We start from the raw sequence: 72,089 nt of genomic DNA, 5'->3' as shown, positions 1-72,089 counted from the left end.
TCCCGTTGTGCATTCGGGGGTTGGATCTCGAGTTCGAACTCGCCATATTATGGGGACCCGTCGGGAAATGCCTTCGGGTGAAACTACACCAGTGATTGTGCTTGATGAGGAAGATTTATCGGGATTGGATATCCCCGGGTCATCCACCTCTGGTGCAAGTCACGGGGACATCTAATCGGTGTCACCCGTTATTGTCGCATCCAGTGGATAGACTCGGAGATCTCATCCTCCGACTTGTTAGGTTGAGTAAGGGTGTGGTTGCCTTACTTTTGTTTTCCCATTACTAGTCGTAGAGTAGAGTTTCTTCTGCTTTTTCTGATGTACTGATGTATCCGGCATAGTCGGAATTTTATGAAATGGAAAATATCTTTAATGGAGTTTTGCAAATTGGTTGTTATTGGACTTTATTGAGCATTCCATGTGTATTGTTTGTACCCAAACCTTCGTATATGCTCTTGTTGTATTCGATCAGTAATCATTTATTCCATAATCCGAAAGAACCCGACATGTTTTGCTACCGGCCACCATAATCGAGCATCTTGTTATTAAACTCGGCCACGATCGGTTCGAAACAACATCCTTTGCGAAATATTCGGAAGCTTTACTCGATCATGGAGGTGTTCGTACGAGGTCCCGATCTAGGTCTCTTCGGAAGGTTGACCTGTTTAAGCACGATCTATTGGTTGAGCGGACGCCCCGGTTCTTTCTCGCGTACGCTTCCCATGATTAGATAGGATTAAGGTCACATCCGTCTAACATCGACTCGTGTCGAAGCCCCGTTGGCTCTGAAAACAGTTGCGGAAGGTAAAGCGTCTCGGTCCCACTCTATAAAAGCAAGTTTTCCCCTTCTTTTTTCACTTTTCGACTTTTACCAAAGGGAATTTTTACCTTCGTGTGCTCTGAATACTTTGATCTTCATATCTTCAAACCTTCAAACCTCCATATCTTCATATCTTCTTCTTAATTTCCTGTTCAATCTTCAAACCTTCATTTTAAACCTTCTTATCTTCATACTTTCAAAATGACGAGCAAATCTTCAAAGGTTAAGGCCGGTGAGACGTCTTCGGCTCCTAAACCAGAGCCACTGCTGACTGACTTCGTTCCTCAAGTCTGTTCGACCATTCGGGACTTCAAAGTCGAGAAACCTTCTCAACAGGGGGATCGAGGTGTCGAAATATCAGCCTATCTGTGTACGATACCCCCAAATAAACTCGAACAAGTCAAGGAAGATTGTGGGTGGAAAGGTAAGAAGGTCGTTATTCCCGACCAAGATGAAGCCATATCGACCTACGTGGAAGGGTACTTAAGTGTTTATACTTACCCTTTCACCTTCACCACACTCGACCCTGTGTTGGTCGATTTCTGCAAGCGGTACGAGATCACCCTCAGCCAAATTCACCCGTCATTTTGGAGGATCATTGTGCTCCTCCGTTATTTTGCTACAAACGTGAACATTCCGTTCACGGTGCACCACCTACTTCGACTATATAGCCCCGTGTCTTCAGGGGGAATGATAAAACTTTCAAAACGAGCTGCAAAAGAGCCCTTCTCAGGTCTGGACGAAGATAGAGACTGAGGCTGGCAGGCAGGTTTGCCCGAATAAGAACAGCGGATCTGATCCCCGTTAACAAATTACCGTTTCTCGAGAAATAGAAACCAAAACGTAAGTAAATTTATGTCAATACGATTCGACAGCGTGCTTGCACCAATACTGAACTTTTTATTTGTTCGTGTGTATACAACGCTTATCCGAACCCTTGGTACGGTTCCTAACCTCGACCAGTGGATTGGGAAAATATGTTCCCAACTTACTTATGCCGAACGTACCTAGAGACGTTTATCCCGGTCCCGTTGGGAGGCCGGGACCCATGGTAAGTCTTCCCCTTAGAGCGTTTCTACTTTGTGTAATATGCCATGTTAGTTAGGTAATGACTGTTCTTCTCTTTGCTTCACAGGTTTGTCAAAGGCCACTAGAATTCAGGGCCAGGAAACTGCCGAGACCTCAGCTGACGAGCAGGATGTCGAAGCTCTCGATCTGGGAGACGTAGTTGAAACGAGGAAAAGAAAATCCTCCGAATCATCTCGAGCTCCTTCCCAGTCTAGGAAAAGATCGAAGGTCATTATTCGAGAAACCTCATCGGAAGATATCTCGGCCCGTGTATGGACGCTGAGGTTGTTGGCCAATTATTGGACCATTTTGACGACGATGACCAGGCGTTGGGTGGGCATCGTCTTATTGACGAGCCCTTCGAGCATGATTGTTGCAATCACTCCACCATTGGTGGAAAGCTCAAGTCGAATACCTGCTCCGGGTATGTCGGGTTTCGAGCATTTGCCCATCCCGGTAGCTGACTATTTCGGGGTTAATTCCGGTCCCAGGTTAGAGAAATCGTTTCCTGCCCCTAGTATCGACCCGAATCGGAAGAGGCTAATCACTTGTAAGGTGCCGGCTGATATGAACATGTTATCGGGTTCTGTTGAGGTGTCCAGCTATTTGTACCCTCTGGTGTCCCAAGAGGACCGTAAGAAAATGGTCGAAGTCAGCGAATCGTGCCTTTTCAACGAGGCTCAACATGCATTGAATCGGGTAAGTCTCGTCCTTATGTTCTTTTTACTCAGCTTTTAATTTCATGCCTCCTTTTAATAACTGTTCTGTTATAACCCGTAATTTTTTTACTTTTGGAAAAATTTGAAATAATTGTGACTTGTAAGAAATAAGGCTATATTTTGATTTTATTTAATATATGTGTGTTGTCCATGAAATACTGATGAGGGAATAACGAGGAAGGCTAAGGGCAAAATTGGAAATTTCAAAAATTAGTTTCGGGAGTTACGAAATAAGCCCCTAAATGAATTGGGCTAGAAAAAAAAAAGGGGAGGCCCAACATCTTATGGATGTGGCCGGCCATGCCCAAAAGAAGGGCCAAGCCCATAAGTGATTTAAACCCATGTATTATAAGGAAAAGGGGGGCCATTTCTTCATTATACTAGAAGCTTCAACAAAACAAAAGAAGAGAGAAACCAACAAAAGGCCCTCTCGTCCAAACTAGAAAAAAAAAATTGTGGGGCTCAAATCTTTGGTTCAAACTCATCTCCTTTGAATTTCTATTAAGTTGGAAACCCTCTTCAAGGTGATACAAATTTGGAGGCAAGAAAGTACTTTTTTTTACAAAGAGGAGAATTTGGAAAAAGGTAAGAATTTTACTCTTTTTATCTTGGAAGAAATTTATATATATGTTGTAGTATATGGAAGTGAATGTAAAGTATGAGAATTTTGTGTTATGGGTATGTGTGTGTGTGGCCGAAAATGGTGGTAGATGGAGAGGAATGATCAAATTTTATTTATTATGTTAAATTGTGTTGTGATGGCCTTGTGATATAAATGGAAGAACATTAGTTCAAGTTGGTATGAAAAATTGGTTGTTAAGTTGTTCTAGGAAATTTTGTGATTTTATTATAGTTTATGTAATTATGGAAATGGAAATTGTTAAAGTGTAAATTGTGGTTGTTGTTGATGAAATGGGAAGATGAAAAATGTGTTGTGAATGTTGTGTCGAAGGTTGGAGACTTCGGATGAATTCTAGTCTTGGTGGGATTTTTGTATATTTTGTAAAATGGTATGAAATGCTTTTGAATTGCACTTGAATGGTCTTGAATTGGTAATGAATGTGTAAGTGTCGATATTGGTTTGAAAAATTCGTAGTTGAATTGAATGTCGAGGAATTATGTTGAAAGGAAGGTTACTAGTGTTGGAATGCATTTTAAATCGGTTTTTGATGTTATTGGTTTGGTTGTTGGTATGGTTGTTGAGGAATTTAGCCGAGTTTAATTCTCGGGGATGTTGAATTTACAGGGGAGGTGCTGCCGAAATTTCGGTAGACAAATACTAAGTAGGATTAAAAATTCTAAGTACTTGTAGCTAATTTTTGAAAATTGCTAATATTATTGTAGAGATTGGAGAGCCCGAGACTTGAGTCGAGATTTGTTGGCAAGCGATCGAGATTGGGTAGTGAGCGATCGAGGTATGTAAAGCTTATCGTTCTTCCTTTTGGCATGGTCCTTAAAAAAATAAATGAATGGCATATATGTATGTTCTAAAGAAATATTCTACTCTTAGAGCCACTAGGATGGCCTATGTCTTTGATTTCCATGAACTATTCCATACGACTTGTCATATACTTATGATGTTTGAAGAATTAGTCGATACGTTTCCGGTTATGGTTCGAAAAATACTTGATATGGCGTAAGTGTGGATATGTATATTTTGGATATGTGTATATGATTTTAAGGTTCCACTTGAAGTACTCTATAAGGTTGTTTGAAAGCTTCTTAAAAATAAATGATATTAAATTTTTATTTTTTTTTGAAAATGACTTATAATATATTTTTCGAAAGTTTGTAATTTGAAAGTTCGTAACTTTTGTATACTAATCCCGATGGGCTCGATGCCTACTTTAAGCCTTCAAATATCATTATGTATATGTAATTATCCGTTGAGTCTTGGAAATTATTTAAAATGTATATGCATATGGTTTCCGCACTACTCCGCTCGTGCCTACTATTATGATATCGTTCGCCGGATCCCGGGCCGGTTTTGTGATCGTGCGCACTATGTAATATTCGGCAGTATGATGTGTTACGGTTCCCGAGACCTCGCTATAGGGCCGGGTACCGCTTATATACGGCGTTATGATGTGATATGGTATACAATGTGTTCGGATGATATGATATGTTCTGATGATATGATACGTTCGGTGATTGTACGGAGATTTGAAACTTTCTGGAGTATGATGTGTTGTAGCGCCAGCGTCGGAGTGGCAACTGTCGCACCCCCTTTTAACCGGGTTAAATTAAGGAGTAGACGTATTGGTGATTCCCGTTTATTTTGTTTGAGGAGTCGCCACCTAATTAATTTAACGGTGAATTAGGACACCAAGATGTTAACTAAGGCAAAGTTAAAACTAAACCTCAATTAATAGTCTGCTTAACCAGTGTAATTCTAGGTAAGGGCTCTATATTATCCTAAAGGGAAGGGGTTAGGCATCTTTTAAAATCCGTTAACTTACGGTTATCCGACCAAACTTAGGTTAATTAATTGAAGTAAATATAATGTTTAAATTCGTAAATGTTGCTAAAATTTTAAAAGGAAAATAATATTAGTGAAAATAAGATTTATAGAAAATATAATATAAAAGAAAACTTAAAATGCCATTTTTTTTTAAAATAGGCCTTATAAAAGTTGTTAAGGCTTCCAATGAAAGTATGATAGTGCTGTTTAAAATATAATAACTTTTTAAGAGAAGATTTAGTAGATGTGAACTTTAGATAGAATTACATTATATGAGTATAGTAATGTAGAAAATCTAAACTTATTTTTTTATAAATAGAATGCAAAAGATAACGAATTTTCTTTCTCTTTTATTTAATTATGCTTGGCTATAAATATGTATAATTGGATGAATCTTGAAAACAGTGTTTATAAAATATACTTGAGTTTATATTTACGTATTAGTGATGTTTTAAAATGTATATGATAGTAAGAATAAAATATGATTCCCTTTACTTAAAATATATAGTCATGTTATTTTGCAAATCAATTGTTCCGAATAAAACAAATATTAGACGTTATAAATAGTTTTAACATGAAAAAGAAGAGAATAAAACTTATGAAATTAATTATTGGTTTACTACCCATTACTAAGACTAAACCCCACTAATTTCACTACGGTTCATCTAAATTAACAAGTGTTAGTCATGTAATACAAATTAAATGCATAAAAAATAAAATAGAGGAGTAAATAAGTTAAATGGGCTCAGCCCATTTCATGGCTGCTATGATCAGACTGCTGTTGGACTTCAGCCCAGTAATTTCATTGTATTGCTGTGGCCTGCCGCTGTATGGGCTTGGCCCAGAATATTTTTTTTATCTGCTGCGGCGGTAGATTGACCCGAGAGGATATTGCGTTGGGCTTTTAGCCCAACACCAAATGCGGAAGAAGACGAGTCACTCGGAGTCGTATGCGATGGTCATGCATAAAAAAAATGAAAGGAAAAAGATTAATATATGATCAATAAGTAAGCTTAAACATATCAGTAAATTATGTATACATACTATGTATGTCTATGATGTGAAAGCATATGAAATTTCGAACAAGTATGGAAAACACAACTTATTTTAGGATATTAAAAGCTTGACATAACACTTAAAACAGCCAGAGCATAATTAGAAGTGAAAAGTGCAATGCACTCACTGATTTAAAAGCAACAGAAGAGTAATTTTAGACCAACTGTTCATTTAATCACTTAGGAGGCTTAATTTCCATTATTCTCCAACATCTAAAAACTCGTTTTAACCAGAAACTTATACTTATTTACAGAACTGCTAAATTACTATTGAGAGTAAACACAAAGGAAAGGCATGCTTCACTTCTCTTTAATCTATACTTGTAATCACATATAAAACAAAAGCTTAAACTTCCTATAAGAATAGGAGAAAACAGACCCAAACACACATTAATGCAAACTAGAGCATGTACTTTTTGCAAGATTCATAATAATTCCCACTGTGACAGAAAATGAAAACCCCAGTCACAAACCTACTATATTCTTTAGTGCAAAAACAAAATGAAGAATAAGTGCTTACATACTTATTTTTTGTTTATAAACGAGGAGTTAAAGGTTGAAAAACAAGCTGACAGCTCAAAACAGTATACAACATGAAAGCACAAAGGATTTTGCAATTTGAATGACCAAACAGAGACTTACTAGGTGACCTTAACTACATATTCTAGCAAAATAAGGAAGGCAATTGCCATGTTTTAAGTGAGGTTACCATGACATTTCCTTTTAATCTAGTTAACTAGTTATAGCTTCGATCATGTTTTCATCCATAGATAGTCTCAAAACAAGTTCTCAATGCCATTTTGTAAGATAAGGAGACTATCAAATACTTTGAACCCATATTAAAAGTAAAGCCATATTTTCCATGTTCGAGTAAATTTCAGGAAATCGCAGTCGTTTACAACCTACAGTTGACTGAAACAGACTGGTTTGGACATGTGCAATGGCCAGTATACACATGATATTCAGGGCATACATGATCACTCTTATATGAAGTCACTCGGCATCTTAATTTGACTCAAAGACCAAACTAGGTAGATGCCAAATAGCCTAAGCAAGCACACATGGACAAATTCATTCTTCAAAATCAGCAGGCAAACGCAAGACAAGAAACAGGCTGATACGTTGAGACTCTCTTACAACAAATAACAAGAACTGACAGGAGTATTCAATGCACTGCAGCAACAACAAAAATAGAACTCCCTATCACCAAAAGCATGACAATAAACTAATACCGAGTGCAGAGAATAGAACCATATCCGGATAAAACATTACACATAATCCAAACTGAACAGAAACATAACAAACTTCAAAAGATAAGAGCAACAAAGGCCCTAAGGGCCCCTGCTGAACTTAAAAAAAAAATGAAAAAAAAAATTGACAATACTAGTACCATTAAAGAGTCAATAAGAATCATGATTCAGCTAACATAACTAACTTAACATTCTCAAGCTATTCCAATATCAAACAAGACCTATGGACTATACTAATAACATGTTAAATCGTACTAACTTCATTTAAACAAGTTATAGGCGACTGCAACTAATTAAAACTGAGCATAAACAAGTATCAATGAATCTCCGAGGATTATGCTAACCTACCTTATTACTATGACATTATTAAACCACATTGAACAAACTTATAGAGGTGTTCTTCGTTAATATAATCAGAAGTAGAACAGAAATCAGCCACAGATTCGACTACTAATTATGCCTGACCTAACAACAACCCTTAAACGGGTTCGAATATCCTACTGACTAATTAACCAAATTTGTATAGTTTGATCATATAAATCATATTGCAAAGCAAAGAAGATCACAACTTAACAAGATGACATTTCAATTCTTTTTTGGGAAAATGAACAATCATTTTTAAATGTTAATGCGATAAATGAACACTAATGCAGGTTTGGTAAAGAATTCCAAGTAACGAACTGGCATCATGTTAACAATAAACCATATAAGCAAGCAAAAAGATCGAATGAGATAGCACACTATAAACCAAACTGAACCATCCAGAATGTCATTATCGATATCATAGCAGGCATGTGAAATTCTTTATATATCTTAACCAATTTAGTAACTTGTCAATGAATCATAGACTGAATCATATTTGAGTTATTTCATATGCCAACAATTTAGCCAGATTTGAATTTCGACGCTGATTAAGTTAAATGGCAACAGGAGACAGGACAATGCCTAACTTAAACTAACATACACTTAGTGAAATAGCGACCACCAAAAAAAACAGTTGGAACTCATAAGCAAACAGTAATCGACCAATCTCACATTCGAATTATTCCTTCAGTTGTCCAAGCAGTAAGCCAAGGCAAGTTTCAAAGAACTATTAGAATTAAGCATGAACAGCCTTAAAACCAAACAGGCCTGCTGATGATTGGGTAAGCTCACTCAACATCTATTTAACAATCACAAAGAAGGAATGCCGAGTTCACATACAGAGGTCCGACTTATTTTACCATATCTATTATAGTTCATGTGTATATACCAAGTTCTCAAGTTAACAATCTCCATATCTAAGCTCAAAAGTTTACCATACTGACACATAATCAAATTCAAACATCTTCATCTGCATATTCGTAATAAATACTTTTAAAAGCTATCAGCCCCAATCTAAATAACTTGGATCTTGCTTTGAATTGATATTTAAGCACACAGGATCGTGCTGCAATTTAACTTATCACCTACTATCACTAGTTGGTATAATCATCTTCGGATAAACTCTTACGAACACATAAATACTGAAATTAACTGGATTGAATTGAAACATAAACAGCTAAACTCTGTTAACTCCTGAACTGGAGATTAAACCCCTCACTCAAAATGCTCCCCTTTTATTTACAGCCACCTCTGCAAAAGCTCAGTTCATACCGCCGGCACATGATGTTACCAATACGCATCAAGTTCCGCCAGTATATACTTATACCACAGCTCCACCCATGACACAAATCCAGGGACAATGTCGCACAGATGTTGATCATTATGTTGAAGTTGAAAATGAGGCACGGTCAATTAATGATGAAATGATAAATAGAAAGCTCAAAAGTTTGGAGGATGCCATGAGAAGTTTGCGTGGACTTGGTAGTAACCAAAGCGTGAGATATGAAGAATTATGTGCATTTCCTGAGGTAGAATTGCCACCAGGTTACAAGATTCCAAAATTTGAGAAGTTTGATGGGTCGGGGAACCCTTTCTTCCATTTGAAGGTCTATTGTGAAAAGTTGATTGGTGTGGGGAAGAATGAAGGGATAAGAGTCAAACTATTCAATCAGAGTTTGAGTGGAAAAGCCTTGGAGTGGTATTCTAAGCAAGATACAACCAAATGGCGTACTTGGGATGACTTGGCAAATGCTTTTGTGGATCATTACAAGTTTCATGTTGAGATTGCTTCTGACAGAATCTCAATTACAAAGTTAAACAAGAAGTCAATCGAATCATTTCGAGAATATGCTATACGGTGGAGAGAAGAATCACAGTTCCTAAACCCCAAAAAACCCCCCCTATTTTGTAGCTTTTTTTTGAATCACAGAAAAAACCCCTGGGAAAAATTAAGTTCTGAAATAAGTCACCCCATTTTAATCCGGATGGATTTAGGGAGTATGACGTATTGGAGATTCCTATTTATTTATTTTAAGGAGTCGCCACCTAATTAATTTAACGGTGAATTAGGACACCTAGAGGTTAACTAAGGCAAAGTTAAAACTAAACCTCAATTAATAGTCTGCTTAACCAGTGTGATTCTAGGTAAGGGCTCTATATTATCCTAAAGGGAAGGGATTAGACATCCTTTAGAATCCGTTAACTTACGGTTATCCGACCAAACTTAGGTTAATTAATTCAGATTAAAGATAATGTTGTTAAGCTTAAAGTAATAATTTTATTGTAAAAATGAGACTTGCAAAATATAATGATTTGTATATAAATAAAAGTTTTCAAGAAAAGACCTAGCCAATTTAAACTTAGAATAAAATTATATCATATGAGTGCAATGGCGCAGAAAATCATAGACTTATGTTTTTTTATAAATGGAATGCAAAAGATGATGAGTTTTCTTTTCTTTATTTAATTATGCTTGGTTAAAAATAGACATGATTGATTTAAACTCGGAGAATTATTTATAAAAATAATACTTGAGTTTGTATTTGCATATTAACGATGTTTTGCAATGTTTAGATAATAAGGATACAATGATTCTCTTCATTTAAAATATATATAATCATTCTATTTTGCAAATCGATTTTTTTCAAAATAAATATTAAACATTATAAATGGTTTTAGCATGAAAAGAAAGGAGTGATACTTATGAGGTTAATGTTAATATCTTTCTTAAATTTACTACCCATTATACTAAAGCTAAACCCACTAAATTCACTAAGGTTCGTCTAACTTAAGAAAACAAAAATAAAATAAATGGTTAGTCATATAACACAAATTAACTGCATAAAATATTAAAATGGAGGAGCAAATATAGTTTAATGGGCCCAGCCCATTTTAGAACTGCCACGATCAGCTGCTGTGATTTGTTTGCTATTGGGCCTTGGCCCAAAATGTCTTCTATTCTGTTGCGGGTTGGCTGGACACAAGAGGAAGTCGTGTTGGGCTTTTAGCCCAATCAAATGCGGAGGAAACGAATCCCTCGAAATCGTATGCGATGATCATGCATAAAATGAAAAGAAAAGGATTAATATCTAATCAATAAAAAGTTAAATATATAACTTGTAATCCTAAGGCAATTCGATAGGTTATGTATATATTATGCATATCCAAGTATATTTCATGTATACACACTTCACATATAGGAATGCCTACTGCACATGAGTTCGGAAATAAACATAACCAAATTGAAATGAAACTGAACTGTATATGGAATCTGCCAACGCATGTTTCACTCCCACGATGATGCACATAACATAGACCAAGTATATATAACATATTCAACCATTTGAAGAATTAAAATAGGGCATTTTTGCATATATGGCACAGGCAGAGTTTTTTAAAGAAATGCACTAGCAACACACAGTGTGTACTGAGTCTAAACATGGTAGATTTGTGATGTACAAAACACTCACTGAATTCAAAAAGGATATTCATGATATTCAGTCACATTTCCAATTCATGTGCTTTGTATTAACAAGGCAAAGCACTAATAATTGCAGCACAATATCACTCCTGCCAATAGCTAGTAATTCTGCTCGACTAAACTACAAATGGTAATTATCCTTTCCTCTCTAAAGTAGAGATTTTCAGCCCAGCAATACCAGTTTTAATTTCAGTCAATACAACGCCTCATTTGAACACAATATTTAATATATCACGGGATATTCCACAGAAGACATGAACTATACCAGACGTAACTTGGACCAAACACGGCATTTAGGCAAACAACCTTAGCAGGGTTCTAAGCCAATATTCAGTCTAAATTCAAGCAAGACAGAGCAGTAGATCCTAAAAGACCAGACAATCACCATGCAATTGCTAACTGATTCACGACTCGCAAACGAATTTTAAATGCGGCTACTGTTTTCTAATCCCCCTTTCTTGCTTCAAAACTTCATACACTAAATGTAACATCATTCATGCAAATTTCACATTAGGCAAAGATTTCCAGCCTCGAGGATTAAAAGGAAATTCATTCGAGCGATGACATAATATGCCAAACAAATAAAGACTTCATACCAAAACTGATAGTTCAAAACAGGGATAAGATGATGACAGAAAAGGGGAGGGACAAGAAAATAGAAGTAACATTTTCTCTTTTCATTTTAAATGTAGGAAATGGTGACTGACTTTTAAAATGCAATTACGACGATAACTATAGAATCTTTCCTCTATCACATATTAAGTAAGTCAAATAGAGGAGAAGAAGATAAGCCTTGTTATACAGAATTACCAGGACAGATCATACTAAGACCAAAATCAAAATCAAAGAAGGACAGATCAAACCGATGCAAAAAAAAAAGCATAAAAGAACACAAGTGATCTATTCATTTTTTAATTTAAACTAGACTGGTGATCTGCCTCATTTTCCATTTTTCATCAACATACTAGCAGCTATCTAAAAGAAGAGGATAAATAAGACACCAAGCAGACTCTGCATGCATTTTAAAGGCTGAGAGATGTAGTCATACAAAGGTTTTTAATTATTCAGACCATTTTTAAATTTCTTTAACAAGAATGAGTATGACATTCGCTTCTTTTACTTTAACAAAGCATAGGATGTCGCACATATTCATAAGTTAAGGAATTCCATCATCGCAACATGGCACTAACAAACAGAGTGAAGGTCACACAGTTAAAGTGTATTTGGGCAGAGAATTTTTTAAATAGATTTGACTTTACCAAACCAACTAACCACTTTATTAAACTTAAGGAAGGATATATACTCAGGTATATATTGGACAACAAAGACTTGTTCGAAACATGAAAGATAATTTAGGTTAAGAACACATTAAGCCATAATAAGCATTCAACTCCTAAATTTAATCAAACCAATCATAGCATTACATCTACCATAATAATAGACCAATAGAACCAATATTCAGACAGATGATAATCAAAACTAGACTAACACATATTGGCAGTCAGATTCAAGACTTAACATATCGGGACTCTACGTTAGATTATTCAACTAACACAAGATACATGCTTAACATGGACAGATTACATGATGCTCTCGGATACGTTTAAACTAATAGGATTACTATAAGTATAATGCAGACTAAATATCAATCAAGAAACTTCAAACATGGCTCCAAACTGAACCAGAACACAATGAAGGCAGACAAAACCTCCTAGATGAGATTAAGGACCTAAACTTTCTTCCCTTTAAAGCAGGAGGTGAAATAAGAATGCCAAGCATAAACATATGATCAGACAGAATGAGAATCAATCTTTAAAGTAGGAAATCTGGATACTTGTTTCTTATCAAAGAAGACCTGTTAAAATATGCACAACATCACATAGATTTATTTAACTAGCCAGCTTCAATTCTAAATGATTCTCTGAATCTGCCATAGTTCAGAATCCAAAAGAGAGTAGCACAGTTATTGGAAGCAGCATACTTAAGTTGGAAACGATACTAAAATAAATTCTTAAAAAAAAAGAAAGGAAGAGAGCGGGTTATTTATTGAAACAGAACCAGATGGGGGATCAAACTAATAACATGCACTCAATCCTATAATTTGAGTTAAAACAAGCCAAACCAGGTCTTGAATTTATACATTAACACAGCCTTGTTCATGATTTTTTTGGTAAATGAAACAAAGTGCATAAATGCCTTACTCTCACAAACCAAGCAGAAAATTAAATGTCTCTACCCAAATTCTAATATATGCTATTGAAACTAAACCAAACTAACCTGATTACCACATTTTCCATGGAACAGAACTGAAACTCCAGATAAAAAGAAAGGAAATCTAAACTGGGCGCTAGGGAACAAAAGACAACACAATCATATAAACATTGCCTCTCCTCTATATAACTAAATCAGGAAAACTAATCACACCACCGGCTACAAACCAAGATTTACTGATTCAAATTAAGCGAATAACCATTATGAATTGAACTAATAGCAGGCACACCATATGAGGGATACTTGGACTTCATATACACATACCGACGCATGCTGAACTTATGAAACTACACACCTAATCTACACAGAAACTGACATAACATTTATTAACATTAACAAACTATTAGACTAACCTATCAATTAACTAACAAACGCATAAAGCATATAAACACATAGAACAAACAGGAGAGTACTTAAATTACCGATAAATGAATAAAATGAGAGAGGTTTACTGACCTTCTTCAAATGCAGCGAAATGGGGCTCGAGCTTCCGATGTACCTCGAAACACTTTGAAATTCGAACTTGCGTATGCTCGGATTCAAACGAACACCCACAGCAAAAACAGAACAGGATTTAATTTTGTGACGATATCGAAAAATTAAAAGTCGATATTTTGAAGGGGAACTGGAACAATTGAAAACTTGTATTCCGAATTGACTATCAAGAAGTATTAAGGTATGTTTTCGATCCAAAAAATCCCCCCTTTCTACTGATTTGGAGATGACTATTTATAGGGTGATTTAAGGGTTTGTTGCGAAGAAGAGAGAGAGAGGGGCGTGAAGAAGGAAGGAGCGGGAGACAAAGATGAGTGGAGGCGGCAGAGGCGTGGGGGGACAAGGGTAAGTGGAGAGGAGCGGGGTGCGAGAGAGAGGAGAAGTGGAGAGGGAGCGGGAAGATGATGAAAGAGAGGGAGAGGTGAAGGGATGGGGGCGGCTGGAAAGTGACGAGAATGAGAGGAAACCCTTTCCTTTATTTTGCGAACGGACCCGGGTCGGGTCAAAAAATGGTTTAATGGACCGGGTATTAAAATAATGGGCTAGCGAATTAAAACACGGACTGGTAAAAAAAATTGGGATCAAAATATGGGCTGGTCAGGAAATATTTATGAGTTGATTGGGCTTTGATTTGGGATCCGATAAATCAAAATACGGACTGAGTGCAAGAAATAGTTTGGCTTCTAAGTTTGAATAAAAAAAAAACTCATTTTAATTAACGATATACCGAGGGTGCTTAATACAAAAATGTGTGATTATTAGGACTCGGGTAATAAAATTATATGATGCTATAATAGCCGTGCAATAATATTTTTGAAAATCCACCGTAAAATAAATACTATTATTTAATTATGCAAAGATAAATGCGATGTGTGTGCGTAAGCTGGTACAATGTAAAAAAATTGTGAATTATAATAATAGTAATAAATAATAATAATAATAATAATAATAATAATAATAATAATAATAAGTGATAAATGGTAAATGATGATGAGGATAGCTAGTAACTATAATAGAATAATGCAATGCCGGTATTGATAAAAGGCTAATAATTATAGTAAAACATAATGTATATTTTTTTTTATTTTCCAAAAAATATTAGAAGCATAAATAGGTATTTCGGAGGAGAGGCGGGACAAAATTGGGTGTCAACAGCAACCACGTTCCTGAGCCTTATGCATGACTTTATTTGCATGATATATATTTGTTTTCTACACCGATTTTGATATACTCATTCTGTACCCAAATTTTGTACTCCCCAACTCGGTTATGATTTGAATTTCTGTATTTCATGCTTTGCATACTCAGTACATATCTCGTACTGACCCCCTTTCTTCGGGGGCTGCGTTTCATGCCCGCAGGTACGGACGTTCATTTTGGTGATCCCCCAGTATAGGATACATACTCTGCCACTTGGATTACTCCTTTTGATTCGGAGCTCATACTTTTGGTACATATCTTCTGCTACACATATTCTGTATATATATATGACTATTTGGGTACGGCGGGGCCCTGTCCCGTCATATGTTTCTGTTATGTTTTGTAGAGGCCTGTAGTCATGTATGTGGGTCATGGGTCATGTTTGTTCGTTTGTGATTATGATTTCGTCTTAATGCGGCCCCGTTTACTATTATGGCCAAAACGGCCCATTTGTCTGTATATGTGTGTATATCTGGCGATGTGTATTCCGCCAATCTATCGGATTTGGATATGATGTTTCAGTACGGGCGACCGCTTAAGACGATATTTGCTTTTAGTATCTGCTTAAATTAACGTATGTTCAGTTTGATTAAGAATTTGATATGTCAATTCGGTATGTAGATCTGTTTGGGTGCCCAAGTAGGGCACCAGTCGCGGCCCACGGGGCTGGGTTGTGACATGTTCCTTTTCCCCTTATAGGCCTCCGTGCTTCACCATGCAAGCTTCGACCGGCTTAGGCACGAAGTGGGCCGACTCAAGGAGGAGCTAAAAAATAAGAGCCAGGAGGTGGACGAGCTCATGAATCTATATGAAAAGAAGTTGCAATATATCTCGTCTCTCCCTGATCTTTCTATCCTTAAATCGGATTTAGTAGCGGCTCGAAATGAAGCTGCCGAGGCCAAACGGGAACGTGACCAGTTGGCAGAGAAGGTAAAAGCTTTCGAATTTTACAATAAATCTTTAATAGTCGATGCTAATACCTTTGCTTCTCAGGCCCGAGCTTATGTTAGCCAGATTGATCAACTCCGGGCAGAGCTTGATGGGATCAAGCCCGAGTTTGATGCCCTCCACGAAACGACCATCGGTGCTGTTGCCGAACGTGATGTTCTCCGGGAGCAACTTCGGGCGTCGGTGGAACAAATGAATGGCCTTAGCTCGTTACTTGTTGCGGCCGAAGTGGAATGGGATCGATTGAACCAGGTTATCACCGATCTGAAAATCTTGCATGGAAAGGCTCTTGACCAGATCTCGAGTTATGACGACATGTTAGAGCAGTACAAGGCCAATGTGACTGCTGTTGAAAAGGCCAGTAATCTTAGAGCTGAGTACGAGCGGTGCTTGTCCCGAAGGAAGACCCTCGAAGAAATTCAAGCCACTGGTGCGGACTTATCAGATCTGATCGAGGAAGCCAAGAAGCTTGAAACGGAAGCAAAGGCTGCGTTCGACCCTGAGGATTCGGATATCGACCTCGAGTCAGCCGATGAAGAGGCCGAGGGGTCAGATGAAGATCAGGTTCGTGACCTTATGTCCCTTCTTTTGTTTTTATACCTTTGTTTTGAGGCCACTATTCTGAGCCTTTGTAAATCTACTTTATGTATGTATGAATCAAAACTTGTATTTGATATTTGCAAAGTACTCCTCGGTTCAATGTTTTGTTCAGTTTATGCCTTCATTATAATTTGCCATATTGTTTCGGCCAGGATAAAATTCAAATGGTAACGACACATGATTGGGTTTTAGTCCGTGTTGTCGTTAGTTGTTGCTTTATTCATAATTTGCAAGACAGACCCGATCATGACAATTTTGCGTTTTTAGACCGTGGTCTTTAACCGTTTTAGGTCGCAGCGTTCGAGCTTGCATATGTTTTTTATACCGTAGTCTTTTAACTGTTTACGCCATAGTTTAGACCGCAGTCTTTAACTGTTATGCCATAGTTTTTCGGTATTTGGCAACATCGGATCCTTTTGATCGAAGTAAGTTTTTTATTGAAAAAATCGGCCATAGATGCATTCGCAATTGTTGCCACGACAAGAACAAACTAAGTGGACACGATTCAATCGATCGTTTGGTCCTTATATCTGATCCTATCATTCAGGCCTTGGCTTTTACATAGTTATCACTTAACCCATGGTATAATAGTCCCCTAGTATTCGAGTCCGACGTATGAGGGCTCGGGTACTATTAGCCCGATATGTGCAGTCCCCAGTCTTCGGTCTTTGATCGATATGCTCTACATGTGTAGCACGCTGTTCAGCGCTACTTGATTAAAAACCTTGCCGAAAACCCACTTCGGGACAAAACGGTCGAAGGGAAAAAGAGTGCAGCACATGCTTTCAGTCCTAAGTCCATGACTTCTGAGTATCTGCTGTGCTGTTTCGTTGTCCCTCGGGCTGTATCCCTGCATGGTTAGATCGAGAGAGAAGAACGCAAAAGAAAAGTTATTCGTACCTTTAACAGTAATATCGTTTTAGGTGTGCCACATTCCATTTGTTTTTCAGCTGTTGTCCGTCTTCATTCTCGAGCTGATAAGAACCCTTTCAAGTTATTCCAGTGACTCGGTACGGTCCTTCCCAATTCGGGGCTAGTTTCCCTTCATGAGGGTTCTTCGTATGAAGTGTGACCTTCCTTAGTACCAAGTCCCCAATTTGAAAATGTCTGAGGTTGGTCCTCCGGTTATAATACCTTTGCATCCTCTGTTTTTGTGCGGCTATCCGGATATGAGCAACTTCCCTTCTTTCGTCCACGAGATCCAGATTGACGGACATTGCTTCATGGTTCGAGTTCTCAGTGGCATAACGGAATCTTAAGCTTGGCTCACCAACCTCGACGGGTATCAGGGCATCGACTCCGTATACAAGGGAAAATGGGGTATCCCTTGTAACACCCCAAAATTTTCTTTTTGAAAGTAACACCTCAAATTTTTAGAAGAAAAAAAAATATTTGTTTTAGTTATGTTTCGGGTGACCTGACTTCGGGAGGTCGTAACCCCATCCGAATTTGAGAATTTGGGAAAAATCATAAAATGAAAGTTGTAGATAATTGAAATACCTTTCCAACCATATATTATGGGCTTATAGGTGACATCTGGATAAAGAGGTATGGACGTTTTAATGCAGAAAGGTCAAGCTGGACAGCAAAATTCGGCCCAACCCGATTCCAAGTCGGGTCAGGCCCAACCCCTTAGCCCATTAAGGGATATTTTCAGCTCCCTTCTTCATTTCCAGACCAAGATTTTCCAGAACCTCCTAGAGAAAGAGAGAGAAGAGAGTAGAGAGAAAAAAACCAAGATTTGATCAAAATCGGAGCTCCGAATCCCAAAGCTCGTGAAGAGAAAAGTGTAGTACGAGTTGTCAACGTCATTTTAAGCTAAATATTGACCTTGGGGAAGGATATTTTCGTGGTTGAGCTACTGCTAAGGTATGTATAAGATTTATTTTATGTTATTAAAGTGTTTATTTGGAGTTTTAACGGATTAGAACGGAGAAGATGACATTATAAACTCGTTTGTTGCCTTATTGCAATTTATGGATTGGGGGCTGTTTTGTTGGATTTAAATGGGTGGAATTGGTTGAGTTATGATGTACAATGATTGTTGATGTTGTTGATAAGTTGCTGTTTTCGAAATTGGGAGAATAAAGTGTATGAAAATATCGTATACAAAGCGTATACTGGGCTGTTTTGTATGATTTTTATGGCTGTTTTGTGATAATATTTTGGGGCTGTTTGATATGATTTTTGTGTGGCTGTTTTATGATAATATTTTGAGACTGGTTGGTGGTTGTTTTGAATTGTTTTGTGGGCTGGAATATCAAGGGAGTTGGTGCCCAGATTTTTGTTTTGCAAACCCGTTTTTGGATTGGGACTGCTGTTAGAATTTTTAGCATAACTCCTTGTATACAGCTGCGTTTTGAGTGCTTCAAGATGTTCTTGAAAGCTATTTCATAGACCTAAAACTTTCATCAAGGATGTAAAACCCAGTTTTGCCTTTAGCTACCCGAAAAGGGGTGATGAAGTGCAGGGGGAGGTGCTGTCCAGATTTTTGTTTTGAACATTCTACATGGACTGCTGTTAGTATTTTGAGCATATCTTTTTGTACAAAATTGCTGTAGGGGTGATTCGAATTTCTATGAGACCCTAAGACATATATCTACAACTTTAATTGAGGGCACAAAGTCCAGTTTTTCCATTTACCCCTTCGAAACTGAGCAACAATACAAGACAGTAGCGTTGTCCAGAATTTCTGTTTTGATAGTTTGGGCTGATTTTCGTTGATTTCATGTTTAGTTGTGATGTGCTGGGACTTTTGAACTTAAGTAGATATTTATTTGTGTATTTAAGGTATATATGCTCTTGTACAAGATAAGAGGAATTATTTGACGAAGTGGACTTTGATTGGTCTATGGCGTAGATGATTTGAACTCCTCGAGTTGTGGTAGAACTTGTTGTGTGGTAAAACGCCAAGGTTTGTGTATAAACTTGAACTTAAAATATCTTTATTTTTCTGGAATTTTGAAGTATCTTGATGAGTTATTTCTTTACTCTTCATCTTATATTATTATATGGTTATTGTCTCAAGTATTGCAAGACTTTTGCTAAATCGCCCACTTGTACGAATTGCTTGATCATTTTGCATTCTTGTTGGGACTTTGTCCTTCTTGTTATGGTGACTAGTCATTGATATTGGCATGCCCCTCGATTCGGATCTTGCCCATCTTGACTTTGGATTTACATTTCGTCTTGACGATGGATTTTCGTCCATTTTCGAGTACGAGTGGAAAGCCACTTTCAACATGGTTCTTGATTCTCTTGATATTGGGTGACGACCCTTCTTGATATGGGCTTCGGTCCTTCTTGATTTCGGGGCTTCGGCCCGTCTTGATATTAATTGTGCTTGGTGTGATGGCATGACGTACATATTGGGCGAAATTGGTAATTTGACAAATTCTCTTGAATTGAATTATAAGCTTTCTTGATACTTGAGCCTTAGAATATTAGTATTGATATTTTGAAACTCTTCAAGGTTTGTATTCGATACTTTGATATTCTTGTTCACTTGGGCTTATTGTTACCTTATTGAGCCACCTACAACGAACAAGGGAATTGGAGAATTTAATGGCTCCAAGCCCAAAGTTTATACACCACTAAACTTCATGCTTAGCGATAGTTGTTTTCTATCGTAGGTAATGCGCGAGATGAGGTATGAAGATGGCCAATTGGAGTAGACTTTTTGGGAGCCCTTGTGAAGATCACATCTGCATATGCATCTAGTTTTTGTAAATTTTTGGGGACTTGTACATGATACATATGTGGCACTTACGTATGAAATTTTGAAGGCTTGTGGAAAACAAGACCATGTGCTTGTAACTTAAACTTGATGACTGGTTTTGCTAGTTTAGGGTGTGTTTTTAACCCAAGTCATGCCATATACTGAATTTGTATTTTGTCTTGTAATTATGTACAAAGGATGATAATAGTTTTGTGAAAATCACTAGTTTGAGTTTTGTGCATATTATGGACCCGTAATGGTGTTGATTTGGAAATAAAATTTCAAAACGAAGCTTCTTAAATGTGTTGACTATTTGAGAAGGGAATTACCATTTTAAAATGATACTCTGCTATTGTATTTCATCTAAGAAATTTTTCGGAGAGCGCAATGAAAAATAATAATAATAATAATAATAATAAAAAAAAAAATGTCGTACTTTCAAATTTTTTCGCATGGGCCTTTTTCCGCTATTAAATATATTTGTGAATATCTTTTGGCATAAGTTCCTTCTAAATGGTGTAAGTGTAAAATTGACTTTTGTTCGTAATAGTGTCCTTCCAAAGGGGGGGGGGGGGGGGGTGCTACATCCCTGGTACTTGATCTTATCGTTGTGCGGTAGGCCCATAAAACCTCGGGCAGAACCTCCTTTCATCAGTGGTTAGAACCGGCCAGTCTCTTCTTTAAATTCTGCAATATGGTTTTATTGGTAGACTCGGCCTGACCATTCGCGCTCGGATGATACGGGGTTGATAAGATTTTCTTGATTTTGTATTCTTCGAAAAACTTGCTAACCTTGCTACCTATGAACTGCTTCCCGTTGTCACACGCGATCTACGCTGGTACCCCGAATCGACAGATTATATGGTCATAAATGAAATTAATGACCTCTTTTTCCCTGACTTTCTCGAGTGCCTGTGCTTCGACCCATTTAGAGAAATAATCAGTCATAAGTAAAATAAATTGCGTCTTACCTGGGGCCCATGGCAAAGGTCCCATGGCAAAGGTCCCATGGACGAAAGCTCCCGAATTGAATCCATCTGATTCTACCGAGGATCCCAAATTTTCCAGGGCATCCGCCTCATTATTATAATCCCAGGGTACGTGTTCCAACGTCCACTCTTTGAACCGGCGAAGGATAACCTGCAATTTTTCCTGATAACTCCGCATTCGATCATCCTTGATTTCGAAGGTTCCGTTCGTTTGGTTGACTACCAGGAGAGAATCGCATTTGGCCTCGATGATCTCGGCTCCCAAGCTTTTAGCCAGTTCTAAACCTGTAATCTTAGCCTCATACTCGGCTTCGTTGTTAGTTAAATTAACAAACCTAATAGATTGTCTTATTATGTCACCTGAGGGAGGTTTGAGAACTATCCCTAACTCGGACCCTTTCACATTAGATGCACCATTTGTGTAAAGGGTCCAGACTCCCGTGCTAATGCCCGAGGCAAGAAGCATCTCCTTGTCGACCTCGAGGATTATGGCCGGTGCAAAATCGGCCACGAAATCCGCCAATATTTGGGATTTGATGGCAGTTCGGGGTTTGTATTCAATATCATACCCGCTAATCTCCACAGCCCACTTTGCTAGTCAGCCTGAGAGTTCGGGTTTATGCATGACGTTCTTTAGGTGGTACCACGTTACGACGCATATGGGATGACACTGAAAGTAAGGATTTAATTTTCTAGATGCACTTAATAAAGCCAAAGCGAGTTTTTCCAGATGTGGGTACCTGGTTTCGGCGTCACCGAGGGTTCTACTTATATAGTAAATCGGGTATTGCGTACCTTTCTCCTCTCGAACCAGGACACCGCTATCTCGGACACCGCCAGGTATAAATACATCTGCTCGTTCGCTTTTGGTGTATGGAGTAGAGGTGGACTTGACAAGTATCTTTTGAGTTCTGCTAAGGCCGTCTGACATTCGGGGGTCCATGCAAAGTCGGTCTTTTTCTTGAGCAACGAGAAGAAACGGTGACTCTTTTCCGAGGATCTAGAGATGAATCGGCTCAGGGCAGCTATCCGTCCCATTAATCTCTGTACCCCTTTAATGTCGTTTATCACGGTGATATCTTCGATCGCTTTTATCTTATCCGGGTTGATTTCAATTCCCCGATTTGATACTGTGAGTCCGAGAAACTTGCCCTATCCGACCCCGAAGGCACATTTTTCCAGGTTCAGCTTCATGTTGTACTTTCTCAATATGCTGAAAGTTTCCTACAAAAATTTCAAATGGTCCTCTGCTCGCAGGGACTTAACGACCATGTCATCTATATAAACTTCCATGGATCTCCCTATTTGGTGTTCAGAAACTCAATAAATTCTTTCCTGAGCTCAGGAGTTAACCCCGTGCCCAGGTATACCTTCTTTTCTGGTAGATGGATGAACAGTGTGACTTGCTCGAGTTCTTCAACGGTGGACTTAGTGGCGTCAGAATTATCGGGCACCACAAAGGTTCTCGGTATTCCGAATTTTAACTCTTCGTCTAGCGTGTCGCCGTTCCGATCTTCCAAGGATTCCGGGATCGGGATCTGTGATTGCTATTTGGCATTCTTCCCTTCACTCCGATCTGGCGCCTTTATATTCTTAATAGATTCTTCAACCGCGAACATTTCTTTTGCGGCCTGCTGTTCACCACAGACGGTTTTGATACCTTTTGGAGTCGAGAATTTCAATACCTGATGCATAGTCGAGGGAACCGTTCTTACGAGGTGAATCCACGGTCTGCACAGCAATGCATTGTATCCCATATCTCCTTCTGTCACATAAAATTTCGTCTGTTGCGTTGTTCCTGCCATACTTATCGGTATAGTGATCTCACCCTTCATCGTTTCGCATGCCATGTTGAATCCATTGAGGACCCGTATAGCCGGCACGATCTGATCTAGTAGTCCCAGCTGTTCGATGACTCTCCATCGGATGATATTAGCCGAGCTACCTGGATTAATCAGCACACGTTTAATTCTAAACTTATTGACAAGGATAGATATTATCAGCGCGTCATTATGCGGTTGGGTGATGCCTTCCATGTCCTCGTCATTGAACGTGATGGGGCCATCGGGGTCACCGTTTTGGATACGCTTTTCCCTCGTTATGGAAATTTTTGTGCACTGCATAACCGGTCAATTGGGAATGCCAATTCCTCCCATAATCATGTGTATTACCTGCTGGGGCTCTTCCGGCCTATCCTTCTTGTTGGAATCCAGGTTTTTAAAATGGGTTTTCGCTCGTTCACTTAGGAATTCTTGAAGATGTCCCAAATTGAATAGACGGGCGACCTCCTCTCTCAGCTGTCGACAATCCTCGGTTCGATGGCCATGAGTATGATGATACTTACAAATAAGACTTTTATCCCGCTTCTCCGGGTCGGATTGGATTGGCCTCGAACGCCTTGTTTCTTTGTTTCGGATAACGGCTGCCTCTAAGGTTGCTACATCGACGCAAAAGTTGTACTCGGATAACCTTGGAGTTTCTCTGTTTCACGGAGCTCTATCGACAACATTCCTGTTTGCCAAACCACGGTTATTTTGTCCTCGATCATTCCTTCGATTGTTTCTCCTATCATTCTTGCCCGATTCGCTGTTACGCCTGTTCCCCCTTCGATCGAGCGGGTAAGGCTGGTATCGGTCATATGACGATCTGGAATCTCGATCTATCACTCTTCTTGATCGATCACTTCCTTTACTGGAATGCCATGATACTGAAGCGGCCATCGGAATCTTATCGTCTTCGACCTTGATCTTCGACTGATACCTGTTGTGCACATCAGCCCAGGGGATTGCTGGGTATTCTATCAAGTTTTATTTTAGTTCCATAGATGTGATCGAGCTCCTCGAGTTGAGCCCTTGGGTGAAATCCTGAACGGCCCAATCATTAGTAATTGGAGGTAAGTCCATGCGCTCCATTTGAAATCGAGCCACAAACTCGCGGAGGGTCTCGTCATCTCGTTGCTTAACGTTGAACAAGTCCGATTTTCGAGTTTCGACCTTGATGGACCCGACATGGGCCTTAACGAAAGCATCAACGAGCATGGAAAATGAATCAATAGAGTTATGATACCAAATCATAGCCCCCTTCGACAGAGTTTCCCCGAATTTCTTAAGTAACACTGATTCCCTTTCTTCATCGGCGAGGTCGTTGCCCTTAATAGCGCATGTATACGCAGTCACATGCTCATTTGGGTCCGTTGTCCCATTGTACTTGGGGATATCGGGCATGCGAAATCTCTTGGGGATTTTCATCGGTGCCGCATTTGGCGGAAACGGCATTTGAACAAACTTTTTCGAATCCGGTCCTTTCAACACTGGCCGAGCCCCCGGGATCTGATCGACCCTCAAATTGTAGTTCTCCACCTTCTTATCGTTCGCCTCTATCTTCTTTTCACCGGATTCGACCCGTTTGGTCAATTCTTCGAGCATTCTTATCAATTCAGTACTTTGTCCGGGGTGGTTCTCGTTACCCCGTAAGGCATGTCTTTCCTCCGTATCCTGGGTCTGTTCTGATGGGGCAACATCGGGTGCCTGACCCCGATTTTGCAATTGCGCTATGATCTCTTGCTGGGCCTATAACTGAGCCATGGCCATGTCTAACTGGTTTTGGAGTTGTTGCAGCATGACCCCGTTATTCTCACCGGCCGGTACGTTGCCCACCGATGATCCGACTTGACATTAACCAGGGGGAGGGGGGGGGGGTGCTATTGTTTGGTACGTCCCCGTCGTCATGCTCATGATGACTTGGTTCCACTTGGAAGTTGACAGAATGGGAATCTGACATTTCCGGTATACCTGAAATCAAACCCTAAAGAACAAGTGTAAAATATCGAGTGTGACCAGAATGTTGTATTGAACCGCCACTACTATCTAAGGCCCCACAGTGGGCGCCAAACTGTCTAACCTTAAAACGGAGAACAATTAAATTTGTATGTGATGCCAAAGATATGTGGCTAAATTCAATTCAAGATTAAATAGCGAGATATGTCAATAAAATGAACAGAGAAGCAGATCTAACCAAATGTTAAATACGTATGGCCTCGGGTATAGAAACCGAGGTCGATACCCTTTTGTTACAAGCTCTCACGAGGTATAATAAAAATGAACTTAAGGACAGATGAGAACTGATTTAATAAGATTCTTATGATTGTTGATGTAAACTATTTCTCTCCTTGCTATTGCCAACCCTTTTCATGAATGATAACCTCCTCCTTATATAGTAGAGGAGTTTCAACCCTAGTACAATTCTAAATAAAGCAAGTAAATCTGGTGACAGCTGTATTGCCGAGATCGACGCCGACATATCCGGGTGAGGACGGATATTTCGGTCTCCCACTAATGGCAGTCAATCGCCCTTCCTTTAGCGCCTCATCCTGGCCCGAGCTCAAAGTCTCATTCCCAGTGAGACGGTCGTATTGTGACCGAGCATAACCATGACAACGGGAAACCGAGCGTGCATGTGTCCTCGGTTTTACCCGTATACAATATGATTCGAACACATTGTCTAATAATATTAAGTAATTGAAATTATGCACTCATTACTATGGGTTTTACGCATACCCTAACACTATATATTGCAATTATGCGATGTTACAAACTCGAGCATATAGTGCTTGTGCATGTAGCAATATGAATTTAGCACTTGATATTATTCAACCCTTCTGCAATGACGGCCTTTCCGGTTCAGCAAAGTTGGGGTTCTTTAAATTCTATGTCCCATTTCTGAAATGCACATTCATATAAATTCTTCTCTTACGTCAATTTTTGTCCTTGTTAACATGATACCTTGTATATTGACAAATGATTAAAACAAAAGTCTTCGACCTCAAACAACAATAAGCATGCCCAAATAGTAAAATACCCCACGAATCATGTCTTAGCCCTTCATGCAATGCTATGGCTTTTTTCCCTTCGACAATTGTGCTATTTAGAAGATTTTCTTAATATTGGATAATTGATATCAAAGGCACTCATCAGTCAGCTCAACCCCTTTCACTATTTTGCTTTGCTGCCTATTAAGAGAATAGGTCCCGAAAAAAGCGGCTCGCCTTTCATCATCTATTCCAGATGTCACGCAAGAACCAGCGGAGAGGATTTTGACGTGCCTCTCTAAATAAGAAGCAGAGCACGCCATCACCTACAACCCTTTCCTCTTCGCCAAGGACTTTCACAAAATGAAAATGGGCGGCATTGTAGTATGCTGCACTTTTGTTGCCCAAGTTTATATCCTGTAATATTCCTATGGCCGATCTGTCACCCAACCTAATTGGATTATTTTGACATCTGAAATTAAGCTACGAACTGCGCAGGAGGCAGGAGCAAACCACACCATGAGTCTATATTCGTAAATTGGTGTTTCTAATAAATCACAATATCACGTAAAACTTCATCGATGCTCATACATATTCGTATTTTTTTGGTGAAAGTCAATGAAATTCTTATTAGAAAAAAACCGTTAACTCACTCTTATGTTAGTTATGTAACTAAAAGAGAGAGCAATGACCATTAGCTAGATGTGATCGTCACGTGTTCGAACATGGCTTGACATTGGATCTGATTATCAATAACGGGTTTGATTATATTCACATTTTTTGGTTTGAATCATATACTTCCTCCATCCCGAACTAGTTACCATGTTTTGCTTTTCGTGAGTCTATGTGAACTTTGATCTACATTTTAATATGTATTTTTCATTGAAATGAGAAAAGTTGTAACTTGTAGTACTTTTTGTATAGTTTTAATATCTAAATTTTAACTGTAAATTTTTGAGTTGATCTAATTCAATTTAGATTCGGAGATTAGTCAAATTGACTTTTGAGAAGTGAAACATGATAACTAATTTGGGATCAGGGAGCATAGTAAATAAATTTTACTCTAATACTATTTTTGTGGTACAAAATATTAATATAACTACACACATACATTTTAAAATATATCCTGCTCATTTTAAGTTTATTGATTCTAATTCCAGATTCGCTTTCACTCATTTTCTTATAGTCACTTCGTTGGGACAAATCGTTATAGAGCCTGTTTGGATGGGCTTATGCCTATAAGCTGAAAACAGCTTATAAGCTAAAAAAAATAAGTTGGGGTAGTCTAACTTATTTTTTTTGGCTTATAAGCTGTTTTCAGCTTATAAGCTGCTTTAGATAAGCTAAGTCAAATGGGTCCAATTATTTTTTTGAGCTTATTTTAAGCACAAAATGACTTTAAGCTGGCCAGTCAAACACTCAAAAAAGCTGAAAACAGCTTATAAGTAACTTATAAGCAACTTATAAGCCAATCCAAACGGGCTCATAGTTAGAAAGCAAGTAATATTAAATAGTACCAATTGCTCTTGTACTAGAAGCTCATTTGTCAACGATGACAGCAACTCAGCAAGATTCATTCTGCCTCACAGGTTCACATAATGCCTCTTTAATTAATTAATTTGGGCTCTACCTTCTGAAATAGTACCCATCCCCCTGAATTTAAAGAAAACAGATTAATAATTCACTCCTGAATTTAATATGAATTCATCGCATTGACTCGTGAAGGAATGATTGAATCACCTAATCTAGTTCGATGTTACTTAATTTAGGCAAGATTTCATCGTTCATTTGCAAGGGGTTGCTAATAATTTGTTGCAATAAGAGATATCTAGATCAATATCATAGCATAATTCCACATAATCACCAGAGGAAGGTCTTTTCGTAATAAATGATCTTCAAAATAATTCTTGATATGCGGCGTGAATTGATAGTCGTGTTACTTTGTTTGCATTAGTTTGTATATACGAATGCGTGTGTTATATCGAATTACTAAATGAATTATAAATCACTTCAAATCTTTGTGTTCGAGAGTGATAATCAACACCATAAATATTCATCGAAACTTGAATCTTTGTATGCAATTCCATAAAGCAAAATAATGGAACGTGTAGTACATGTAAAATAAATAGAAAAGAAAAAGAAAGCTCATGAAGATTCTCATTACGGTTGATGGTTAGTACCTTTAAAGACAATTGAGAAAACTCAAGATAATGTAAAGCAATCGTAGCTAATCCAGAGAAAAATATGAAACTTTAAAAAGAATTCATCTGTAAAAAAGCATCTACCCTTGCTTGTGAATGAAAAAGTTCACTCAAGATAAACAAGAAAAGAAGCATCAAACAGTCAACACATATCTGAATTTTATCATTAACTCCAGATAACAAAAGAATTACAGTTTAAATAAACTTTAAAATTGTATGATAACATGACATCAAGAACAACCCGGGGTGCACACACATCTTGTATCATGATCAGTCTAGCAACGGTTGAATCAGTTTCAATCATCACCACAGTTGTGAAGCCTTTGTATGCACAGATTTCAACAGCTAACTGAATAGCCATTATCTCTGAATACATATTAGTTTGAACAGCTAAAAACTGCGTGTTTGCTGTATTCTCCGTTTCCTTCCATTAGACCATCAATTCATTCTGTGTAAAAATCCCGGAAGGAACAGCAAATCGAGCTGAGAAGGAACGAGACAGGTCATCAGCATCGGTCAAAAATGAGCCTTGATCGAAATTCTGGGAATAAGAATGAGGATCATACGAAAACCGCATTGAAGTTGAACAATCAAAAATCCGTTTTTTCTCTTTCTTTGTCTTCCTCCATATAAGTCTCCATATGGGTGCTCTGCTTGATCTGTTCGCCTGCAACTTATTGGATACGAAACGGTCGTAGTCTCTACCGGAGTAACACCGCCGCCAGCTGACGTTTCGGTCTCCTATATCACACCATGCTCCGGCATCCATGAGAGTAGACAGCAGAACAGTGTGTGTGCTTAGTTCTGATATGAAAGTTTTTCGACTTTTGGGACTCAGTTTTGGAGGCTAGAGTGTAAATGTATGAGGGAAACAGGGTGGACTACATATATAAACGGCATCATGGGCACATATCATTAGTAATTTTTGATTGTGCATAAAGTTTTATGAATATCTTTTAAATTTTATGGTCTTAAATATATATTGAGTTACTACTAAACCTAAAAAGAGATATTTTTTCTGAAACAGACTGAAAAGAGAAAGTATAGCCTAGCATACATTGTATGTATAATTTTCTTATTAGAATAGTATGTTTAATTGATATATGTATCTTTAATTAAATCTATACTTCTTGAAATTAAATTATTTTGTTTGATATAAATAATGTGTGCGAATAAATATTCTTTCGATCAAACTGTGGTGTTTGGTGTAAAATGGTTCGGGAAGTGGCAAGAGACGTGCTCAAGGATATACTAGTCGCATACTGTCCTTTTCCTATTTAGGTTAATAATTGAATTATTGGGAATACTTCAGTTGTCAGTTGTGAATCTAAGAATCTCATTGTCATTGAAATTGCAAAGTTATAATTATTGAGCTTCAAGTTTGTGAAATTACGATTGAAACTGGGGAACTTTAATTATTGTGATGTCCCTAAAACCTTCTTTGTCAATTACTCCCTCCGTTAAGTTTTACTTATCACATATTGACTTGACACGCCTATTAAGGAGCAAAAAATGAAATGAAAAGTTTATCATATTACCCATAATTATTGCTAATTACCTAGTGATTGAAATCAATTAAAACTTACAATAAAAATGTGCAGCCAACTAATTAAGTAATGGGTTCCAACAATTCACATATTCCCTATGAAAAGTTAGTTTTGGAGCCAAAATTTTCATATTAAGCCAAGTTTGACTAGTGTAATTCCAAAGTGTTGGAAAAAAGAATTGAAAATCTTGACTTATTACTACTAAGAGTAAAATAGGAAAAAAGTGATAAATTATCTCTTGGTATTCTAAAGTGAACAAGTAAAATTGAATAACTATTTTTAGTATAATGGACAAGTAAAACAGGACGGAGGGAATATTAAGTGGAGGAAAAAAAGAAAATAATAAACCTATGTAGAAGAAATTTTATTTTGTGTCTCAGACAACTGATACAAGATGGGTGAAGGTTGTTCTTATTTGACAATGGAGTTTGTGGCAAAATTCAAGTTCTTGGGTCCATAAAATAGCATGTAGTGGGCGAATGCTAGAAAGGCCTTTAATTTTGACTTTGACTAATGGAGAATGGGAATTTGATTTATGAATTGGGCCTTCTTATACCTTGGAATAATATGGCATTAAAGCATGGAGCTCTTATTAACCCTGAAGAGAATAAAAATAGAAAAATAGCCAACCATGAAAATCTTTACCTTGCTAACTATCAGTAACATGAGCATTGAGACCACCATTTCGCCTCTCCTTATATTTATACCACGTAGTTTGATTGGAGGCAATGTTCCTGAAGGTACAATTGAAGTGGATAGCTGATTTTTTTTGTTGGAATTTTTACATTGTTGTAACTTCTTTTAAGACCTAATTATTAAGGATAACTATCCTTTCATTCTATTATAATTAGTAGCGACAGCGATTTTATAAATTATCATTCGTAGCTACACCCAAATACATAAGCTAGAGTGGTTGAAGTGGTATTGGGCGAGGCTCTTCCCCTGCCTGGGCGTTGGAACCCCCCCCCCCAACAACATTTATTTTCTTACATATTTTCCCTAGCTTCCTCTCTTTGTATTTGAGCCAAATACAACAACAACAGCCCAGTGGCTCAAATACACATACATTCAATACACAGTTCCTTCAAATACACGTACACGAATTTGAATGTATATGTATATTTGACATACACAACAACAACACACGAATAAATACACAGCTCCTTCAAATACAATTACACAAATTGAATGTATGTATATATTTGACATACACATACTTACGAACAAATACACATACGTATACACATATTTGAACTAATACACATACACATACATACGAACAAATACACAGTTCTATCACTGCTTCTAATACACATAAACATACATACGAACAAATACTCTCAAAATACAAAGAGAAGAAGCTAGAAAAAATATATAAGAAAAGTAATGTTGTTGGGGGGTTCTAACCTGGGCGAGCAAGGGGAGAACCTCGCCCAAATACACGCAAATGCAAAATACACGCAAAAATACATAGCCTATGCTTGTATGTTTGCTAATTAGAAAAGGTAGCTATGATTGGTAAGTTCCACCTTTAAGGTAGTTATTCCTATAAGTTTGCCTATTTTTTTAACCTCAATACAATTGACATTAGTTGTGTGAGACTTTTTTTTTTGTGAAATGGAAAAGTGGACCTAGAATTTGTGGACTCAAAAGTGTAAGATGTGGGTTCATTATATTGTCTCACGAAAAGGAGCCTCAAACAATTATGTCCAAAAAAAAAAAAAAAAAACACAACTAATGTCAGTCGTGTGAGGCACATAGTAAATTTTTCAAATCGCTGCCTTTTGATATACCCCTAAAATCTAGATTGTTTGTACCTTTTTAATTTTGTTTTTAAATGAAATAATTTAAGTAAATACGGAAGATAATATAGCAATTCCAACTAATTTGATATTGATAATGATAAAATTGGAAGAAAAATAATAAATTTCTCTTAATTTGCTAAAATGAACAAGTAAAAAGAAAGAAAAAGTTATTTTTAGTATAAACGGTCCAGCGAAAAAGGGAAGGAGTATTTCCACTAACCCCCTATTTGGATGGTGGTTTCCCGTGGTTCATTAATGTATGGTTTTCTATGAAACCATGTTTGTTTTCATTGTTCTTAAAATTATGTGGTATGGTGTTGTAAACCCGTGGTTCATTCCATAGTTATATAACCATGAAAAGTCTTAATTTTTTAAACCACTGATTTGGTGGTTTTTCCGTGATTATGTATTTCATTTTTCCATTATACTCCACTCTCCACCATCCTCCCCACCCCACCCCACCATACCACTCAACCCCACCCCTGCCCCACCCTACCACTCACCCTCACCCCCACACCCCGCCACTCACCCCTACCCTACCACCCACCCTCACTCCCAACTACTCCACTCCTCTGCCACCCACCCCCACCACCCCAACTACCACCCACTACCCTTCACTACCGCCCAACCCCACCCCACAACAACTCACACCCATCCTCATCCCACAGCACCCACCTCACACCACCCACCCCTCTACCACCCCTACCCACTACCCCTCAACACCACCCAATCTCACCCCCACCCTACCACTAACTATCCCCACTTTCATCCCACAACCACCCACGTCACACCACCCCCACTCACTACCTACTTATTTTTTAAAGTTTCTATTTTATTCTTTACCCGAGTTTTATTAATATATATAAATTAAATTCTAATTAAGAGTTAAGGGTATTTTAGTAAACTTATAAGTTATTATATAATACCATACAGTCAAACCAAACAATACAAATGTTATTAAATTACAACAAACGATACAATCTATCCAAACATTGTGTTCATTAATACAGTATAATACAATACAACATCATATTCTACCATACCATATTGTACATTAGTGAACCACGGGAAACAACCATCCAATCATAGGGTAAAGATTTTGGCTATCCCAAGCAGGCAAGCAGTACTCCACCATATTAGGAACTGTCTGACTTAAAAGTTGTCCATGTGTTTCTTTTCCCATTTAGAGAATTGACACAACTCTGGCAGTATTTTCAGCAAGTACAATCCACATAAACTTGCGGCTAGGCCAACGAAAGTGAAAAGCAAAAAACAAGTTATATTGAACTTCTCCATCAAAACTTTCGTCTCCGTTTCACCTTGCTGAACACAGCCAAACGAATATTGAACAAGTGGTTGGAATCTTAAGACTTTTAAGAGGTCCAAAATTAGCAGATAAGTCTTCCTACCGCAAAAACCACTGATTCCACAGTCTTGCCTATCTTCACTCATTCTTCTCCCAGCACCTAATATGCACAAAATCAAGACCCCCCTTTAAGGCGTACAACATCTATATAAAAAATAATTTTGACTTTATAGATATATATGTAGTATAATATTCTGAGGAAGGGGGTTCATATGAATTAACGTATGTGAGCCCTTAGCTCTGCTCCTGACCACTACCCACTGGAAAAGCTAAAAATAAAAAGCAATCCCAGTCACATTCCCAATCCGTTGTAACTCTGAATCAATCCAACGTTTTTCTTTTAATATATATACATTTCCATTTTTCTTCTCCACCTTACCTTTTATTCAACTAATACTCTGAAATCCTTACATATATGTCTATAATATGGTGCTAGCGGATACAATATTGTCCAGTACCAATGTGTTACCCCACCGGTGACTATTGGGTTGGTACTACTAATGACAAGAGAGAACGTGGTGGACGATTTGTTCCTCCTGATGAGGGACGGAGAGGAGTTGCAAGGGAACAAGTAAGCAGTGTCAAATGGAAATGGAATGATGAAGCAGTGTGTTTGTTCTCCTACAAACCATCCGGGCTCGTTCAGGTGTAGGCACCATCATGCTGATTACAAATGGGCTGCTCAACTGGGTGCCAAGACCACTCACTAGGCCCTATGAGAACTCAGCTCTAAAATTCATGACATCTATCCTGTATTTACTTTATTTTGTGCTCTTCTTCAATAAGATGTGCATAATCCTGTTGAAATCATCTGAAGATGAATTTTTCTTACCCTGATTATATATATTTGGAATTTCATCCTGAACTGAGTCAATTCCAAGAAATAGGCTGCAGCGTTTTAGAGAAGTCCATGTGTGTAGGCAGCAAGTTCTTGTTTCACTAAAGGGACTTTCACAGATTTGATTCCTAGGCCACCGGTTTTGTTAGCATTATTATGTTTATGAAAGTTGATACCAAATTATTGGGACAAATTGGAATTGAGAAACTTCCTAAGAGTTGACGAGTTATAGTAATAGATTCCCTATTGCTGCAGGAACTCCAACAAAATAACTAGTAAGAAAAAAACAATCAGCCATACAACAGTGCTTTACCTCAGGGTTAAAGGTTCTGATGGGAAATTGTTTCACTGAGAATGTGGACAAAAACTTCACTGGAGACTTTTCACCTCGAAAGATGAGAATAATCACCTGTTAACAAATTGTTCTTTTGATTTGGAGACTACTAAAGCCCAAAGAACAGAATCATCACATTCAGCTTCCTAGTTACACCACAAACTCCGCAAGTTGAAGATGAAGGACTGTATTGTGAAAACTTTTCTTCCAGCACATTGCTTTTGCTTTTCCAAACCGCAGACATTTTATGAGTTCAAAGTAGAATTTCATCACTGCTCGAAACTAGTGATGGACTAAGATTAGGACTCTTTGAATAAGTGTCAAATACTCTGTCACCATTGACACTTTATCTAAAGAGCCTATTTACAATGAAATGATTTAATAACTGTTTGGAAGTAATATATACTGTATCAACTATTAACATGTAAGATACAAAGCGAAAGACTAAAAGTCAAAATTTAACATGATTGGGTAAGAAACAGAACGGTCATCCAACTTGTCCTAACTACAAAATCATTCTTTTGATTTCCCGCTGAGATCTGCCAGGCGAGCGACAACATCCTCATAGTTTGGTACCCTTGGATGGACATGCCCATTTGGACCAAACATATCAGGCGAACAAGAATTTGCTCGAGTGTGCCCTTTCATTAGCTCTTCTGGACTTATTTCTTCCAATTCAACTGGAAGGGATGTTGCTCTGCCTGAAGGACCGTCTCGGTTTCTCTGCCTTGAGACTTCACCATTTGGAATTTTTATGCCATGGTTTTCATGTCCTGAATCTTTATCACCAGAATGTGGATCCATATGTTTCCTCCTAACTGATTTTGGCATAGCATTTTCAACTGCATCATTGTCGCCATTATGTGCTACTTTGGCCACTTGAGCCCTCATCTCTGTATGCTGATGCCTCACGTTTTCATGATTGGATAGAGCATCTTCAGATTCTTTAGTATTACCTGATACATCCATGTGCTTTTGTTCGTATAGCTTCTGTTGCAAAGCTTCTGATGAATTCCATTCTACACCAGATTCTGTTGCTATATCTTGCATCAACTGTAGTTTCACATCCTTTTTATGTTGTACTGGCTTTAGTTTCTCAGCAAACTGTCAAGAAAGAATGATTTTTATGACGAGAAAGAGGAGGAAATAGGAGATATATGAGAGAGTTTATGCATGAGTATTACCTATCCATTATCCATCTAGAAGAATTAACCTAAATAGCTGCCTACTCCATTGTTTAAACTAAATATAGCCGGTGGAATATATAATATACTGTATGCATAATTCTTGAATAACATGTGTATAATCGTGTATAATTTAAGTATATCGGTTGGAAAAAGCAACCAATAAATTCGGCAGGCTATTCGTGCAGAGATGAGAATGGCCAAATACCTGTTTATTGACATAACATTCAAGAGAATTTCCATATCTTTCATTAAACATCGTTCTCAGTTGACGTAATTCAGGCAGGTCTGCTAGTCTTGCTGCTGCAAACATCAAAGATCCCACAGGTTCCTTGCAATTCTCAGGGCATTCCCTTCAAAGCCAAGATATGCAGAAATAAGGAAATAGTTTGATTCACAGGAAAACAATTATTAAAAGTTGACAGATTGAACTAATCATCTGAGAACTGAGATGTTTATAATGCTACAGATTCATTCACTAAATTCTATAGTCAGAAAATAGACATCAAAGTAAGTAACGTTAACAATTTATATATACTTTTATTCTGAGACAAAATAAAAAATGTCAAAAGAGTACCTCTGTCTACTGATGGTTTCAAGTTGACTAAGGATCTGCTCACAATACTGGTCCAAAAAATCATAACAGCTCAAGAAATTCAGCTCAACTAGAAGGCCTTCAGTCTGTTGCACTAAAACAAACTCAGTAAGAGCTTAATTTCCACAATTTTGGGGAAAAGACAGATAGTACAGATTTACTTTATAGCATACTAAGTGCCAGTGACCGAAATAGTATGAAACAAATGAAAATACTCAGATCTACAGTTCTACACTATCATCCAACACAGACTATTATTGACAAGCTTTATTGCTCCATAAGTAATCAGAAAATATTTTCAAGCTAATATGCCAATCCTCACCTGTAGAATGTTTTATGCAAAGTGGATGGATCCTCATCTCACTTAACGGCATTATTATGCAGAATTAGTGGCGGAGCAAACTTGACACCCCTTCGCTGAAAAATTATATTATTTAGATAGGTATTTTTGTAATGTATATTATTTATATTATGCTATATGTTGCGATCCCAAGAATTCTTGGTGTGATTACTTCTTTATATTTTGACTCCCCTAGCGAAGTTCTGACTCGGCCACCATGCAGAGTAAATTGCATCATCAAAGACTAAAACTATAGTTGATGGAGCGACTCATACAATTCCATAAAAGATCTTCTTTGCAATCTAACGGTTTTAACATTTTCAAGATTCATGCATGATACTCTCTCTGTTTCACGGAATTTAAGAAAGAAAGAAAAACTTTCCTTACAACTAAAGGTATCCTTGGAGTGTGTGGAACATGCCATAACATTTCTATTTTTACAAGAACATGTCATTATTAAAGGTAAAATGTGAAATTTAAACTTAAAGAATTTTTAAATATAGAAATGTCTCTCTCTTTAGAACGGTACTAAAAAGAAAGAAAGTCATATAAAATAGAGCGAAGTGGTAAAATAACAGGGTATATTTCAAATTCAGCAATAGGAAATTACCCTGTCATAGGCGTTGACATACAATCCAGATTTTATAAGGTCAGTTATATCATTCTTCAAGTATTTTTGCATTGCGTTTCTCTTCTTCCTGATCATTTCAATTCGAGTTTTCGTCTGCCTGGTTAAAGACTTGCTGTATCAGAAAGTTCCCGGAAGAACATTAGCAGAATTAATAGGAAACCCCACCCCAAATAAGGAAAAATATATCTATATTTAATAAGTACAATATTAAAGAAAAGAAAGGAAAAAAAAAAAAAACAGAGAACCCCTGAAGAATTGTCACTCTTACCATTTGGAGTAGAACTTGTTTTTCTTCCATGCGTCCAACATTTTTGATTTTCTAGGAGCACCTAGAAGGTTACAATATGAAAATTAAAATGATACAATTTTTAGAAGCTAGGTTGTGATAAAAAATGCAATTCAATTGGCACAAGAACCAACATGGAAAAAAAGAATGATAAAAAGCTGATTATAAAAAGCTGATTTGCTTGGACCCAAAGAAAAAAAAGAAAACTTTATGATGGCGAAAAGAACAGAGGAAGGTCATAAACTATCAATTGTTAATCAAGAATCTAAATCGTTATGAAAGAAGTTGAAGAAATAAAATCAGTCCAGCTATATTCCATGGGGTCTGTCTGATAACGGTAATGCAGTGATTTTACCGTGATGTCCTTGTTATAAGGCGTATGTGTTTATGGTTGTGGGCAAAAGAGAGAATTATTATGGTAAATCAATACAGGTTACATGGAATACGAAGTTGGCGGGTTTACATTGGATTAATGGACTTAGAGTGGAAACCGCGGCAGAGTAACCGTTGAGGATTAGCTCCTCTTTCACCTTCCATCCTTAAATGTTTTTTTTTTCTATCTAATTTTTTTTTTATAATAATAAAAGCGAAATTTAAAGGAAAATGTACAAAAAAAGGGGAGCTAGACCTTACTTAAGTGTTTTTATTTTTAAATGTTTTTTCCTTCTATATTTCAATCTTTAAATGTCTTCTTGTATCTTTTTTCTTTGGAGGCGAGTAGTCTGTGGATAGTCCGGAATGGGAATATAAAAGACAAGAAGGTTTTGGCAATATTGGAAGTTTGGAAGAGGGGTGTCATGACGAGATGGATGAGATCTTTTATCTTTAATTAAACGGGTTCGAATCTTAAGATTAAGAAAGTTTTAACTTTTTTTTTTTTTAATGAGCTTTATGCGACACAAATCCAACTTAGTTGAATCAATGAGTACCTGCAATATAATGGCTGTACTGAAAAATTTAAAAACCTACACTTAAATAATGCAAGGTAGAATTAACCTCCAATCCGATCCCATCTTTATATTACATATACTATGTGGGGCTATTACTATTTTGAGAGTCAAAAGATTTTTGTGTGCTTATTTGATATATTTTGAATTATTACCTAGTGTGACTTTTAATACTATTTTATTGCATCTAAGTATACAAATTTTATTTCGAAATATTTGGGCTTCATCCAATGTTCATATTTTTTGGCATACCTATTTTTGCAGAAGGATAGTTTCGTATTCAATAAATTAGTAGAAAGTTTAATTGCCTCGTTCAAATATTGGTTTTAATTTTTTTTTTTTAAATCTAATTTTTTTACCTGCCACTTATTAAATAGTTATCAAAAATTATATTTCAAGCTAAAATGACCATGAAAGCTTACTAGACAAATTTAAATGACTTTTAAAAGACAAAACAAGTTGAGTGAGTATGGTGAAGACCATCGGCTTCTAACTCATTGGACTACTTAGTTATTTAATTGTTGATCCTCCAATTATGGCTGAGAAAAAAAGGTGCGGGAGGAAGAAATACAGCTATTGGTGGAAGAGATTTTAACTCTTCAACTTACTTCTCCTATTTAATGACATGGTATATCATGATGGATACATCTGTGTATCTGATTATATGTCCTTCAACTCGGTTCTGGGATAATGTAGTTCTTTATTGTCGGTTGAAGCCAGATTTATATACATTGACATGCTAAATTTGTTAGGGTTTTTCCCTGATTTTCTTATCATATGTGGATTTTGCTTTACTGTAAAATCATAGTATTACCATAATTACTTTTATTTTTTCGGAAAGGAAAATATAATTATCTTCCATATTTGGCTATTTCTTGTCTTGGAGCAAAAGTTTTGAACATTTATAAATTGAAGATATTCTTCCCACAACTGAAATACATAGAAAAGTATCCACAATGTAGTCATTTAAAGAATTTTGCTTAAGAGGAGACTTATTCTCCCAATAGCTTTAGAATAGTTTTGTATTAATTTTATCATATGTAGGTCAACTGGCCAAACTCATACAAGGCGGAGCCACCTTCGGCAAAGGATGGTCAGGTGCACACCCTTCGTCGGAAAATTACGCGGTGTACATAGGTTAAATGTTAGGTACAATGAGTATATATTTAATTTTGCACATTCTTAACACAAGTAAGAAGAAAATTTGCACACCCTTCATCAAATTCGTGGCTCCGCCACTGAACCCATATAATATTATCAAAGTCCTTTTGATAGTTTTTTTTTATTGTTGTTTGATTCATTGTCATTGACGGTTTGTTTTGATTGTTTTCGCATGACGCTCTGATTATTTCTATTCCAACAAAGTTAGGGGGGACTTTCAGTTATGTTCTATCAGTGATGGAAGTTCCAGCTGCGTTGATGTGTGACGATGTATGCACTCTCTCTTCGCTTTATGTAAAAATGAAGACTTCATCTGAAAAAGGAGGAGCGACTAAAGTGCTTCATGCCTATGTTTGATGCCAAAATAGTCGTTACCCTACCCAAAAAGAGAGAGCAATGAAAAGTAATGACGCTAAGAAGAGAAACATATGAGGCCTTATTGAGAGGTGTAATTAAGAAGGATTAACAATGAAGAGGATTTTGAGATTTTTAACAAAACACAAAGTAATTTTAAAATATAGAGAAAGGCCTAAAATATCAAGAAAAAGATAAATGTAAATGTAGACTAAAGAGAGATGCCATATCTTTTTGTTGCGCGGATTTCCCTTCATATGGACTGGTCTTTAATTTTAGCCCCTCAAATTCATTGGTCTTTAATTTTTGCCTTACTTCTCATTTAATGAAAATTTGTGGCTAAAGTACCCTCGCTGGTCTACGAAACCAGAGATTCAGGGTTCGAACCCCCGCATAGTAAAAAATAATAATTTCGCAAGACAATGTTTCATAAAAACTATGCCTATTCGGATAAAGTTACGTAAAAATTATGCCGTGTTTGGCATAGTTCTGGAAGTACTTTGCAATTAATGATCTATGGATCTGTGGCTATATATAGTCACCTAATTTAAGTAGTTTCAGCTGCCATTAATGAATTTTTGTGAAAAGAGCAAAGTTGATCATACTGAGAACCTGTTTGCAACAATGAACTAATGAAATCTGTTCACTCCAACTCGACGGAAAAATGAGACAAATGTGATAAAAATAAGAGTAAAAAAAATAGCATCCAATTTTCATTTTAATCTTTTCTCTTATCTAATTACTAAATGGGTAGTCATAAAAGGTAATGCGACCAAGGCAGAGCTACAGTATTAGGTATGGATCCCTACGAACTCAATAACTTCAGTATTAGGTATGCGTATATAGACACACGTACTAACTTTTGTTTACATCAATGTATTTGTCTTAGACATTTCATATGTATAAACATTTAATTGTGAATTCAATAATTAACACGGACTATATATTCAATAGGTGTCAAGTTTAGTATATATAAACTTCAAATTCTAGTTTATCTCTGACCGCGACAAAGTTTGTGGTAGGGCTTCGCACTAGAGAAAGAGTCACACCAAAATCACATCGATTTCGCTCTATTCTTATTTCCTAATGTTAATTAATGATCGTATATAAGTTTTCATAAAGGACCCTACTCAATATGTTGATAAGGACTTTAAAAGCTCGTCTCATAAATATTAATACGTTCGTAGAATTATCTAATAATTCCTGTGGGCTCGTGCTTATCGATTGAGGTTATTGGTTTTCTAAAAATTGGGTTAATATATAATTTAGGGCGGATAAAAGTACATTTTATTAATTTAATTACTCATGATTTTTGCATACTACATTATGATGCGAACATCTATGACATGGATTACTTGGTAACTGTGTACGTAACTCTCTGAACTCAGGTCCACGATGTGAAAATACTACATTCATCCAAATATATGTGTAGCCAATTTTAAATTGTCTTTTTTATACAGTGGTGTATGTGCCGGACTAATGTCATGCGATATCTACTGGAAAAAATCATATAATAATATTTTTGTCTTAGTTAAATTTGAAAATGAGAAGGACGTCATGATTCTCAACTCACTTCATTGACCACTAAATTACATTGTTGAGTGCTTATTTTATTTTCTACATTACCAACTTAAACTAATTATATATTATATATATAATTACTTGTTGTAGGTCATCTTAGAGCCCGTTTGGATTGGCTTATAAGTAACTAATAAGCTGTTTTCAGTTTTTTTGAGTATTTGGCTGGCCAGCTTAAAGTTATTTTGTGCTTAAAATAAGCTCAAAAAAATAATTGGGCCCGTTTAACTTAACTTATCTAAAACACCTTATAAGCTGTTTTTTTTCTAAGCCCATCCAAACAGGCTCTTAATTTAATGGTGAAACTAATTTTATGTCCCTAAATCATAGAGTATTCATATACTGCATTACTGCAATTACTTATTGTTACTCCACAATTATTTAATTGTAAAATGAACCGTACAGCTCTAGACTCTCGTCTTTTCAGACGAATCTCGCTTGTTGTCTGTTGAACAAGTAAAGTAAATTTATTTTTGGTCTAATTATTTCATGCAATCCGTATATGCTCACGATATATATGCTTGAGCAGCAAGGCAAAGGCAAGAATTAGGTAGGTCGCTTTCTTGTGAAATATTCTTGCCAAATTAGAATAGTCCGATTGACATAAATATGATTTGTACATATTAATTAGGCTCTAATTAAGTGGAGATGGATCGAGGATCTAAAGTCGATATCTCCAAAGCGAACGCCCTATGTTTTTCACCATAGACTAGAAAACCACTCTGCTACAGCTCTTTGTTTCTCTTGTTTTTCTCGATATCAGTTGTATCACTTTTGGCAGATATATAAGTTTAATTACACTTGTACCAAGAGTGGCTGCATGTGTTTTTGTATAAACCCAATCAAAACCTCTGCTCCAAAGTGCCATTTACCTTCGATCATCTTCATAACAACTCCTTTCTTTTTCTGAGCTTCAATTTCTGCTCTTCCAAAACCAGAAAGAAGTTGCATGACCTTTAATTATTAAGAACAATGGTATGTCATTCTTCTTCTCCTTATTCTTCTTCCTCTTGAAGATTAGCCTTATGTGCGAGGGTTTTCCATTTTCTGAATTGTTTTTGGTTTTAGTTTTGAGTTAACTTTTATAAACCGAAAGTACAAGAAAATTTGTATACTCCACCTTGTAGGGGAGCAATGATGTTCATTAAGGAGATTCAAAATATTAAAAAGTAAAGACAAGAAAAAGCTTAGGGATTCAACATTTAGTATATATACATGCTAGTGTAAATTTCTAGCGAACGGGATTTAGATGAATCCCTTGCGCGCTCTCCTGGTTCCACTCTTACCTTCCGTTTTAAATTATATGACATAAATTGAATTAACATAGAGTTTAAGAAAAAAAAAAAAAGAATGAAGATTTTGAAATTTATGTTTTATAATATGTCATAACATATGTAAGACTATAAAGTTTTTGAAACTTGTGTTCTTGATTGTGTAGCTTTGAAAATCTGTCATTAAGAGTAAAACGAAAGGTCAAAGTTAAATTGTTTGGAAATTTTAAAATGTGACGTTTTCTTTAGAAGACTAATATGGAAATAATGACTTAATTCCTTTTTGAAACATGGAAATACTACTTATAGCCTGTCTAAAATAGGTTAATTTTGAAAAGTGTTATTTTTAAAAGTACTTTTCAAAAAAGTACTTTTGACAAAAAATACTGTGTGTTTGGCCAATTAATTTAAAAAGTATTTTTGAGCAGTTAGTAATTGATAATTATAGATAAACGTCCATAAGAAGTACGGAATTAACCCCTGCAATAAGTTAATATACCCTCATAATGTGAAAATTCTTTATGTATAAGTGTATATAAATTAAGTTCTTTAGTTTTTCATTTCTTCTTGAAGCTCTAAATTTTACTACTCCATATATTTTTATTTTTTACTAGAAAAATGGTGTTAATTGCAGCGTGTCGCAACGATGATGTTTGGGTCAGTAGCAAGAACGACAAGCGCATTGATGGTCCATCCTGTTTCAACCTTGACAACATTGTTGTACTACAGTGATCGCCTACCTCGTAACCTCAATTTGGATCGGTTTGTTCGTAGTGACTTGGCTGATAGTGGAAACTACTTGTTTCGTTTTCTCATCAACTTTTTGAGATGTTTTTGGTAGTACTCATTTTAATTTTACTTTTTCGGCCTATCTTTCTCTTTTTTGAGATATTCAGTTCTGGTGTAAAATGTGTGAATCTAAGAACCTATCATCTCTCGGAACTCGGCATATTCTCTTCGAATGGAAATTCTCCACAATGGACTCGTCTTTAAGATTTTTTTGTGCATAATTAATAAGAAAGAAATTGGTAAATCTTTCGAGAAATTCAAAGTCGTAACATTTGGTCAATGAATTAACTGTCCCTCAAAAGCAGAGGCAAAGCCTGAATTTGGAGTTTATGGATTGGGGATTCTAGTTGTTTGAAGTTAGTGGGTTCTAAATTAATAATTTTTATATATTCAATAAAAATTTAATAAGAATATAAAGTTTGGGCCAAAGCTATTGAGTTCCCCCGAACTTGTGATTAATGAGCTAGTTCCGCCCCTAGTTAAAAGAGTTTTTTTTTTTTTTTATATATATTTTTTACGTACGTGACATTGCATTTTGTTGGAGTATGGACAAATCATATAAAATATAAGCTATTAGAAAGAACACAAATTTCGATCTATTTTTTTCATAAGTCAAAACTAAGAGAGACATCCAGAAGGATTTGTTGAGAAACAAAGAATCTAGCGGAGAATCCTAAATGTTTGGTCTACCTTAGTAAATCGGACAGTACTTACCGGGTAAAAATGAATTGTGGTTTCTAGCTCAGCATAGAAAGACAGCTTGCTAACCTTAGTCTCATCATTCGAGCATTGTGGACCTGGTTATCGGAAATCACATCCCAACAGTATGGTTTTGAACAAATAATAATTTCCGTAATTAATTTTCAATCTTCAGCTGTAAAAGGTGGCCTATATTCTATATTACAGCCAAGTAACCAATTTTGATTTGAAATTGAAGGGACAGTGTTGTGCCACTCGCTCCTTTAGTGATTTAGTCTTCTTCGTTTGTTTTCCTCCCCATTAATTATTGCTTCTTGTCTGAGCCGTGAGCAATGTCAAAGAAAAAGGAAATTAATGAGACGTCAGCCATTATCAACTAGATGAATGCAAAGAGTAGTGGGAATCGTGAGGATGTGGTCGTTTGGTCCTTAGTGAGGCAAATGTACAATGAAAGAGTCCCTCATTGATCACAAATCAGAGAAGGCTAAGAAAGAAAAAAGATAGGGTTCCAATTAGGGCTGGAAAAAAAATCAAAACATATACAAGTTGGCTTAAAACTGTTTAAAATAAGTCAGTTAGGCCAATTTTTCTAAACTAAAATCCTCGAATGATTCTGTCATAGTCCGCAACCCGTTTAAGGTTTGTCCGTCTTAGCTCGTTAAATTCTGCTACCCGCTAGGAATGGGTTAGGTTGGCCGCTTTGACAACTTTAAGACCTTTGCAAGGACTAATGAATTATAACATGATTTATTTATTTGAAACTTATAATGGTTGAGCAAATTGTAAGGCACTAACACTAATATTGAGTCCGGAGCCAAATGACTTATTTTTGCATCCATTAGTTCAAAATGGGCTGTCTTTTTTTTTTATACCACAATGGGTATTTCGTTGGATAATACCCACACAACACTATTCATAGCCGGAAAATTTGTTGCATTTCGTGAACTTATCAACGAAATAGGTAAAATCTATTTTTTTTATTTCGTGAATATTAACGAAATTGATTTGTTTTTTTTTTTTTTTTGCATTTCGTGAATTAATCAACGAAATGTGTTTATTTGTTTTTTTTTTTTTGCTTCGTAATTTAATGAACGAAATAGGTTTTTTTTTCGTATTTCGTGAATAAAAAAACGAAATAGGAAATTATATTTTATTTTTTGCATTTAGTGTATTAAAAAACGAAATAGGATAATTTTTGTTTTTAATTTCGTTCATATAAAAACGAAATTGGATTTTTTTTTTTTTTTTTTTGGATTTCGTTGGTATATTAACGAAATAGTAATTTTTTTTGTATTTCGTTTATTAAAAAACGAAATATGAAAATATTTTTTTTATTTCGTTCATATAAAAACGAAATTGGAATATATATATATTGTATTTCGTTGATACATGAACGAAATAAGATAATTTTTTTTTATATTTCGTTTATATAAAAATGAAATAGGATTTTATTTTTATTTTTGCATTTCGTTTATATTCCAACGAAATAGGAATTTTTTTATTATTATTTTGTTCATATACCCTTTTTCTGCTCCCCACTTTTACCGTATATTATTTTACCTTATCCTCTCCATTCTCTATTCTCCATTTTTCCTTCTCCATTCTCCATTCTCCCTTCTCCATTTTCCGTTCTTCCTCTACCTCCATTCTTTCTCTTCTTCCGTTCTTCATTCTTTTCTTCTTTCTCTACTAATCCTATCACAAGGATTCCTCAACTTTTGCTCCATAATCTTCTTCAAATTGAGGTAATTTATTAATTTTATAAGTTTTTACATATATTTTTTGATTTAGTCATTATAAATTAGTTCACATTTATTTTTTTGTTTTATTTATATCTTATACTTAGTGTAGTAGACTATAATAAAGAAAACAAAAGTTACAAGTTTAATTAATCAATAGTTGGTAATTTCAGTCGTTGCTTCAATTAAAAAAAGCTTTTAAAAAATGTTAGTAGAGTTTATTGGTCAACGAACTACAATTAAAATACTAAAAAAATCGTTGAAGCTACTGATTAAAAAGGTATAAATTTATAGTATAAAATGTTCTTTTAGTCAGTCATTTTCATAGAACAATAGTTAAAAAAAAGATGAAGAAATTGTGAGGAAAGTAAAATTGTTAAATATAACATAAAGATATTTGTATCATTTGTTGGGTCATTTTCTATGTTCAAATTGTGACTAGTCATTGGAGATTATTTTCTGTTGATAAGCATGAAGAATTTTTAATTTTCAAATTAAAAGTATAAGATCAAGAAACTGTGAGGAAGTTGGAATTGTTTTTGAAGCTAATAGACAAAAATAGCATGTCCTTTTTTTTTTAATACCAAAATGGGTATTTCATTGGATAACTGACGAAATACTATTCCGATCCGTTAAAAAAAAAAAAAAAAAAAATATATATATATATATATATATATATATATATATATATATATATATATTTTCCTTGCATCCCCTCTCCAGTCATATGCTTTGTTTTAAATAGAAAAGAAGTAGTTATATGTAAGATGAATACTATTATGGCAATTAATTATGAGCTTAACCAAAAGTTTAATTACATTTCGTTCACCACATAGGGAACTGCAATTATTTTTTGACAGTTGTACTCTTATTAATTTTTTTTTTCTTTTCTCACGTGATAATATATCTTATAGTTTGACCTTTATTGACTTTCCTACTGAATATATAGTAAAGAATTCTGTAATGTGTTGTCCATTATTCTAACAGCAGTGGCTTGGTGTTGCAATGTTATAGATATGGATCGCCCCAAAGTCACTGTACATCTAGGTCCAGAAAACTATGATTTATTAATATTCCAGCATGAGCATCGATCCCAGGCTATGTGGGATGGAAATTGACTGGAAAGAACGCGTGTTTAACTATACGTGGTGCGGATCATGAATTTTGGAATCACGTGAGGCAATACCCTTTACATAATCGCATCCTTAATTACTTTGAGAGGTGTGGATTTGGGGGAGTTTTAGTAGTAGGTAATGTGCAGTATGATGAAGGAATCATCACTACACTTATTGAGAGATGGCGTCCAGAGACGCATACATTTCATATGCGGACTGACGAATGTACCATCACACTGCAGGATGTCGAGGTGTTATATGGCATTCCCGTGGATGGCCACCCATTGGTGCAGAGAAATGTTAAAAATATAACTAAATCAAGGTGGCAGGAATTGATGTACGACCTTACCGGTTGGTTGCCCGGAGAAGAAGCAATTATAGGTAATAGCTTGTTGGTAATAACACAATTATCTAATCATTTGGAAACCTTGATTGCCAATAATGATATTATTGATGAACACACTGATGAGGTTGAGGTACAAAAGAGGGTCAGGTTGTACCTGCTTTGGTTGATTGGTGGCAATATATTCCCTGCTAATACTGGTTCAAAGCTTGGTTTACACTTTTTGCTTGACATAATAGACCTTGATGCAATAGGCGGGAAATCTTGGGGAGCAGCAGCATTATCATACTTGTACAATTGTTTATGCCGTGCTTCGATGGTCAATAGCCGTGATGTTTGTGGATTTATTGCTTTGTTACAGGTACGTGAATTTCAATAATATATTGCTCAACTTCAGTAGAAATAAGAGATCAAGCAGCATTCTTATAACCACCATTACCCAAATTTTGAAAAATGAAATTAGGAATCGAAAGTTGAGCTTTATTATAAACACTAAATGTACCACTATATATAATGCAATCTGGATTATTAATATTTGTGTATAATTCTAAATGTCAGCTAACCATATTTCCTTGAGTTGTCACGCTAACAATTTAAAAGTATTGCTTGATACACGTTTAAATAGTCAACTTCTCTGCTATCTTTTAAATATTATTTTAGATTTCCTAGTGTTATAATTTGTATAATAAGTCATTAAAAATTATAATATTGTCGAATATCTTGCACAACAATATTAGCGCATTATCGGAACCCAACCATAACAACACAATTTTCATGTGTATTTTCGGGTTATTTTATTTAATTCAAAAAATATTTATATATTTAAATTTACTTATACAGGTTTGGACTTGGGAGCGAATAATCCCAATGCAGCCATTACTTCGTCCCCCAAGAGTAAAGAACGAGATATTGTATTTGCGCAGAAGTGGACTCGTCGTGGAGTTCGTGAAAGCGAGGCACGAGCTGTGCTAGTAGTTTGTAGGGATGTTTTAGACAACCTAACTGATGATCAGGTATTTTTCCTTTTAAATTTTTTTGATAAGAAATGTGAAAAATATAACAACAATAAAGTTTTTATAGATTTGTTCATTTTTTGCTAACTCGTACTATGATAATGGGTTGATTTTGTTTTAATTTGTTATAGCTAATTTGCTACAACTTGCTACTGGTTGTGATATTTTTTAGATTCCATTTCTTCTTTTGGCATAATTAGTATTTTGTCTAGGTTTGTTTTAATGGCTAGAAGGTTACTAAAGTATTTTATTTTGTTTTTATTTCCATCAAAATTCATTATGGAATTTTCAAGTTAGCCTGTTCTTGTTATGCTTTGGAACTGAATAAAAAAGAAAGTGCTCCTAGCAAGGATTTGGTCATGATACGCTTTCTACTATTGAGTATTTTTTATTCTTCATTTGCACGGTTTGAAAATGATGAAATTTTGTGTATTTAGAAGGAAGGAAATTGCTTGAATGTTCTAACCTTTACTTAATTGAAAATGCATAATGGATGTTTGTTGTAATGAGAAAATTTATAATTTGTATTATAAATTATAAATGACTGTATAATATTTTTGCTATCATAGTTTGTGTGGGAGCCTTATACAGAGGCCATCAATGATGGACTTCCGGAGTGGTGCCGACGTGGTCAAGACATTTAGATGGTGCAGTTGCCACTCATTTGTGGGATCTACCGAGAGTGGTACATGGCGGGTCGGGTCAACAGACAATTTGTTAAGGAGCAGTCTGTTCCGGGACCAATCCCCCCACATAGACCATTTAATTTTTCACTGGACAAGCGATTTAAGATAAGTCAGAAGATGGGGGAAAAATTTGAGGAAGCTGAATATTTGTGGGAACGCCGTCGGGAACTAATAGTTGAAGCTCCATATACTACTGTAGCTCCCGGACCGGATTCTGAATATTTTAAATGGTACCGGAGGTACTCCCGCACCTTGATAGGAAATCCAGAACGTACCGTGGATAGGGGATACCAACACCTCGCAGGGAGGCACGAAGCACTGGTACGTAACTTTTGGTGCATGTCAAGTTAAATAGACAGTTAATGATGTACTATATAGTTTTCTAACATTTGAGTAGAAACAAAATTACTGGTAGTACTAATTAATATATCTTGAAAAATAGTCTAAGAATTTGACTTACTGCACTCATCCAATGCCAGTATTCAAGCAAATTTACCATGAAAATCTTAACCTAGGTGCTTCGATTTTTATACTTTATCTCTTACGTTATTTAGCAAAAAGACTGTATAATAATAAATTGACCATGATTATGAAAGTAATTTAATTATATTTTCTAACTAAATCATCATATAAAGGATTTGGAGCCGATTTACATGCAAATACATGTGTATCATATGTATTAAATATTATAGTAATATTAATAACTATATCGTATATGATACACATTAATTTCTTTTTGTCAATCAGTGGCTTTCTTACGTCACTGTTTGTTTTATATATTTTTGTAGACTCGTGGAATTCATGGAGTTAGACATTTGGCTTACAGTGTTCAGGAAAGTCCGTCAGAGTGGCCTTCAGATTCTCAGGGTATGAATGCATTGATGCAAAGGTTTATTAACATGTCGATTGAGTCTCTGAATGCTGCTGCGATGGGGACGAGGTTGACATTTGATCCCGATTATATACCACCAGCAGTTTATGTGGCACCGCCTAAGTTACCAACTGGTCATCGGGATCGTGCAAATGTACGTCGTGCTGGTAACCCACGGGGTCGAGGTCAGGTGGCGCACCAGCTTATTGATGATGATCAAGTTGACGACCTAGAGCCACACCCAGACTCGGCTCATTCATTCTGTTGTAATGTCGGCCCATCTATGACTGTTTCCTAGCATCCACCTACGAATTTACCCACCCCATATCACCCATCCAGTCCACATGACCCACATACGAATTTACCTAGCCCATATTATCCGTCGATGGAATTTTCTGACCCATCTATGACTGCCCCAGAAGCTCCATGTCACTCATCTATGGATATACATAGCTCCCACTATCTGACCATGATTATATCTGGCCCATCTATGATTCGGTCAGAGGCTCCATATAACTCATCTAATATAGTCACTCCACAAGCATCATCAATATTAAAAGGTTTCACCCCATTTAGACCTTCCTCACAACCTTGGAGCCAACAGGCTTTGGACAACCTCCTTTTCCAAGTTCCTCAGACTAGTACCTCATCCCGACCTCCAGCTAATTTTCCCTGTGATGGAAGGAGGCTCAGTTTTAATGATGTATATGCACCTACGCCAGATGTTCAGGACTTAGAGGCACAAGTTCGTTTTGAGTTTAAATTTTTATATATGTAATTTAAGTGTCGCATTAAAAAGTAACTTTTATTTTGTATGATATTTATAGGGTGCGGAAGGGATGCATGAGGGGGTTCCTCTGCGCAGATCTCGTAGGGATCGCCGGCCAACACAATGTGGCACTGGTGGGAGGAAAAGATGCACACGTAGGGATGCATGAGGAGCTTTAACAACTTATTTTGAAAATTTATTGTGTATCTATGACTATTTAGACTTATATATGACTTATTATAGCGACATATATTCCGTCAATATGAATTATGGTGTATTTCTGACTAATTAGACTTCTATATGAATTGTTTTTTTAATAAATACGAAAATTGCATGTGGGGTTTAGACCTTTCTGCACCATGTATTTTTGTATAAATAGTCTTCCATAATACCTTATTCATCTCACCACGCTAAAACAAACTCTTTCAAAATGTCATCGTGGAATCCATTCTTCTGGCAACGCGGCCCAATGACATATCACCTAGGTGACATTGTTGAGTCAATGGGTTTTGGAACGTGAATTTAAGTACTCGCTTAATCCGAGCGAGCGCTACAATAGACAATACATTAGCAAAATGAGGAGAGAATGGAACTACCGCCTGGATGAAGCTCATAATATTGAGACAGATTTAAAAAGTCGTGGCCTGCATCGTCCAAAACGCCAAGCAATTGGCATGCCGCTCACATCACCCCAAGAACTGAATGTTGCATTGAACCGCATTCGCGAAGAAAATAATAGGATGCGTTTGCGATGGTTGCGTTTGGAGGGACACAGATTGGGGTTATATGTTACCCCTGATTGGAACTCAGACTGCGAAATGTCTGATGAAGATGATTTTCCATAAGCATTTTCTGTTGTTATGTCGGCTAGTTAAGTAATGTATTTGTACCTTTTTCATTTTTCAATGTTATTTCAATTTGTATTTTATGCGAAATGCTATTGTATTCATCTTCATCTTCATCTTCCTCTCCATCTTGTCCATCTTCATTATCGAGTGAGCGATTTCCCCCCTCCCATCCGAGAGCATCGTAGTCCAAGCCTCACAGTTCACAGTGGTGCCGTAATCCAACTCCCCTCTCCTTTATGTTTTTTTTTTTTAAAACCATCCGCTGAAAAAATGTTTTTTAGACATTAATGAAGTTAGTTAGATTGAGATATAGATAATCGAATACGATGAATATTGGTTGAAAGTTTATATTTTTTTGGTTGAAGTAGTCCAATTATTTATAAATTGGATGAATGCAATTATAAGAAAATGTTAGCTCTTTCAACAGCCAAGACCAAGGAATCCGTGTAAAAAAAATTGGGATTTGACTTGTCCATGCTAAAAAAATTGTCCCTGCATTTCGCAAAGTATGCAACGAAATATACAAGCTATTGAGTGCAACAATGCTTCTGCCATGATTCTTAAAATGAATTGAAAGCTATTGAGTAGCTTCTTTTTTAGCTTTTGACTTGTACATGTAAAAGTTTAACAATCCGCTGACAAGATTCTTAAAGTATGCAACAATGCTTGGAAAAGATAAGTGCAACAATGCTTCTCCCAAAATTCTTAAAATGAATTGAAAGCTATTGAGTAGCTTCTTTTTTAGCTTTTGACTAACGTATGCAACAATGCTTGGAAAAGATAAGTGCAACAATGCTTCTGCCAAGATTCTTAAAATGAATTGAAAGCTATTGAGTAGCTTCTTTTTTAGCTTTTGACTTGTACATGTAAAAAGTTTAACAATCCGCTAACAAGATTCTTAAAGTATGCAACAATGCTTGGAAAAGATAAGTGCAACAATGCTTCTGCCAAGATTCTTAAAATGAATTGAAAGCTATTGAGTAGCTTCTTTTTTAGCTTTTGACTAACGTATGCAACAATGCTTAGAAAAGATAAGTGCAAGAATGCTTCTGCCAAGATTCTTAAAATGAATTGAAAGCTATTGACTAGCTTCTTTTTTAGCTTCTTCTTAACGTATGCAACAATGCTTGGAAAAGATAAGTGCAACAATGCTTCTGACAAGATTCTTTAAAAAAATTGAAAGGTATTGACTAGCTTCTTTTTTAGCTTATGAATTGTTCATGTAAAAAGCAAAGAAATCCGTTTCCAAGTCAAAAATAAATTGAAAGTAGACTAGCTTCTTTTTAGCTTCTGACTTGTCCATGTAATAAGAAAAGGAATCCATTTCCAAGTGAAAAAATTGAAAGCTATTGACTAGCTTCTTTTTTAGCTTATGAATTGTCCATGTAAAAAGCAAAAAAAATCGTTTCGAAGTCAAAAATAAATTGAAAGTTATTGACTAGCTTCTTTTTAGCTTCTGACTTGTCCATGTAAAAAGAAAAGGAAAAAAATTGAAAGCTATTGACTAGCTTCTTTTTTAGCTTATGAATTGTCCATGTAAAAAGTAAAGAAATTCGTTTCCAAGTCAAAAATAAATTGAAAGCTATTGACTAGGTTCTTTTTTAGCTTCTGACTTGTCCATGTAAAAAGAAAAGGAATCCGTTTCCAAGTAAAAAAAAATTAAAAGTTATTGACTAGCTTCTTTTTTAGCTTCTGACTTGTCCATGTAAAAAATTTAAGAATCCGCTGACAAGGTTCTTAAAGTATGCAACAATGCTTGGAAAAGATAAGTGCAATAATGCTTCTGACAAGATTCTTTAAGAAAATTGAAAGCTATTGATTAGCTTCTTTTTCAGCTTATCAATTGTCCATGTAAAAAGCAAAGAAATTCGTTTCCAAGTTAAAAATAAATTGAAAGCTATTGATTAGCTTCTTTTTAGCTTCTGACTTATGCATGTAAAAAGAAAAGGAATCCATTTCCAAGTGAAAAAAAATTGAAAGCTATTGACGAGCTTTTTTTTTAGCTTCTGACTTGTCCAATTTTTTAGCTTTGCATTTCGCAAAGTATGCAACGAAATATAAAAGCTTGGAAAAGATAACTGCGACAATGCTTCTGACAAGATTCTTAAAAAAAATTGGATTTGACTTGTCCATGTAAAAAGAAAAGGAATACATTTCCAAGTAAAAAAAAAAATTGGAAGTTATTGACAAGCTTCTGACAATTTTTTTTTCCTTGCATTTTGCAAGGTCAGCAACAAAATATAAAAAACTTAAATTTGACAAATCCATGACGAAAAGTTATTTATAAACTTGGATTACTCCAATTTTTTATTTTACATTTTCGGTGCATATGCAACGAAATGCAATAAAATTTACATTATAAAGAACTCTCACCGGTCATTGTTATCTTCGGGTGAGCGTTTACAAGCAAGAGCCATTTTTTTTATTTTGCATTTCGCAAATTATCCAAAATCTTCGACTGAGACTTAACAATCCATTTACTATCCAAAAAATGTCGAACAAAAAAGAGAACACTCCTGGAAGCTCTTCCTCACCTTTTGCTTGGGCATTCCCGGAAAACAGAAATGATAGGTCAAGTTCAGAGTCACCCAACAGCGACTGGGGAACATGGGATCCATATGATTTTGAGATGGACATGTACAACCCGCACATGCTTGACGAACGAGAGGATGATTTTCGGATGCTGGAAAAATCAGATCCATGTGAGTACTACTGCGGATTACGCCGTGAATGGGAGCATAGGTACCATGAGTCAAATATGCTCATGAATGAGCTTGAGCAACTAGGGACACCCAAGCCACGTCGATTCTCTGTGTGGATGGAACGCAGGGATATGGTAGAATATGAGGTAGCTGTGAAACAAATTCGAAAGGAAAATAATAGGATGTTGGTGAGACGTTGTAGGTACTATATCCTTAAGCTCGCTGAAGAACAAGCTGCAGCAAAAAATCGCACGTTAACAGAACATGAAAGAGCAAGTGTTTTAGCACACGAACTTTACAAATCGGATGATGACATGCCTAACGAACGCCCTTAGACCAACTATGTGTTATGTGTTTTAATTTTCAATTATAATGTAATTTTATGTTCATTCAATAAACTGTTGTGTAAGTTCTATCCAACAATAACTGTTAAATTAAAGACAAAATTAAACTCTACAATACGAACCGTTTATATTTTAAAGTAAGGACGATAACATATTATTGAAGGACGACAACATATTATTGAAGATTACATAAGATAACAAAGATTACATAAAATAACAATAACATAGAACTCATGAAAAAACTTAACAGTAAACAAGCAACAACAACTACTGAGTACGATTGGGGCAACGATTTTTGTTATGAACGGTTTGCCTGCAAGTTCCACACCTCCTAGCCATGCGAGCAGGAGCAATATCCATTTCATTCCTCCTTCAAGTTGTTCTCTGGGCTCCAGAAGTTCGCTCGTATGCAGTGTTTGCAATTAAACAGAAGGGACTTGCAGGCCAATATGCCTCATCACCCAAGGGAGAAAACTTTCCACTGTATGTTTGCTTGTAATACCTACAACTGTAGTACTTGCTAACATAGTCCTTAGGCTGAATTTTACGGATCCGACAGAATTTAATTGCATGGGAACATGGCATGTGGTAGTTTTTCCATTTCCCACACGAACATTTTTTTCCATTGTCAGAGACTTTATGGACATTTCCACCCTTACCTTCGTGTGCAAATGTCAGAATCTCAAAGACCCCAGTCAAAATGTTGTAGTTCATCATATCAGTATGCATGGCGGCCCTATCCCAATATTCATGGAACTTCTTATCAACACCGGGCGACCAAGTCTTCTTATTTACCATTAGCAGAGCAGCAAGGGCGCTTCTTTTAACAAAATGGTCAACAAGATTTTTAAAGGTCAAGCGAACCATGGCAGTAACAGGCAATCCACGGGCTTTCTTCAATAAACCGTTGTAAGACTCAGAGTCATTTGTCGTCATAGGCCCCCACCTATAACCACCGTCCTTATACAATGTCCATTTTTCCTTCGGAAGCTAGCTTAACCACATATGCGCTGAAGGTGACAAAGTTTTGATTTGTTGCATCCTCATTTGGTATTTCTTCTTCTGGTGCTCTGTAGCAGCCAACCACATTAGCTTCTCAAGATCAGAGTTAAGAAACTTTTTGTTAAAGTTGCTTTTTAAATATCGAACACAAAATCTATGATGTATGGTGGGTGGCTGTAACCATTCATGTGTCATTACACATTGCAAGATCCCTTGGTGACGGTCAGAAATTATTCCAATGCCTTTTCTATCACAAACAACATGTCTCCATAATAAACTGAGAAACCAAGTCCATGACTCATAGCTCTCACATGCAACTATAGCATATGCAAGTGGAAAAATATTTCCGTTTGCATCAATGCCAACAGCAATCAACAATTTCATCTCATACTTACCATAGACATGGGTGCCATCTATTGAGATGACCGGCCTGCAACTTTTGAATCCATCGATACTTGGTTTAAAGGCCCAGAAAAGATACTTGAAGATGTGTTCGCCTTGCATTGTAGTTGACTCGTGTGTCCACTCAACAATAGTGCCCAGATTGAAATGTTCCAGGGCAGCCATGTATCGAGGCAATGCCCTAAAAGAACCTTCGAAATCACCATACACCATCTCAAAAGCTTTCTTACGCCCTTTTTGCGCTTTTCTATAACTAGGAGTATAGTGATGGATACCTTTTATAGTTTCCTGAACAAACTTAATACTGATTTGTGCATTGATCATAACATATGGTATCAACGAAGTAGCAATCATGTTGCTATTCAAATTGAAATGATCCTCTGTATAATCATCTGTATCACAATTATGTGGCTCAATCATTTTTCCTGCTTTCCACATACCACTTCCGATCAACGAAAAACGGATCATCCAACTACAACCTTCCTCATGCCGCTTGCAAATAACCTTCCAAAATGTACCTTTGGCTTGATCTGTTTTATATTCTTTTTTGTGGGCTATATTATAGAGTCTCACTGCACCTTTCATTTGCTTCTTGCTGTGAAATAACATACCTATTTGCATGTACAAGAAAAAAATATCAACTCCTAATTACACCAATTAAAATCACAAAATTAAAAAATAATATATTATTAAAAAAATTAGTCGCATCAAACTAACCTGATTTGATAACTTTAGGATTACTGGAATTCCAAAGTGCAGCCCGAACAGACCCGTTATCTCTCATGTATGCAAACTCTTCCGGTTCTACTTCTTCTGTATTATCCAAATATGGGATCACTTTTGAATGATAATTAACACTAACATTACTGGGGGCCGCAACATCTTCATCAGAATCATCACCGTCAGCAAACGATTGATCATCATCCGTCCCTTCATGATCTAATGGACTATCGCTATCCGACTCATTTATTATAGCATTAGCTAAATCGTTATTGCTCACAATTTGTGTGAGCTGAGTCAACGTGCGGTTATCTTCAAAATCGTTATGCCTATAAATAAGAAAAATTCATAGAATTTACAAGTCAAATACAATTATACAATCCATGAATAAAGTGAATAAAATATGATTATATTTACCTATCACTGTCCAATTCACTTGGACCAGGATGTGAAGGGTGTCGTACATTACAATTCAAATTATGCAACTGCGCAGTAGCATTATTTGGTCCACCCGTCTCACGATTCTGTCCACTCCAATCAAAGTTATGATCGTGCGTTGAAGCCATACCATCATACTATGTACCATAATTAATTGTATCATTTGACTGACTACCAAATCCTACAATTGTTTATTGTTGAACTACACCCCTTGAAAAACCAATATTCAAACTTGGGAGATAGGTAGTACCTCCAAAATCGAACTCATTGTCGGTCGGTACTTCGACCTGGGTAGAGCGTTGAACTGTAGCATACATGTCAAGCGCCGCTATGCATATGTGATTTTTAAAAATCTCAGGACAACGAAGGAATGACGATAAAGATTCATCGTCCGTAATTGGCATCTCACCATAAATTGGTGAACCATCGGCTGTAAATGAACTTGGACATCGTCTGGTTATAACCACCGATAGTTCAGGATCATTTACGAATATTTTACTCCTTAAGACGCGTTGCAGACGATCATATTTTAGGGAAATTGGAAACCTTTGCCCTATTTCAGGACCACAGTTGTATCTAACCGAACCTGCTTCATACACAACTTCACCACCCCAAAATAAATACACTTTAACATGAGTTTCCGTCATCTTTTATGAAATATATGAGAGGAAAAATAAAAGTTGAAGGATATGAAACAGATAAGAGAAAAACAATAGATGAAAGATATGAGATGGATAAAAGAAAATTGAAAGACTAAGGATATACCATAAGTAAAGATAGGATAATATTTATAAATGAAGAAAAGTAAAAAATTTCGCAAATTAAGTCACGAAATGTAAAAGATATTATTTTGACAACTATTTAATGCTCGTCTGAAACTGATTGAACCAACAGAAATGAACAAAAAAATAAAATTAAAACCATAGCGATATGGAGAGCAGAAAAACGGTAAAAAAAAAAGGGGGGGGGGGGGGGGGGGGTTCGTTATATACCTGTGAAATGGAGCAAAACATTTCGTTGGTATATAAACGAAAAGTAAATAAATTATTTTCCTATTTCGTTTTTATATAAATGAAATACAAAAAAATATATATATTCATCCTATTTCATTGGTATATGAATGAAATAATATATATATATATATATATATATATATATATATATATATATATATATATATATATGTATGTATGTATTCCTATTTCGTTTTTATATAAACGAAATGAAAATAAAATTATTTTCCTATTTTTTTTATATAAACGAAATACAAAAATACAAAAAAAAAAAAATCATATTTCGTTTTTTAATAAACGAAATACAAAAAAAATTACTATTTCGTTGATATACCAACGAAATGCAAAAAAAAAAAAAAAAACAAAAAAATATATTTTCCAATTTCGTTTTTATATGAACGAAATTAAATTTTTTTTTATCCTATTTCGTGAATAAAAAAACGAAATACGAAATTATATATATATATATATAATTTCGTATTTCGTTTTTTTATTCACGAAATACAAAAAAAAAACCTATTTCGTTCATTAAATTACGAAATGCAAAAAAAAAAAAACAAATCAGTTTCGTTAATATTCACGAAATAAAAAAAAATGATTTTACCTATTTCGTTGATTAGTTCACGAAATGCAAAAATATATATATATATATATATATATATATATATATATATATATATATATATATATATATATATATATATATATATATATATATATAGTGTAGCGAAATGCAACAAACTATGAATAGTGTTGTGTGGGTATTTCGTTGGATAATCAACGAAATACCCATTGTGGTATTAAAAAAAAAAGGCAACTCATTTTGGGCTAATGACTGCAAAAATAAGTCATTTTGGCTCCGGACTCCACTAATATTTATAACGACGACGATATTTAACAATTCATGTGATTTTGCGTCATGATTCAAGTGACATTTAAATTTAGAGAGTTCAGTTATATAAGTTGGGTTTGTTATAGGAGTTCTCACCTAATTTCTTTCCATGAATCTATTTCATTTAAGGATTGAATAAACCGTAACAATAACAAAAATCACATTATTATTAGAAATTTAAAGATTTAGACTATATGTTGTCGGAATCATTGGCTAATTAACAAAAGGTACTACTTCTTAGTCACCTAAAATGAAGAAAAAATTATGTAACCCTCTTAAGTTAAACAGTTATTCATTATTATCTCACTTAAAAATGATTAAGCCTACACATCCGCACAAAAAGATAAGAGCAGGACAAGAAAGATAAAAGTTTGCCTTATTGGGGCTGAAACATCATATGCAAACTAATGAAGAAATTTCAAGAAAAATTTACTTCGATCTAGTTTATGCATCAACGAATACTAATTAATTATAGTAAAACAATAAATTATACTATAACATTACGTATTAATTACTGATGATGAATTTTATGTAATAAATATACCACATACGTGTTATATACTTAAATATGTGGACGAGTATAAATATGTGGACGAGGATTGTCTTTTTTCAAGAGTATACTCACAGCCATTCATAAGAAGCAGAATATCATGAATTATTGTAAATTAAATAGTGAACTCATTTTGACCATAGAACATCAATCTTATATTTCGATCAAGCAAATGATAAGTCTGACATTTTGATGAAATTCAATGAGAGAATTTAGCGGTACCACTTCAAGAAAATCCTTTAACAATTGTACTTACAAATACAAACAGTACCATTCTGCATACAAATCATAGTAATTAATTTATCTTGATATATGTCCCTGCAGAAAGATATACAATCTTGTTTGTCCTTGCATTTCATGCCAAGAATTGGAGCAGTGCATTCATCATTGAGTTGGCGATCTTGAGCAATAGCCATGTTGAGGACTACAAAAAGTATTTATATATTATTAGAATCAATCAAAGATTCCAATTCAAAAATATAACAACCGTACAATTGTTAATTGATTATTATGTTTATTTATCAATCTATACAAGATATTAAATTGTGATTAGGAACGACATATGTAGTATTATGAAAAATACTTATCAAAATTCTTCATATATTAAACTGCTTATTTGAAGCATTAGTTATCTTAACGTTCTAAAATCACACTAATAATAAAATATATAAAATGTAAACAAAAAATGATTTAAAACTTGAAATAGAGAGTTTTAATGCACAAACCCGACAAATACATGATGATAAGGACACAGTAGCAAACTAAAACTTTTTGCCATGTTCTCGATTAATGTGCTTGTTCTTTTAAGAGAATGTTGTGAATTGTCTAGCCATGGTTGCAATATGTATACACACACAGAGGAGCTAAAGATTATTATAATCTAATGAAAGTAAATGGAAGATTGTGATAATTACTTAATTATATATATATTTTTTGAGATAAGGGCCTCCAACAAACTTGTATTACACTAGAAAGTATTTAGATAAGTTTCTAATTAATTGTATATTAAGTAGAGTTGTTACATTTAATCCATTTTATTAAGCCTATTAAATGATTAGGAATATTATATTAATTTTTTGTCAAAATATGTATTTCCTGGTCCAATTTATATTTTATCTATTGTCACAATTTAAAACCTACTAAATTGTGACGACACCTAACTCAACAATCAGACACATCAATCTCAACAACCACGATAATCGATATCAATGATTTAATTTAAAACACAATAAAGTACAATGAAATAATATAAGTGAAAATGACATTAAATCAAATACGAAGTCATGAGCTATTAAAAATAGGAAGTACAACTAGCATACTAAAGATACAACGTCTATTTGATATATACAAATAGAAACTAAAGACTAGGCGGCAACCCAACCCTAGAACGCTAGTCATACAAGGGTCTCTCACGAACTATGCGACCGACCAAGCTCATACATGCCACAGGGATACAACAAGTCTAGCATGAGTACAAAATAGCATGTATAATGATATGCAAATGACATGAGTCAAGGAATCGAATGCTCATGATACTGCCTCCGCAACCTGCCTCAAGATCATGTGCTCCCAACACTACCACACGTACCTTGCCTGGTGTTTTCAAAAGAACTGACCCTAGGGGCCTGAAGGATTCGTATCCACACGCATAACCAAATGATACCCAAGTCCTTAAATTCATAAGCAAAAACTCAAACCAACTGACACCCAAATCCTTAAACTCAACAACAAAATCTCATCACATGTGGGGGACATAACCCCTGACACCCAAGTCACAGACCCCATAGACTCATCAGTTATATCATTAAAACTCAAATCGCGAGTCACATGTACTCACTCAGCTCAACTCATGATAATAACATGAATCACATATGCAATCATTTGGGCATATAAGCAGTGCATGATTAAAACATTTTAAATCATGTAATTGTTGAAAAGAATTTCTTATCTCAAAAGAATAATAATATTTTCATTAACCTCCTTAAAGCCTTTCATTCAATTTGGTCAAATGTATTTGTTGCCCAACGTATTTGATAATTCAATTTATTGTCTTTATGGCTAATTACTTTTTTGGTTTTAAATCCTAATAAATATTCGGGACGTTTGCAGATAACAAAACCATTGGAAATCATCTCTTTCTTTGGACTATAAAAATATAATCTTATGTGGTCATATTGAATATAGAAAAAACCAAGAATCAAATTCCTTCTTCTCATTTTCTTTTGCTGGGTTTTATAATTTGAATTAAATCTTTGTTAGATTCCGCCTCATAGTTTTGTAATAGAAGAGCTTGTTAAATCCTGAGGTATACCCTCGTATCGGGTGAAATATCCTTAAGGACAGTGTCTTAATTGACATGCTGATGTGCCGGGAATTTTGGCACATCTAATGCTTTTTAGCTCTAAGTTTTACTTGTTTTCGAGCAAGTTTGTGTTAGTTTGATGTGTTTTGTGTTTTGTGTGTTGTGCAGGCATTTTGAAGTTAGAATGCTCGGAAAGCGAAAAAACGAGGAAAATAAGAAATCTGTTATAATAAGCATAAGGACGGACCGTCAACATGCTCGACGGTCCATCGAATCGCCTCGTCAATAAGTTCCTGTGAAGTAACAAATCATCAGAGCATCATCAGATCGTCGACTTGCACCGTCGACATGATCGACGGTCCGTCGAAGTGCTTCGACGGTGGAGTTCCTGTAGAGTGATAAAAGTATACTCAGATCGTCGATATAGTTGTCGAGCATGTCGACGACCGTCGAAGTGCAAGCCGGGCTGGAACAAGACTGGGATTGATTATTCCGAGTTTGACTTGTATAAATACCTGTTTAGGTTTTATTTTTCAGACATCTGGAGTTTTAGACTTGTAGTAATTATTGTTGAGTTGTTATTGCTTTTGAAGATTTCCAGACAATTACATTCATTACTTTCAAGTTTTATTCGTAAGTTCAATACAATAATTCAATTATGCAATCATCAATCTTTTATTATTTTCTTGTTGCCATGAGTAGCTAAACACCTTTACTAAGGTTGTGAACCCAAGGATGGGTGTGTTGTGATTGGGGAATCGTGAAAGATATACACATAATGGATTGTTAGGGTTTATTTGTTCTTTGTTTTCATCATATAGTTAGTGGTTGCAAACATTAGCTAACGCCATAAACTTTAGTTTATTTGGGAAATAGCTAGGGTTAGGTAAGAACAAATAACAAGAACTCAGGGCTTTAAACCTTATTTAATAAATTCACTTAGGAATAAGAAGAATTTACATGGCATAATTAACCGTTCTTCATGCATACTTTCTTATCTTTGGAAAAAGCATAGAAAGAAATGATCTTTTTTTATTGGAAAATAGTTCAGATTCACATAGAGGTTAAGTGCATCCATACAAACAGTCCATTAGAAGTATATCAAGATCGATACCCATGATCATACACTTTATCTGACGGGGACACAACCTTGGTTCTTTTTACCCACATATTTTCAACTTTAAATTTCCAGTCACTTTAAATTAGTCCACAAACCAAATCAACTATAAAACCCTTTTCTGGAATACAACAGGACCGCAAGATTAGTATAATACTTGTTTAGTAAACTTTTCACACAATATTCTCTGTGGGATTCGACCCCAACCTCGTTGGGTTACTATATTTGACAACGTCCGCTTTATACCATTAATAGGTGTAATTTGAGCGTATCAAATTTTGGCGTCGTTGCCAGGGAATACGGTTTTGAAATTACTAAATAGTGTTACTCTTCTTAAAGTCTTTGTCATATTCCAACACACCTTATTTTCTACCTTGTAAACCAGGTGATCATGGCTAACAACGAACTTCCGATCGAGAATGTTTTTGCTGATGAACCAGAAGCAGATGAAGACTTTGCATCTGCAATCATTCATCCGAGGGTGACTGCTACTACTATCAAGTTTGATAATTCCCTCTATCATATGCTCAAACAAGAGGGACACTTTCGGAATGCAGTCGATGATGACCCGCACCAACACATAACAAACTTTCTGGATGTGTGCTCTCAGCATATCCAACGGGGCGTGACTCAAGAAGCAGTTCGGCTGAAACTCTTCAAATATTCGTTAGCCGGAGAAGCGAGAAAATGGTTCAGGAAGCTGCCCCGAAACTCTATTACTACATGGGAAGAGATGGTCAGAGTGTTTCTCAGGAAGTGGTATCCTCTGAGTAAAAGAGCTGAAATTCGTGATCAGATTTACGAGTTTAAACAACGTAATGGGGAACAAATTTTTGAAGATTGGGAGAGGTACAAAGAATATTTGGATAGGAGTCCAAACCATGGCTTTACAGATCAGATTTTGAAGGAGAAGTTCTATAGAGGGTTGGATCCTATGACCCAAGCGACAGCCAATAATGCTGCCAGCAGTTGTTTCATGAATAAGTCCTCTGCTACTATTACTGATATACTTGATCGATTTACTACACATAGCCAAGCATGGCATTCAAGTAATTCTGATGGGCTGTCACTTGGAACACCGTTGATTCAAAATATTATGAAAGATAGCCAGGAAACGCAGCAGACGTTGGCACAATTGGCCACTAGTCTCTCTTTACTGACAAAGAGGCTTGATGAGAGAGAAGCGAAGAAGGTGAACGTTTGTGAAGATATCTTGGGCATGCCGCCTGGAATGTACCAAGTCCCAGTGGGTCCGTATTAAGAGGGCCCCCCTCCGCAAGTTGAGAATGTTCAGTATGCAGGTTACATAGCGAAAGGGGATATTCCTGGGCCAATTCAGATATACTGGCGACCCCAACAATGGCAGGGGTCATACAATCGAGGGAACTACAACAACAACCAAGGGAACTACAACAACAACTATAGTGGACCGAACCAAGGGAGATACAACAACAATAATGAAAATTTTTGGAACAGAAGTTCCAACCCTTATATTCCACCAAAAGGGCAATCTAATGATCAAGGTAGTTCGAGGTTGGAGTCAATGCTTGAGAAAGTGCTGGCAAGTCAGATAAACACTGAAAAGACATTATCTGGGCTATCAGAGATGGTGGTCTCTCATTCAGCAGCTATTTAGAATCTTGAACAGCAGATGCGTGATCTTTCTAGAGAACAGAATCCTACTAGAAAAGGAGGGCTTCCTAGTGATACTATTCCAAACCCAAAGAATAGTGGGGGAGTGGAACGTATTTTGCTATTAGCACGAGGAGTTGTAAAATACTTCAAGGTGCTAACAAGAAGGTGGTTGATCTAGATCCGATTATTGAGGAAGAAAAGGTGCATTCTGATGTGCCTATTATTGATGAGGAAGTCCGTGGTGAAGAAAAAGTTGTTGGTATTCCAGAAGTTGTTGTTGATACTGGGGAACACACGATAAAAGGGGCTCTACGCCCTTTGACTCAGATGTACAAAGCAAAGCCTCCCTTTCCTCAGAGGTTGGCAAAAAAGAATGATGATGCGAAGTGTCAGAAGTTCTATGATTAGTTAAAGCAGTTAACAGTGAATTTTCCATTCTTAGATGATGTCAAAGAGATGCCCGAATTTTCTAAGTTTGTGAAAGAACTGCTTACGAAGAAAAGGTCTGTTCAACTTGAGATAGTGAATTTAACTCATCGTGTGAGTTCAATTATTGCGTCCACCATAGTTCAGAAGAAGGGAGATCCAGGGGCGTTTACCATTCCATGCAATATTGGGCTTCATGCATTCGCCCGTGCTCTGTGTGATAATGGGGTGAGTATTAACTTGGTGCCCTTTGCTATTTTCAAACAATCTAGATTGGGGACTCCTAGACCGACTTCTATGCGATTGCAGATGGCAGACAAATCTATCAAGAAGCCAATTGGGGTTATAGATGATGTGTTGGTGCAGGTGGGTAAGTTCATGTTTCCTGCTGATTTCATGATTCTGGATTGTGCGGTAGATAGAGATATTCCCATTATCTTGGGAAGATCGTTCCTTGCTACAGGAAGAGCGCTTATGGACTCTGAAAAGAATGAAATTAAGTTATGTGTGAATGATGAAGAAGTAACTTTCCAAGCAAGCAAGGGGATGAAGTTGCCAAACGCTTATGAGAGTATCTCGGTTATTGATTCGTTTGATGGGATTGATGACGCTGTCGAACATAAAATGGAAGAAGAAAGTCTGGGAGAAGCTCTCGCGACAGTTCTTATAAATTTTGATACTTGTGATATATAGAGCTACGTGGAAACTATAAACGCGCTTGAGGGTCTAGGTTCCTACACTTATCACCCAAGAAAGCTTGATCTTGATCTTGCAAATAGAACTACTCCACCAGCTAAGCCTTCTATTGTTGAGCCTCTAAAGCTGTATAAGCAACTCCCAGTACACTTGAGATATGAGTTCCTTGGTCCGAACAAGACAGCCAGTGATCATTTCAGCATTATTGACTGAGGAACAGATTGAACGTTTAGTGGAGATTTTGTGCCAGTACAAACGTGCTATTGGTTGGACCATAGCAGACATTCGGGGTATTCCTTCTGGCATCTACGAGTATAAAATTCAGCCAGAGGAGGACAACAAGCCGAGTGTTGAGCATCAGTGGAGATTGAACCAGAACATGCAAGAGGTCGTGAAAAAGGAGATCATAAAATTGTTAGACGCTGGGGTAGTGTATCCGATTGCAGACAGCAAGTGGGTAAGTCCTGTTCAATATGTACCAAATAAAGGAGGTATCATTGTAGTGCCTAATGCAAAGAATGAGTTGATTCCCACTCGTACAGTTACTGGATGGCGTGTTTGCATGGACTATAGGAAGCTGAATACTGCCACTTGTAAAGACCATTTTCCCATGCCGTTCATTGATCAGATGCTGGATAGGATGGCTGGGAGGTCTTGCTATTGTTTCCTAGATGGATACTCGGGATATAATCAGATCAACATTGCCTTGGAAGATCAAGAGAAGACGACTTTTACTTGTCCTTATGTGTCGAATGCCCTTTGGGTTGTGTAATGCACCAACCACTTTTCAGAGATGCATGATGTCGATCTTTTCTGACATGGTAGAGGACTTTTTGGAGGTATTTATGGATGATTTCTCTGTTGTTGGTGATTCGTTTGATGATTGTCTTGACCATCTGGGTCAAGTGCTGAAAAGATGTGAGGAGACAAATCTGGTGCTAAATTGGGAGAAGTGCCACTTTATGGTGAAGAAAGGGATCGTCCTCGGCCACAAAATCTCTGAAAAAGGAAATTGAGGTATATCAAGTGAAGATAGATGTGATTGCAAAACTTCCTCCATCTATCTCAGTCAAAGGTGTCCGAAGTTTCTTAGGACATGCTGGGTTCTACAGGCGCTTCATCAAGGATTTCTCCAAGATTGCTAACCCAATGTGCAAGATTCTTGAAAAAAAAGGCTAAATTTGTGTTTGATGACAAGTGTCGAAAGACGTTTGATAATTTAAGGAGCACCTCACTACTGCTCCTGTGATTTTTAATCCGGATTGGTCCTTGCCCTTTGAGTTGATGTGTGATGCTAGTGGATTCGCGATAGGTGCTGTGTTTGGCCAGAGGCATAACAAAATTATGCACCCGGTCTATTATGTTAGTAGGACACTTAATGCGGCACAGATGAACTATACGGTGACTGAGCAAGAGATGCTCGCGATAGTATATGCTTTTGAGAAGTTTCGATCTTATTTGCTAGGGTCCAAGGTTGTGGTGTACACTGATCATGTTGCGTTGAGGTATTTGATGACAAAGAAGGAAGCTAAGCCATGACTGATTCGTTGGGTCCTTTTGTTACAAGAGTTTGATTTTAAGGTAAAAGATCGAAAGGGGTTCGAAAATCAGGTCGCAGATCATCTATCTAGGCTTGAGGAAACTGGGGTGCTAGCAGATGAATTTGATATTGAAGATGCGTTTCCGGATGAGCAAGTTTTAGTGGTGTCTATGCAGGTGGCACCTTGGTTTGCCGATTTTGCTAACTACTTAGTGACTGGTATCATTCCGACGAGATAAAATTGTATCAGAAAAAGAAGTTTTTGCGAGATGTTCGTCAGTACTATTGGGATGAACCGTTTTTATTCAGAACTTGCGCCGATTATATTATTCGGTGTTGTGTCATAGAGAGTGAGGTATTGGAGATTTTGAAGGCTTGCCACGACTCTCCAGTTGGGGGACATCATAGTGGCACGAGGACTGCTGCCAAGGTTCTCGAATGTGGTTATTATTGGCCTACTCTCTTTCATGATGCTAATCTGATGGTGCGTTCGTGTGATCAGTGCCAAAGGCAGGGGAATATTGGTAGGAGGCAAGAGATGCCTATGAAGTTTGTAATGGAGGTTGAAGTGTTCGATGTTTGGGGAATTGATTTTATGGGTCCCTTTGTAAGCTCTTGTGGAATGAAATACTTCTTGGTGGCTGTTGATTATGTCTCTAAATGGGTAGAAGCGGTTGCTTTACCTAATAACAAATCCAAGAGTGTCATGGGATTCTTGAAAAAAAACATATTTACTCGTTTTAGTACCCCAAGGGCGATAATCAGTGATGGTGGATCTCACTTTTGCAATAAAGCCTTTGCGGGATTGATGGAGAAGTATGGAGTCAAGTATAGGGTGGCAACCCCGTATCAACCTCAGACAAGCAGGCAAATTGAAGTCTCTAATCGGGAGATAAAGAGTGTTTTAGCAAAAACGGTGAATGCGAACAGAATTGATTGGGCCCGCAAGCTCGATGATGCTCTATGGGCTTACCGAACTGCGTGCAATACTCCGATTGGGACTTCGCCCTTCAAGCTAGTTTTTGGTAAAGCATGCCATCTGCCAGTTGAACTTGAACATAAGGCCAGGTGGGCCTTGAAGAAATTGAACATGAATTAGGAAGAAGCGACTAAACTCAGGTTGTTTCGGCTCAACGAGATGGATGAGTTCCGCTATCAGGCATATGAAAGTGTAGCGCTATACAAAGAGAGGATGAAGCAGTATCATGACAAGAAAATCCTGAAGCGCGAATTCTAAAAGGGTGACCCCTTCTTGCTATTTAATTCTAGATTAAAGCTGCTTCCGGGCAAATTGAAATCACGGTGGTCAGGTCCCTTTGAAGTGGTAAGTGTTTCACCCCATAGAGCTATTGAATTGAAGTCCGAAGACGGAACTCGGACATTTAAGGTGAACGGTCAGAGGGTGAAGCACTACCATGGCATGATTGCGGGAGATAGAATTATGGACCGATATCGGCTAAAGCACCTTGGGACGAATGCTGACTCGGCGAGTCCCGACTAAGAGTAAATTGATAACACCGCTGTGTTGTGACGTTAAATCAAGCGCTTCTTGGGAGGCAACCCAAGTTTAAAATTCTGTAATTTGTTTTTGTAGATTTTAGTTTTTTTTTAATATTTTTTACAAGTGTCGAGAGCGCAAGAACTGAAACTCGAAAAACCAGCAAAGTTACACCAGAGCACAAAGACGGGCCGTCGACATGTCGACGGACCGTCAATGTACAATGACGGTATGCAGAGCTGAACTTCTAAGAATTAGCAACTACTAATCTACAGGTAAGTAAGTCGACGAGCATGTTGACGGACCGTCGACACGTTCGACGACACCGTCGAAGTGCTCGTCAACTGGTAATCTCTTTCTGTTAAATTTCTTGTCGTCTTTACGCTTTGACGAGTCATCGACATCCCGACGACTCCTCAAAAAACTTCAAAAAAAAATAAAGGGCAAACAGTCGGGTTTTTAAAACAAGATAAAGGGCAGAGAGGTTTAAAAATAAATGGCTCCCATGAACTCCCTCCATAACTCCCTCAATAAATCCCTCCATAACTTAACATAATTTCCTCCATAAAATCACAACCCATTACAATCTCATACCCTAAAAGTTCACCACTGATTTTCGAGACCCTCTGCCTAAGTACGAAAATCTGTTGTCTTGTTTTTCGCACTTTTTGTGTGATTTTGTGTCAAATATTCTTCTACTTCTTCTCATAATCAGGTATGTTGCATAAATTTCGGCCCTTTCTTGGTTTTAATGTTGGTATTTGTCCGAAAATTGCTAAAGAAAATGCCTTGGGTTCCTAAATTAATTGAAAATTTTGATTATGGGACCTAGGATGTATTTCATGGTATTGAAATAAGTTGGGTGTGTTTTTAACTAGTATACAGGGGTGATATCTATGATGTGAATGCCAAGCGTAGAAATTATGACATAGGGTTTGTATTGGTTGAATGAAATCCATGCTTAAATTTGTAAAAATTGTGAAATTATTGGTTGGGGGAGGGGAATTTGGTATGATTGTTGTTAGGAGGACTTGTGGGGTCGAGAATATCGTGCCCCCATTGAGTCTGCGGGTATTTTGATCAACATGTTGGTTCATTATGCCCGCCAATGGTCCGAAAAAGAGGAATTCTGTTGAAACATGATGTTTGAGGAATGAAGTCTAAGTAACTCCAACGGGTTGGAGGGTATTTCGATTAAAAGTCTTGGTTTGATTTCGTAAGACCCACCAAATGAAACCCGGATAATTTCCTAAAGTCAAAATGGTTGAAATTGAGGATGAAGTCTGAGTAACCCGAAGCCCTAAAACCCCAAATGTGCAAAATAGTTGAAAATTGGTGCTCTGATTGATTGAAATGGAAAACGCAAAGCCGATTTTTTTTTGAGGTCGGTTAACTGTTGAATGCTGATGCAGGGCCGTAAACATGTCGACGGACCGTCTTTGTGAAAAGACGATCCCGTCGAGCTGATTGATGGTGCCGCCGACAGGTTCGACGGTCCGTCAAAGTGCATCGACGGTCTGCAGACTGCTACATCAAAGAACTGCAAATTTTTTCTGAAACTAACCGTGTTTGATTTCACTTGTACGGATTGACTATGTTGTGGTTTTTGATGATTACAGGTATGGCGCCACCCAAGTTGACAACCACCCGAAGTGCTGGCTCGAGGCAAACTCAAAGAACAACGGGTCGAAAGAGGCCCAGTGGCCAACCCACACTTAGAGACGAGAGGTCGGATGACGAGCGTGAGGTTATGCCCTTGAAAAAGAACAGGGCTGCTCCTTCCCCATAGAACAGGCAGGTCACAGTACCGGCTCCTACACCTCCAGTTCCTCCTAGTCTGACGAGGAGGAATCATCTACATCTGGGTCCGGTGATGGATTCGAGGAGGAGGGATCAGAGGCTGCATCTGAAGATGCCTCACCTGCTGCACGAGCACAGTCTACTAAGGATGCTGCTCAGTCCTCGCAGGCACCTTCTATATCCCAGACCCGTCAGATCCCACAGCCTGGTGATGATGAGGCTGCTACTGATATTGATGTTGGAGGATCGTTTCACTGTTGAGGGTGCCAGAGAGCTGTATGAGTACGGCAATGAGTTAAAAGGTGACGACACCCAGCATGAGAACCGCACAATAAATGAAGAAAAACGGATCAGTTTTGAGGGGCTTGAGATCTTACCCAGGGCTAAAGAGCTCATTCGCCACCATCAGCTAGAGTTTATGCAGGAGCCGCCTGGGGAGTATTTCCCGATTCTGGTTCGTGAGATATGTTATACCCCATTTTAACGGGTCAAAGTAGAGTACAGCATATTAGTGATTCCTATTTTGTTTATTTTAAGGAGTCGCCACATAATTAATTTTAAAGGTGAATTAGGGCACCTAATTATTAACTAAGGTAAAGCTAAACTAAACCTTTGTTAATGGTCTACTTAATTAGTGATTCTAGGTAAGGGTTCTTGATTATCCTAAAGGGAAGGGGTTAGGCATCCTTTATAATCCATTAATTATGGTTACCGACCAAACTTTAGGTTAATTAATTAAGGCCTAAAAATGCAAACATAACATTTTGAATATTTAGGAAAATAGTTTGTATATGTTATCAAGGTTTCAAAATAGAGAACATAAGGCTGCTATTTAAATTAAATGAGGAAGTAATTTATCGAAAAGACTTTAGCCTTATTATACTAGAAAATGTGTTGGATTAGTCAATATACTAATATGCCTTTGAAATAATTCAATGATTAAGTATTAATTGATTTAAATTGCTCAAATTTATTGAGTGATCAAATAAGGTCCAGAAAGCAATAAGCAAATTAGCTCTTTATTGTCATATGGAAAGTAGTTTAAAAATATAACTATTTCTCTTTTATGAAAAATTGGGCTTTGTTTGAAAGGTAAGTATTTAAGCTAAATTTGAGGGGGAAAAAAAGATTCATCTATAGCCATTACTAGAAATGATCATTTAATGCCTTTATATAAAATTAACCATAGAACTTAGAACATAACAAAAGACACTTATACAATAACGTTTAGGCTATAATTTGAAGTAGGTGAATGATTTGAAATCGGACTTAATTCTTAATTGGATTACTCAACCAATTTTAAACTTGCAAAAGAGTAATTAAAAGGAAATCTTGAACCGATGAAAATAGGCTAAAATATTAAACCTTTAAATACGTTATTTCAAAAGCAAACTCAATTCTAACTACCCATTATCACTAACTAATCCCACTAATTCCGCTAGAATTCTCTAAGCTAA

General features: G+C 36.5%; 3 protein-coding genes and 1 long non-coding RNA gene across 4 annotated transcripts; 2 read left to right on the top strand and 2 right to left on the bottom strand.

Annotated features, from left to right (window-relative positions):
* Positions 1-22,985: 22,985 nt before the first annotated feature.
* On the bottom strand, positions 22,986-23,561 carry LOC132616765 (uncharacterized). The gene has a single exon (XM_060331416.1). It carries the CDS (start codon positions 23,559-23,561, stop codon positions 22,986-22,988), a length of 576 nt encoding a protein of 191 aa, XP_060187399.1.
* An 11,288-nt stretch (positions 23,562-34,849) lies between these two features.
* On the bottom strand, positions 34,850-38,406 carry LOC132616754 (uncharacterized). Its single transcript, XM_060331407.1, has 5 exons — positions 37,355-38,406; positions 37,066-37,198; positions 36,098-36,201; positions 35,729-35,873; positions 34,850-35,440 (listed from the first exon to the last, which is right to left on the bottom strand). The coding sequence occupies exons 1-5, from the start codon at positions 37,393-37,395 to the stop codon at positions 34,850-34,852; spliced, it is 1,014 nt and encodes a 337-aa protein (XP_060187390.1). The 5' UTR covers positions 37,396-38,406.
* A 3,509-nt stretch (positions 38,407-41,915) lies between these two features.
* LOC132620319 (uncharacterized) lies at positions 41,916-43,554 on the top strand. The gene is made up of 2 exons (XR_009574791.1): positions 41,916-42,387; positions 43,318-43,554. It is a non-coding gene; the product is annotated as an uncharacterized LOC132620319 (long non-coding RNA).
* Positions 43,555-47,234: 3,680 nt separating this feature from the next.
* Positions 47,235-49,025, top strand: LOC132616748 (protein MAIN-LIKE 1-like). Its single transcript, XM_060331394.1, has 3 exons — positions 47,235-47,733; positions 48,209-48,381; positions 48,951-49,025. Exons 1-3 carry the CDS (start codon positions 47,235-47,237, stop codon positions 49,023-49,025), a joined length of 747 nt encoding a protein of 248 aa, XP_060187377.1.
* Positions 49,026-72,089: the final 23,064 nt, after the last annotated feature.

Source organism: Lycium barbarum, chromosome 1 (genome assembly GCF_019175385.1).
Source record: "Lycium barbarum isolate Lr01 chromosome 1, ASM1917538v2, whole genome shotgun sequence".
In the NCBI taxonomy this organism is placed as follows: domain Eukaryota; kingdom Viridiplantae; phylum Streptophyta; class Magnoliopsida; order Solanales; family Solanaceae; genus Lycium; species Lycium barbarum.
The sequence above is the reverse complement of the archived record's forward strand: the minus strand, read 5'-3'. Positions and strand labels throughout refer to the sequence as shown.

Coding starts and splice junctions, on each gene's coding strand:
- LOC132616754 (XM_060331407.1), bottom strand. CDS start 37,395: ATGTTGGACGCATGGAAGAAAAACAAGTTCTACTCCAAATG. Junction 37,199..37,354: donor AACAAGTTCTACTCCAAATG/GTAAGAGTGACA, acceptor TTTCTGATACAG/CAAGTCTTTAACCAGGCAGA. Junction 36,202..37,065: donor ATGTCAACGCCTATGACAGG/GTAATTTCCTAT, acceptor TTAGTGCAACAG/ACTGAAGGCCTTCTAGTTGA.
- LOC132616748 (XM_060331394.1), top strand. CDS start 47,235: ATGCGGACTGACGAATGTACCATCACACTGCAGGATGTCGAGGTGTTA. Junction 47,734..48,208: donor TATTGCTTTGTTACAGGTAC/GTGAATTTCAAT, acceptor TTACTTATACAG/GTTTGGACTTGGGAGCGAAT. Junction 48,382..48,950: donor ACAACCTAACTGATGATCAG/GTATTTTTCCTT, acceptor TTGCTATCATAG/TTTGTGTGGGAGCCTTATAC.
- LOC132616765 (XM_060331416.1), bottom strand. CDS start 23,561: ATGCAGTGCACAAAAATTTCCATAACGAGGGAAAAGCGTATCCAAAAC.